Raw genomic sequence first — 72,089 nt, 5'->3', positions numbered from 1 at the left:
CTACACAACCCTGAGCTTTTGACAACTCAGGGCCTTTTCTTTTGGCTTCTTCGTTCTTCTTGAGATGCCAACACTCCCTTTTGTAGTGCCCTTTCTTGCCACAGTGATGACACTTGACATTCTTCTTACTTCTGGATTTTGATCTACTCTGATTTTGACTCCCACTGGGGCCACGTTCCGTTGATCTCCCTCTCGTCATTACCAAAGCTTCGGCTTGTTGTGAACCTCCTGGTCTATCTTCTTTGTTTTTGCGCCGACTTTCTTCTTCAAGAACCGTAGCTGCAATATCATCGAAGACTAGAACTTCAATGTTGTTGGTTAAGTTGATGATGAGTTGATCATATGAATCAGGTAGACTTTGAAGTAGAATTTCAGCACGTTCACCCGTCTCTATGTTATGCCCCATTGCTGTGAGCTGTGAAAATAAAGTGTTGAGGGTGTTGATGTGGTCTGTCACCATAGTTGACTCCATCATCCGAAGGGTGTAGAGTTTTCTTCTCAAGAAAATTTTGTTGTGTAGTGATTTGGCCTCGTAAAATTTTGTCAGAGTATCCCATATCTCTTTTGCTGTCTTTTTCTCCGCCACACTTGACAATACTCCATCAGCTAGTGCTAGGTGCATATTAGCAATAGCATTGCCATCCATCTCGTTCCACTTGCCGTCGTCAGTGATCTCATCGGGCCTATCTCCAATTGTCGTCAAGCAATTATCTTTCCTCAAAATTGCTTTTATTCTCATTTTCCACAATGAGAAATTACTCCCATTGAACTTCTCTATTTTGTACTTTGTCGCCATTATTGAAGATGCCTCCTTTCCACTAACTGGATCTAACTGTAGCATGAAAACCGGCTATAAACCTGATGCTCTGATACTACTGTTAGGACGTTGTGGTACGGGGCATACAATTACAACTGAAGTAGAAATGAGAAAGAATAAAAGAAATAATAAGGAACTCCAATTGTAGAAGAATTTCACTTATAGCAAAAGGATTACAAGAATTTCTCTCTTGAATAAGGAGAGCACAATTGACAATACCCTCTCTTATAAAAGGAGAAAACTTACTCTTTCTTATAAAAGGAGAGACAATATATAAGAAAAACCTCACTATTATTCTCTCTAAAACTCTCTCTCTTTCTCTCAATTTTTCTTTCAAAATGGGATAGGTTTCTAAAAGCAAAAATATGTATTTATAGGAGTTAAATGAGGTGGAAGATGGCGGAAGCAACTGGAAAATGGCGGAAGCAAATGTGAACGCAAGCTTGATGTAGGTTGTCAACTAGCCACCATTTTTGACCCATAAAGGTAGCGGTGGAAGATAGCGGAAGCAAGTGGAAGATGGCGGAAGCAAGTGTGAACGCAAGCTCAACTAGCCAATATTTTTGACCCATAAAAGTCCATAAAAGTGTATTTACCGCTAGAGAGAGAGAGAGAGAGAGCCAACGTGAGGAAGATCGTAGAGTTTGGCCGAGAGGTATTGAGAGAGAGTCACCGAAGGAGAGGAAGAGGACGTGCGGCGTAGCTTCCAGCTTGGTTGTGAGGGTTGGCCGTGGCTTACGGTGGGCTTGGGCGCAGTTGGGTGGCTCGTCGGTGGCTCAAGATTGGAGAGCCTAGTGCTCTGTTTTCGGGTGATAAAACAGGGGCTTTTTGTGGCTTAGAGTTCACGATGGCTTGTGGCGTGGAGAGGAAAGGGTGGTGCGACAGTTTTGTGGTTGGCTTGGCTTTGGGATGGTAGTGCATGATTAGTGGTGTTCGTGCAGTGGGTTTCACGGTGGCTGTGCGGAGGAGGCTACGAGTGTAATTTTAACGTTGGGATAAAGAGGGACTAACGTGAGGGAAAGGCAGGAATCTAAAATGGAGAGACTTAACGTGTAGTTTCGGCAAGGCGGCAGCTACCGAGTGGAGACCGTGAGTTGTAACGTGGCGAATGTGAGGTGCGGCAACTTCAAGTTTCATGGTGATTTTCACGAACGCGTGCCAGAGGGACTTTTTACTGGTAGGTTTAAGAGGTGAACGTGGAATTGTAATCCCATTGGAAGAGCTCTGTTGAGTGAATCTAGTGGGAGTTTGAGACGTGGATGGTTGGACTTTATAGGAATTGTATTACGAAGAGGAATATGGAATGGTAACTGTGTTTGGAGTTTAACACTTTCACGTCCAAAATAAACGTATCTCATCCAATAAATCTTAATTGGGTTTCTATCATTACTGGCCCGTTTATCTAATTTAAGCCCAATAAAATTATCCATAATTTATCCCTAATAATACCGGATCAGCTAGTGGTACGCACATAAAAGCATTCACATTAGTTTAGGTATATGCATATACAAAATCACATTTTTTGAAGATCTAATTTGTCATACAAGCAAAACTTTCACATTGGCTTATGCAAATTTGAGACAAAATAATAATAAAATATTATCATTTTTTTTATTATTTTTTTTAATAGGGTTTGATCTTCAAATATGTAAAATATTTAAGTAAAATATTTTTTAGAGAGTGAATGAGTAAAATATGTAGTAAAATATTTAAAGGTAAAATATGTAGAAAGAGAGTGGGAGGAGAGAAAAAGAATGAATAAAATATGTTTTGGAGAGTGAATAGTAGATCTTTAAACATGTAAAGGTACTGTTCATAGCTATGCAAATATTTGAAGATGCATAATCTAATGTAGATGAATTTAAGCTCATATTATGCAAATATGACTTTGCATATGCATATGCATAGACCAATGTGAATGCTCTTAGTAATTGGCACAAGGTTCTCTATCCATTGCATAAATCTTCATGTGTCCAACGTGAAATCAGATATTAAATATCAAGTGTTATTTTCACATTAACCAGTAAATATGTATAGAACGTGTCCGCTAACCAAAAATTAAAGAACCAAACAACAAGAACCACAGCTGAAGCAGTAAAAATATGCAACTTTGCAGGTACACGGCCTAGGGGCTAGCAGACAATATTATCTCAATTAAAAGGGCTATGTACATAAATCTCAACCTCCTATGTGTATATGTATTTTTATAACTATATATATCACCAAAAATATTTCTAAAACCGTATACAACAATAGAGATTCTCAACACTGCGAGAGCTATCATCTTTATGGAGATTTTTTTTTTTTTTTTGAGAAGAATCTTTATGGAGATTTAAGAGGGAGAAACGTAGGCGGCACTGCTGGAATGAGAAAGGGTGGTTGTAACGTGCAGTGAGGAAAACAAAGGAGGAGAAAGAAACGCTTCTGCTGCATGTGTTCGTTCAAAGAAAAGAACCTAGACCCTAAGTGTTTCACTTAGGTAGAACAGCCACTATTTTCTGTCACCACGACATAGCCGCCAATGTTAAGACAAGTAAAATGATTTTTTTGGTGATTTACGAGTGGTTGCAAAGAATTGTGTATTTCTGGCGATTAAGATCGTTGAAAAAATTCTAAAAATGATCAGAAATACGCCGTTTAAATCATAGTTAATTGTCGTCATTGGTATTTTCCGGTGAGGTATAGATGCCGAAAATAGTGTCTTTATTGTCAAAAATTATTTCCAGCAAATTGAACCAGCTGGCAAAGGTTTTTCACAATATATATATATATATATATATGCACTAAAAAGAATATAAAAAAAAATATCAGTTCTTATATAGACAACCGCCGGGGGAACCGTTACAGCATTGGTTTATGTCAACCAATATTATTTTAAAAAGAAAGAAATACAACCAGTTATATGCATGTTGTTTAACAAGAGGGTAGTAGACGTGAAGAATACAAATTCCTTGGGTGGTAGAGCTTATGCAAGAGAACAAAGACAAAACGGAGTAACCGTGGAGTGGAGGTGCGATGGAGCTGGCGTTGGGCATCGAGGAAGGTGGGGCAGGGTGGAAATCGATGGCAGCTTGGCAAAGTTAACGACAGAGGGACTTCAACAGAAGGAGTAGTACGCGGTTGAGCTGGGCACCGGGGAAAATAGCTGAACGTGTTAGTAGTTGGAATTAGTGGAAAATCGGTGGTATGATGGTGTCGATTTGGCCGTGTCTCCCAACTAGTTATGGTGTAGTTCGACAGACATAGTTGAGAGCGGTAGAATGGCAGGTGGTCTAGAGAGTAACATAACTAAGCTGTGTTGCAGATGGAGACAAAGAAGTAAACGGTGCATGGCTCACCGTTTACTATTTTGGCATATTAGGCACCGAAGGCACCGTTCGGTGCTTTTGTTAGGCACCTTCCCACCTCCCTAAAATCATGCAGCAAATTGCTGCATAGTACTGATCTGCTCTCCTATAAATAGGAGAGCTTAAGTATGTGGAGAGTGCAATCAATTTTTGACAACTCCACGGTGTTCCTCGCGTCGAGACGAATCCGTTTCCGCAAACGGAATCGAAAACGGAGGTCGGACGAGGCTACACGCGTCCCTAGAAGATCGGCGCGTGCATCTGCTGCAACCCCACGCGCCCCACGCGCTCCAGAGGTTGAAGACGCGTGCACCACACGCGCTCAAGCGCCCCCACGCGCGCCAGAGGTTGAAGACGCGTGAGGGACACGCGCCCATGCGCCCACACGCGCCCTAGAGAGGTTCGGCGCGTGTAACACACGCGCCTCACGCTCCCCCACGCGCACAATACTGTAGGCGCGTGTATCTCACGCGTCACGCGCTTGCCCACGCGCACTGTACAGAGCGTGTATCTCACGCACCAGACAGATCAGAACCGTCCATTTTTTCAGATCTGTTTTTGGCTAGATCTAAGCCATTCGGAGTCCAATTTCGACGATCAAATAGTGCTTTCCAACTATCAGACATGTACGAGCAGCCATCAGCCAATAACAAAGTGCATTTGATGTACAAGCTATTCTACTTGAGAATGGCAGAAGGAACTCCAGTTATTCAACATCTGAATGAGTTCAACACCATCATCAATCAATTAGCTTCAGTGGGGATTGAATTTGATGATGAAGTATGTGCACTGATTGCTCTGGCTCAATTGCCAAAAAGCTGGGAGGCCATGAGAACAGCTATTAGCAATTCTTATGGCAAAACAAAGATGAAGTATCAAGAAATCCGGGACCATATTCTTAGCGAGGAAGTTCGCGGAAGAGATACAGGAGAAGCATCAACTTCCAGTTCTGCCTTAAACCTCGAGACGAGAGGTAGAGGAGCTAGTAGAAGTTCAAATCGGGGCAGATCGAAGTCCCGAAGAGGCAGAAGTAAATCTAGGTCCGGAAAACAAGTACAGTGCTGGAATTGTGGCAAGACTGGCCACTACAAAAATAATTGCAAGGAAGCAAAGAAGAAGAATGAGCATGACTCTGTTAATGCCACAACAGAAGATCTCCAAGATGCCTTACTTCTTTCAGTCGACAATCAAATTGAATCTTGGGTGTTAGATTCAGGAGCCTCGTTCCACACTACAGCACACCTAGAAATCATGCAGAATTATGTCACTGGTGATTTCGGGAAGGTGTACTTAGCAGATGGTGAACCTTTGGAAATCGAAGGCATGGAAGATGTACCAATCAATCTGCCCAATGGAAGTGCATGGTTGCTACAGAAGGTGCGACATGTTCCTAAGCTCATGAGGAACCTGATTTCTGTAGGACAACTTGATGCTGATGGGCATTCAGTACTATTTACCGGTGGCACGTGGAAGATAACAAAAGGAGCTATGGTAGTAGCTCGAGGCACAAAAACAGGTACTCTATATATGACTTCAAGCATTAGAGATACTATTGCAATTGCTAATGCAAATGCCAACCTATGGCATCAAAGGCTTGGTCACATGAGTGAGAAATGAATGAAAATACTATTATCCAAGGGGAAGTTACCAAAGTTGGAATCAACTGATTTCGACATGTGTGAAGGTTGCATTTTTGGGAAACAGAAAAAAATTTAGTTTCCTGAAAAATGGTAGAACTCCAAAATCTACAAAGTTGGAGTTGGTGCACACAGATTTGTGGGGGCCATCCCCAGTCGCTTCTCTTGGAGGATCGCGGTACTATGTTTCATTTATTGATGACTCAAGCAGGAAAGTATGGGTTTATTTTTTAAAAAATAAATCTGACACATTTGATACTTTCAAGAAGTGGAAAGCCATGGTTGAAAATGAAACAGGCTTGAAGTTAAAATGTCTAAGGTCAGATAATGGAGGAGAGTACATCGACGGAGGGTTCAAAGAATTCTGTGCTGCAAATGGGATTAGATTTCAGAAGACTATTCCCGGGACACCGCAACAGAATGGCGTAGCTGAACGTATGAACAGAACTCTCAACGAATGTGCCAGAAGCATGAGGCTAAATTCAGGATTGCCTGAATGTTTTTGGGCTGATGCAGTTAACACTGCAGCCTATTTGATTAATAGGGGACCTTCAGTTCCCTTAAAGTTCGATCTACCAGAGGAAGTCTGGAGCGGAAAGAAGGTAAATCTTTCCCATTTGAAAGTTTTTGGCTGTTTATCATATGTTCACATAGATTCTACTGATCGTAACAAGTTAGAAGCCAAATCTAGAAAATGTTTTTTCATCGGTTATGGTGATGAAGAATTTGGCTATCGATTTTGGGATGATAAAAATCGCAAAATCATCAGAAGTAGAAATGTGATTTTCAATGAGCAGATTCTGTACAAAGCTAGGTCACAAGCTGAACCTGAGGAGCAGCCAAAGAAACCTGAGGTTGTTGACTTTGATGTTACTCGAGTCAACACTGATCAGAACGAGGATCAAGAGAATGATGATCCACAGATCGAACAACGTACACCACTCACTGTTATTCGAAGATCTTCAAGGACGATCAGGCCACCACAGCGGTCCTCACCATCTCTATACTACATCTTGCTAACAGATAGTGGTGAACCGGAAAGTTATGATGAAGCTCTACGAATTGAAGATTCGATCAAGTGGGAGAAAGCCATGCAAGATGAGATGGAGTCAGTGATGTCAAATCAGACATGGGAGCTAACTAAGCTTCCAAAAGGCAAGAAGGCTTTGCACAATAAATGGGTGTACAGAATTAAGGAAGAGCACAATGGTAGCAAGCGCTACAAAGCCAGAATGGTCGTGAAGGGGTTTCAACAAAAAGAAGGTGTCGACTACACAGACATTTTCTCCCCAGTTGTAAAATTAACAACGATCAGGCTAGTGTTGGCAATTGTGGCTGCAGAGAATCTACATCTTGAGCAGTTAGATGTGAAGACTGCATTCCTTCATGGTGATTTGGAGGAAGACATTTATATGCACCAGCCACAAGGATTCTCAGTGAAGGGAAAAGAGAATCTAGTTTGCAAACTGAAGAAGAGCTTGTATGGCCTAAAACAAGCTCCACGACAATGGTACCTGAAGTTTGACAACTTCATGTGCAGTAATGGATTTACAAGACTGCAGGCCGACCATTGTTGCTATATGAAGAACTTTGACAACTCTTATATTATCCTACTGTTATATGTGGATGATATGCTCGTTGCAGGGTCAAGCATCAATGAGATCAATAAACTGAAGAAGCAGTTGTCAAAGCGATTTGAGATGAAGGATTTGGGTACTGCAAAACAAATCCTTGGTATGAAAATTATTAGAGACAGGTCTAATGATACTCTCAAGCTCTCCCAGGAGGAGTATGTAAAGAAGGTGCTCAAAAGGTTTAACATGGACAAGGCGAAACCAGTGAGCACACCCTTAGCTAGTCACTTTCGACTAACTAAGGATCAGTCGCCAAAGACGGAGGAAGAGCAAGAATGCATGAACAGAATACCCTATGCATCTGCTATTGGTAGTCTTATGTACGCCATGGTCTGTACAAGGCCAGATATTGCACAAGCAGTGGGAGCTGTGAGCAAGTACATGAGTAATCCAGGAAAGCAGCATTGGGAAGCAGTTAAGTGGATTTTGAGATATCTACAAGGCTCTTCAGATACGTCACTATGCTTTACAAAAGCAGGTTTAAAACTACAGGGATATGTAGATGCTGATTTAGCAGGTGACGTTGACAGTAGAAAAAGTACTACTGGATTTGTGTATACGCTGGGTGGTACAGCTGTATCGTGGGCTTCTAAGTTACAGAAGATAGTTGCTCTCTCAACTACAGAAGCTGAATACGTTGCTATAACTGAAGCAGGGAAGGAAATGGTTTGGTTGCAGTCATTCTTGGAGGAATTGGGAAAGAAGAATGAAAAAGGCATTCTGCACAGTGATAGTCAGAGTGCTATTTTTCTTGCAAAGAATCCAGTCTTTCATTCCAGAACAAAACACATACAGTTGCGATACCATTTTATCCGATCTCTTCTTGATAGTGGACAGCTGATACTTGAGAAGATTCGAGGAGCAGAAAACCCAGCAGACATGTTTACAAAAGTAGTTACTGCTGACAAACTGAAGCTGTGTATAGCTTCAGTTGGCCTCCGTACTTAAAGGCATGATTTGAAGTTGCTGTGATAATTGCTATGAAGATATGTAGACTCATTTGTCTCCAAGTGGGAGATTGTTGCAGATGGAGACAAAGAAGTAAACGGTGCATGGCTCACCGTTTACTATTTTGGCATATTAGGCACCGAAGGCACCGTTCGGTGCTTTTGTTAGGCACCTCCCCACCTCCCTAAAATCATGCAGCAAATTGCTGCATAGTACTGATCTGCTCTCCTATAAATAGGAGAGCTTAAGTATGTGGAGAGTGCAGAAAAGAAGCGCAGAAGAGAGAAAGAAGAGAGGAAGAGAGTGGGTGAGCAGAGAGAAAATTTTTCTGTAAAATCATTTTTTATAGTGAAATTACAGCAGCTGTGGACGTAGGCAATTGCCGAACCATGTTAAATTTCATCCCTCCTTTATTTAGAATCGTCTCTGTGTCAGAACAGCTCCCAACAAGCTGTAGTTGATCTTGTGGAGCTCGACGGCGAAGTATATAGGCGATGGAAGACGCTGTTGACGGTCTGGGTATCACGACCGAGTTGGGCTGTGGGAGTCGCCACGGTGGTTCCATTGTCGAGTTGCAGCGTTTTCTGTTGTTGTTGACAGTGCAAAACAGGGGCTGCGTCCGTGCATGCCTATGTTAGGTGGTGCAAGGTGGCTCAGCAGGGTGGTGGAGGAAGGTTGCAGAGGATCACACTATGGTGGGTATGGTGTGAGGCAACGGCTGAGGTAAAACTGAGAAAGCCAAGCTCTGTTTCGGTTGCTAAAAATAGGGATCCTTTTTATTGTTTGCAGGCGATAGTATGAGGTGGCACCCATTATTTCTTTACCACCAAAGGATAAGATGAAAATGAGGAAGAGGCAGAGGAGGGCCATTACCACCTACATCTTTCATGGCCTACGAAAGCACAGCGGCTACCACCTCTCCCCTCGTCGTCGGTTCCTTCTCCCCTCTCGGTTCTTTCTCGATGTCGTTGTTTCTCCCCTCTGTGTTCATTCTTGCCGTCGGTTCCTACTTCAATCAACCCACAGTAATGTCCCCATGGAGATGGACAGGGATGGATTTAGGGTTACGACATGGAGAGGAAGAGGGAGGAGAAAACAAAATGGAGAGGGAGAAGGAGAGGTCTGACAGAGATGGAGATGGAAGAAGGGAGGGAAGGGGAACGAAATGGAGAGGGAGAGGAAGAGGGAAACAGGTGAAAAATGCACATTTTTGTTAAATGACACGGACAAGCCGGTTGCACCAGGCGATTGCATCCATCTTTTTTAAAAAAATATAATACTTGATATAACAGCACAAATGCAGCTAGAAAGGATTTGTTGTATTCTCCTTATAGGATATATAATCATTTAAATAATGATATCTAGTGCTAGTAAAATCTCTATACGTAAGGGCAATATGAGTAAAGCTAACAAGCTAGATATATAGATCCACAGTAATCTTCTCAGGTAGCAATGATAGATTGCACACCAATAATGTCTTAGCTAAGTAAAGAAAAACTCTTATATCAACCAACATCAATATTTAAATTATAAGTTATATATATATATAACTCTTCTTAAACCAACCGTTTCCTAATATGAAAGCATGAATCATCTATGCTCACCTTTAGATAAATGAGTAAATGCATACAAGTATTATTGAAACAAAGACCAAGTCATCCTCATCCACGACAAACTCAAATTCAAAATTAGATAAAGATTCTAAAGATAACTCTAATAGTACAAGTTTATCTCCTACATCTCCTTTATCAACAGATGATGATAAGATTAGATAATATGTATCTTTGTTTTTGAATTTGATTGTTGTAACTAATCACATGTATATCCATCTATAAATAATACACCATAGCTCCCAAAATGATTATGGGGAGCACACTCTAAAATCTCTTCATGGTATCAAGAGCCAATTGATCCCTACTTCTTGCTATGTCCTCCTCCATTTCCTCCTCTTCCATGTCTTGCCCTTTAGCCTCTCTCATTCATCCTACTCATCAGATCACCCTTAAACTAAATTGTGACAACTACCTCTTTTGGAAGGCCCAACTCCTTCCTTATCTATGTGGCCAAAAACTTTATTGCTTTTTTAATGGCAATCATTCTGCCCCTTCGCAATTCTTACCCGCCTCCTCTCCAAAATCCCAAGAATGACATATGGTTTGAACAAGACCAATTAATCTTGAGCACCCTAATCTCCGCTCTTTCAGAATCTATTCTTACACAAGTCGTCAGCCTTGAAACCTCCCATGGTGTCTAGATGACTCTTGAGAAGATATTTTCCACTTCATCTCGTGCTTGACAAATGAATACCTTATACCAACGTAGCACATTGAATAAACGTAATCTCTTAGTCCAAGATTATTTTAAAAAAGCTAAGAGCTTTGATGATATAATATTATCTGCTATTGGTCAACCACTTGGTGACTTTAAACTCATCTCTTATATTCTTATTGGATTATCTACCGAATATGATCCTCTTATTGCCTCAGTCAACACTCGTTTCAAGCCTATGCCACTTGACGAACTTTGTGGCTATTTGATCACACATGAACTTCGCCTAGAGCAAATTGATTCTACTTCCAATGTTAGCCTTCCATCTGCTAATATGGCTACCTGGAATTTTTTACAAAATGGTCGTGGTTGCAACAATTCAAATATGTCCCATCCTGTGGCTTTGGTGGCCAACCTAATCGTGGTTGCTCTAACTTCTCTTCTTCACCAACAAACTCATCTGGCTCTTCTAAAGTATTTTGCCAGATTTGCCTTAAAGTGGGGGCACACAGCACCTAAATGTTGGTACTGGTTTGATCAAGACTCTCAAACCCCTTCATCAACTCAAGCATATGCTGCCAACAACCATGCGCCCTCAAATCAATCATGGTATCTCAATACTGGTGCTTCTCACCATATTACTCTGACTTGGATAATTTGAATCTCCACACTAAAGAATACATTGGACAGGATTAAGTTATGGTTGGTAATGGAAAATGTTTGTGTACTCACTATGTTGGCTACTCTACTCTTTTCTCTTCCTCTAAATCCTTCTTTTTAAGACAAATTTTGCATGTTCCTAATATAAAAAAGAATCTTCTTTTTGTATATCAATTTACCAAAGACAATCATGTTTATTTTGAGTTTCACCCTTTCTTCTTTTGTGTTAAGGATCAAATCTCGGGAGCTACCCTACTCAAAGGCAAGGGTAGCAATGGTCTCTACCTATTATAGAATTTATCCAAGCTCTCTCGTTCACCCACAACTTTCTTCAGTGCTTGGGCTTCTCTAGTTCAGTGGCTCAATCATCTTGGTCACCCTTCCTTACATATTGTTCACAATATTTTATCTATACATCACTTAGATATGTCCTAAAAATCTGTCAATAACGTCTGTCATTCTTATCAACTAGGCAAGAGTCACAAACTTCCTTTTCGTTTGTCTACATCTATTTTTGAAGGTCCATTAAATTTGCTATTTATAGATGTATGGGGTCCATCTCCCAAATCTTCTATCAATAAAAATCTTTATTACCTTTGCTTTGTGGATAATTATTCTAAATATACTTGGCTTTTTCCAATCTCCTCTAAATCTATTGTCTTCACTGTTCTTATCAATTTCAAAAGTTAGGTTGAAAGATTTTCTGGCCGACCTATTAAAGCTATACAATCTGATTGGGGGGTGAGTTTTGCAAAGTTATATCCTCTTTTGACTTCACTTGATATATCATATCTTCTTTCTTGTCCTCACATTCATCAATAAAATGGTTCGGTTGAATGTAAACAAAGACACTTAGTGGAAACCGGTCTCACACTAATGGCTGCAGCATATGTTTTAAATCAATACTGGGATGACTCCTTTACCATGCTGCCTACCTCATAAACCAACTACCATCACCTATCACCAAACAAAAGTCTCCCATGGAACTCCTTTATAACAAAATTCCATACTACAAATTCTTAAAAACCTTTGGATGTGCTTGTTGGCCTCACCTTTGCCCATACAATAAATACAAAATGGACTTTCGTTCTCCCCGATGTGTCTTTCTTGGGTACAGCACCAACCACAAAGGTTACAAGTGTTTATACATTTCCATTGGTCGCATGTATATTTCTACAAATGATGAGTTGGTCATTCCATTTGTTGAGCCATATATGCATGCTCCCCTTCCTCTTCTAACCTATATGTAGGTACTCTTTTACCCCCTACAATTCGCATATCCCCACCAAATGACCCAACAACTCAGCTTGTGGTTACTGCCAACTCTTCTCCAGCACCAACTATGCCTTCTGCTCCTAGTCTAGTGCCTTCTCTAGTGTCTTAGCATCCCATGCATACTCTTGCGCTCAACAGGATCTTCAAGCTCATGCAATTTTTTGATGGCACCGTGGCCCGCCAACATTCTTACAGAGACTTCTTCTTCTAGGCCCAATCTCATAGAGCCCACCTCGTTCACTACTGCAGTTAAAAGCCCTAAATGGCTCAAGGTCGTGAATGAGGAATTCACCGCTCTAATGTAAAATGGCACATGAGCTCTCATTCCTCCAAAGCCCAAGATGAGCTAAGTGGGCTGCAAATGGGTCTTCAAGATCAAAAGAAAGGCCGATGGGTCCCTTGAGAGATACAAGGTCCATCTTGTGGCCAAAGGCTATCACCAATAGGAAGGTCTTGACTATGGAGAAACTTATAGCCCCGTTGTTAAGACTATCACTATTCGCCTTATTCTTTCTCTTGCCATCCCTTCAAATTGGGTTATTCGCCAATTAGATGTCAAGATGTGTTCATGACCCAACCACCAGGTTTCAAGCATCCGACATTTCTCGATCATGTTTGTCACCTGAAGAAATCTCTTTATGGCTTAAAACATGCTTCATAGGCATGGTATTCAAGACTTAGCACAAAACTCATTGAAATGGGTTTCGTGGGCTTAAAGGCTGATACGACACTTTTCAATTATAATCGTCGGCCTCATCCTGTTTACATCTTAGTCTATCTTGATAACATTGTCATCACGGGCCCAGATCAAAGACTCATAGCTCAACTCATCACCACCTTGTAGTCTATGGTTGCACTTAAAGACCTTGGGCCCTTACATTACTTCCTTGGTGTAAAAGCCCATTTCATGGCTGATGGTCTTTTCTTGTCACAACAATGCTACATTCAGGATCTTCTCCACAAGGCTAATATGCACAATGCCATGCCCATTTCTTCTCTAATGGTTTCCACATCTGCCTTGTCACAACATCATGGCGATCCCTTCTTGGATCCAACTCTCTATTGAAGTATGGTGGGATCATTACAATACTTAAGCTTCACTCGATGGGACATTGCCTTTGCTATCAGTAAAGTATGATAGTTTATGCACCGTCCGATGATTGATCGTCAAGAGAATTCTTCGCTACCTTCGGTTCACTACTCACCATGGTCTTCTTCTCAAACGTTCTACCTCTCACAAACTCCAAGCATTCTCGGATTCCGACTGGGCTAGATGCCTTGATGATCACCACTCCATCATGGGCTATTGCATCTATTTTGGATTAGATATTCTTTCATGGAGTTCATACAACTAAAAGATAGTCTCTCACTCAAGTACCAAAGCAGAATACATAGCTATTGCTAACACAACTACCAAGCTTTTTTGGGTTTAATCCATTCTCACCAAACTTGGTCTCAAGCTGCCTCAACCTCCAACTCTATTGTGTGATAACATCAAAGCAACATATCTAATGGCCAATCCTCTATTTCACTCTAGGACTAAGCACATCTCCATTGATTTTAATTTTGTCTGTGCTTCACGGTCCCTCTTTGTACACTCTCTTTCCTTTAAAGATCAATTGGCTGATGGAATGGCTAAACACCTGCCACCAGCTCATTTCTCCTCTATCCGGCACAACTTTAACATTCGTGAGTTACCGTTAAATTTGTAGGAGTGTATTGTAACAAAGACCAAGTCATTCACATCTACAACAAACTCAAATTCAAAACCAAATAAAGATTCCAAAGATAACTCCAACAGCACAAGTGTATCTCCTCCATCTCCTTTATCAATAGATAATGATAAGATTAGATAATATATACCTTTGTTTTTGAATTTGATTGCTGTAACAAATCACATATATATTCATATATAAATAATACATCACAACTCCCAAAATGATTATGGGAAGCACACTCTAAAATCTCTTCAGGTATATATAAAAAGTATATAAGCATAAAATGCACACATATTTACACACATATTATCTAGCTAGCTAGCTACAACATCCTATTGCACAAAACCTAAGCATTTATGTTTTAATATTTTGTTTGGTTATTTTATAATCTTCATCCCATCAACGAGCAGATCATCAATAATATATATGTTGAGCAATCAAAAATGAAAAATAAAGAACAACCATCGATAAGATAGAAACCATTCAATATACATAGAAACTATCCAAGTGTAAGATTTAAAACTATTCTACAAACAATATCAAGTGAATAAGCAACATCGAGGAAGCATCACAGATACTTCATCAAGACTAGAAGTACTATTCTTCCATTTGCCTCATAATTAATTACCTATTTCCCACAATCTCCTTAAGCTCCACATGAAGCATGTCACTTGTGAGAAATCTTCTCAAACTACAAAACCTGAAAATGACACTCAAATGTAATAGACTACAAAAAATCTTATAAAGAACCAGCCATGGATAAGTCAATGTCAAAATGAAAGAATACTAACCATCCGCAAGATGACCTTACCAAAACCATTATTTCCCATGATTGCCTACGCCAGCAGGACATAAATAAAAACAAAACAAAAAGTGAAAAAGTAGCAGAAATGACAGTTCAACATCAATTTTTTTTTAATATAAGAATTACTAAATTCTCAATATCCAAAGATATCACTACAAGAAAAATGGCTTTTTGTGTCCAAAATATTTCTGTCTTTTTGAAAATTGATGCAAAATAAAACATTTGCGTCATTTTTAAAGTGGTCGCTAATTTTTGACTTAATTGATACTACACGCATCTAAAATCAAGAGACGCAAAAAAGAAAACATATTTCAGTTTTTTTTTAATGGTTTTTGCAGCTAAATTAGAGCAACGCAAAAAAGTAAAACTTAATTCTGGCTTCCTGCATCCAAAATATTTACATCCTTTTGAAAATTGATACAAAAAGAAATATTATTTTATAATGGTCGCTAATTCTCAACGCAATTGGTGCTAAACGGATATTCGCATAGTTATTACAGCTTTTGTGGCACAATTATAAGTTTTTGCTCTAAATTTGAGTGACGCAAAAAAGAAAACTTATTATAGCGACCTTTAAATTTTTTGTGTCTAAATTCGAGCAAAGCAAAAAAGGCAGCTTTAGCCAAGTGTTATATATATATATATATATAATTTGCACCACTTTTTTAGTATTTTGCCATTAAATTGCCGCAATAGGTCATAAAATAAAAAAATTGTTTCTTACAAGTTTTTAGCTTTTGCGTCCAATTTTACAAAAATGACTATAAACAGAAAAAAAATTCCAATTCCCTACCCCTTCCTCTTTTTCTTTCTGCCCCTACATGCTGCCTCCCTCTCCCTCTCCCGATTCCTTTTCCCTTCATGACCCTTGTTGCCACAAGCAGCCACTAGCTATGCTGCTCTCACCAGTGAGCTTCTCTCTCTTTGATGACCTCTTTCCAATGAGCCCTCTCCCTTCCCCTCTCGGTATCTCTCTATTTCCCCTTTTCTCTCTCGGTAGCCTTAGCGACACCTTGCATCGCCATCGTGAGCAACCATCTTGACCACCATGAGCACATCATTGCTAGCCACCACCAATCACGACCTCCTCAGTCTTAGATCTTCTAGATCTTCTCCCTTTGTCTGTCACTGTCAGTTTCCCTCTCTGTTTCTCTCCTTCCTCAACTACCACTCCATTTGTGCAATACCAAGCTTTAGCTACTTTGAACAACATCCACTGCCAGTTCCCTCTCCCCTGACCAAGCATGCTTTGCGGTTTAGAGAAATACCCAAGAAGGAAAAGATTGAACTTGTTCTGATTCTATTTTGTGATGAGTCATAGTTGTATTCTAATGTGCTCACAAAGTATGCTTTATTATGATTCTTGCTTGTAGATGGGAAGGATTAGAGAGAAACTAGACATCAACTTTGTAGTTTCAGCAGGAGATAATTTCTATAATAATGGATTGACTAGTTAATAGGATAAAACATTTAAGGAATCTTTTCTAGCCCAAGATTGGCAATACCCAATGAAATTTAGTTTTCCTCTATGTCTATGATTTTAGGTTTAGCCGAGATTATTTTGGGAGCAATTTTAATGAATCAAACTTTCTATATTGCTCACAAACCTTTGTACAGAAGCTTTTTGCAAGATTCTACACATGTGGAGAACATCGAAGCAGCTTCACCAATCAAAAAGTTGTTCTAGAACATGTTCAATTATTAATTGATTGTCTCTTTTTGGGCTTCTTTTCTGAGCTTTATAGATGGCCGAGTGAACCTGATTTTGTTAGAGGTTATTGCCATATGTAAACCTACACTTTTTCAAGTGAAAGACAAGGGAAGGTTTGTTGCCAAGTTGTCTTCCTAATTTATTTGTTTCTTCCTGAGTTATTTACAAGACAAGGGCTATTTAGGTGAACGAAGGTTTGGAGAAAGGTGTTTTCGGTAGCATGGTGGTGGTCAATCCTGATAAGGTATGCTAATGAATGCTATTATATTAAGGATAAGACCATTATATGTTACGAGATGGGACAAATGTGATGAAAATAGCTTCTTTGTCTTCCATCCTGTTGTCTGATTAAGAGTTTGGTTTCAAAATATTAAAGCACCTCTAAAAGGCCAATGTAAGGTATTCCTAGAAAACTTGCATCAGTCGATTCAATCCATCACTGCCTTTCTTGCTCTTTCAAATTAGTGAATCAAGAGTACATGATCTGTAGGTGACCTAACTTCTTTCCCAAAAGAGATACCATTCTCAAACCAAATAATTGTAAAGGATCCCCGTATAGGTAAAAATTGTCCATGTGACTCATTTTTTTGAAGTTGATTGCCATTTAATTATGGGATTGGTGATTTGATTTAGTTTTTGTTTTTCTTCTTTTCAACAACCAAGAAGGGGTTGCTTTGAAATGGAGAGACATTCATCAATTTTCTAGTAAATGTTGTCCAGTACAAATAAAATTTAATAGTTTTTTTTTTATTTTATTCAAATATTGACTTGTATCATGAATTGTGTGTGGCATTCTTTAAAACATCAATTTCTATACGCCATTTAAGTTATACATTTTATATTGACAAAGAGATGTAGTAACCTCAAATTGGTCTGATGAATAAATTGATTTCTATTGGATGATACTCGAGAACAGAGTACATGAAGACATTTATAGGCAATCATCTTTTATGGAATGAAAGCTGGCCTCTTTAGTGTGCTTGTTTATTAATGTGGATGGAAGTCAGTTGGAAAGAAATCTTTCTAGGAAATAAAACCACATCATGGTCGAAGTTGGATCATCATCTTTGTAGAAGTATAACTTTGACGAGAAAACTGAGAAAATAAAATCATTTGTGCATGGATTATATGTAAATGAGATTTTTTGTTAGTTTTCAGTCTAACGTCATGTATACATATTTATGCTAACAGGTTTTGTACTTTGATGTGTCTTGAGAAGTCTCAAGTTGCACACTTAGAATCTAATGTAATTGCTTTATATATTGTAATCTAATCATGTATATAATTAGTTTTATAGATTGTAATTTGTGTCATTGCTTTATGGATTGTAATTTAATATAAGATGTGTACTGTTTTAATGCATTTCTTTCAATACAACTTTTTTTTTTTTTTAATTTTGAAACATACTATTTTTTACGATATATTTTCGTTCGAAATAATTTTTTGTCACAAATACTTATTTACGTCAATCTTAATAAACACAAATAAGTATTTGTGATCAAAACACATTTGTGCAATCTTCCTAGCAAAACATTTTTTTTGTGGCAATATAATCGCCACATAAAATTATTAGCGACCAAAAATCATATTATAAATGACTTTTTGTTTGCAAGAAAAAATTGTCAGGAAAAATTCTACCGGCAATAATTAACCATAATTGGTATTTTGTGATGAAATTTGAAACTATTTGCGGCGATATAGATCCCTGCAAATATGGCTTTTCTTGACATGTCTTTTGCGTCGCTCCTGTCCTTCATTAGTAGCAACCAATTTTGCTGCAAATGTATAGATGTTTTTCGTTGATATTTTATTTTGACATGAAAATTTTTTAGACTCAGCAATACCAACCATATTCTTGCGTCGGTTTTCAAATGTCGCAATTATTCAAGCCACGCAACAAAATAATCGCGACGTTTTCTGTGTTTTTTGTGATGATTTTAGATAATGTAAAAAGCCATTTTTTTGTAGTGATATAAAATAAAAAAGCAACAGCCAAAATTTTACTAAAGAATAGTAAAGTTAGAAATCGTTGAAATATTTTATAATTCCTAAGCAAATAAAATTAGCTTCACAATTGTTTTTTATCACAGCATTTTTCTAAAATGAATCCACAATACGTAAAGCTAAAACCAAATGCAAGATTTAAAGGAAAGAATGAAAAAGAGCAATAACTGGTTGCACAAGATCATCAAATGGATCAGTGGTTGTACAGGAACTGTGGAAGACATCCATTTTTCAACAGGGAAACTTGAAGAGAATGGTATATTTGAACTAGCCTCATTCCTAGCAGTTGGATAACTCATAAGTCGGCGATTTGCTATTGAATAGTTTGCAATATGAGCAAGTATCTCCTGAATTACTTGAAGATAACTTGATCCCAGTATTACTTGAGAGAACTCAGGTGATCTGTCAGAGCCAAAACTTATAGAAAGATTCTTACCGTTGCAAGTCTGTTCAGAACTTAATGTTGTTTCATTCAAGCAATGGCGGTCACACCAGACGTACCCATTTTAGAGCACTGATCTGGAATGTTAATCTCATTGAGAAGACTTCGAGAAGCAATCTGAAGGCCTAATTTGCAAACACACAAGACATAATACAATATCAATATTCAGAGAGGCAACATGTAAGTTAACTGAAGTTTTCAAATACTCGAGGCATAATTAAACCATAAAAAGAAGAAGATTTTGTTCGACAATAAAAAGTTGAAGTTTTCAAATATTGAAGCTTAGAATAGCTCTTTGAGCTCTCTACATCTTTGGACACACTGAAATTTAAACGATGGGTACAACAGGAGCTACCTAGAAGCCTAGAAGCAATACCAAGTCAAACCTAAACCATGTTACTCTAGCATAACAAAGTAGTACCTAAACATGCAGTGGAATGAACCGAAAAATTTGCATCAGTATACTAAATTTTATAAAACTTTCAAAGTCAGAATTATAGCAGTTAGCACCATTCTGAGTACATTGCATAGAAGGTGGAAGCATACGCCATTAAGCAAAAGGAAACATGTAAGAACAACCAGCCTCCCATTCATATGCAGAGGAACTATCACGCATAGCAGAACTCTTATGAAGACTGCAGATTTCTCCACCAAACTTTCTAGAAAGCAAAAGACTAGTGTCAAGAATTTTTATACAGGTTCATAGGATCTCCCCAAATTAGACCCTCGAAATCAAACAGTTTGGAACTACATAGGTTTGCTTTCGGAACCAAAAACAAGCGACAAATACCTCCACTTTCTCTAAAAGATTATGTATTGTGGAATTCACTAGCCGTTGAAACTCATCGGCCTGCAGTTCAGCACATAATTGTTTTCACATTAATCATTAGCAGACTCATTATCTCAATAGCACGTGTGGGAGTATGAGACAAATCTACACTCTAATTAAGCTATTCTCTTCTTGTTATAGAACCCATAACCCTAATTTTTAACCACCCGAGACTTCACCACGAAATCTCATCCATCTCTAAATCAAACTCCATATCTCAACCGGCACAAGAAACTTAGATTTAAAGCGTTAAAGATGAAATTGAGAGGGGGAGAGTGAAAGAAAAGAGAGAGGGAGATAACATTTTGTTAAATGGAAACCCAGTGGAGGAGGTGGCAGAATACCTTAGGCAACGGCGACGTGACTGTGGGGCAGAGGCTCATCAACTAGACAGAGTGAGCGGGATGAGTGCGAGGCAGCGATGGATGGAGAGAGTGAGCAGGACGAGTGCGAGAGAGAGACGGAGAGACGGTGAAGAGAAAGAAAGAGAGAGACGGATGATTGAGAGACTCATCGGCAAGAAGAGACGAAATGGCAGTAGGCACGAGTTGAGGAGAGGCAGTAGAAAACTCAGAGAGAACAGATAATCGGGCTGGGGTGAAGGTCAAAAGAAGGGAAGCAAAAAGTTAAATATAGCAAGCAAAATTATTGGCGTACCAATATCGCCGCAAAAATCAATAAATTTGATTATCTGTAGCGATTTTATTTGCAACTACAAAAATAATCACAAAATAATTGACTCTTGCAACGAGTTAAGGATCCCCCTTGAAAATTGTCATGAAAACTCTTAAGCGGTGAATTCATGTCATTGTAAACATTTGAAACTGATCAGCCATACATTTGCAGGTAAATTATTTGGGACAATGTCTTTTCGCCGTAACATATGGGATTTTGTGACGACTTCCCACAATGCCAAAAGCAACATGCAAAAACAGTAAAATGATGCTTCTGCGTCCAAATATCATTTGCCGCAAAAGTTTTTAGCCACAAAAACACCTATTTCTTGTAGGGAATTAAGGCCGTGAATTGAAGAAGAGGTATACACGAGAGGTACAACTCTTGTTTCAAAATAGTTTAGATAACTTATAAATTAATCGAGTAATACTACATATAGTCATGGAATGTGTAAGTATCGTACAATCATTTAAAAAAAAAAGTAAAATTCACTATTAAAAATTAAATTTTTTTTTCATTTAGATCTCATATTTATTTACTTTTTTCAAAATAATTACGCGACACTTACACAGTTAAGATTGTAATTATAATTTTTCAAATTAACCATCTCATACAATATTTGTATAATTAAATATTTTATTTTTATACGATATATGTACATTTCATTATTCTTTAATTAATTAGCTGTCTAGCTAGGCATGCATTGACTTTGTAATTGTCGTACATCAGAATTAGACAGCTTAAAATTAATTTTCCGTGTGGTTTTAGTCTCTCGGTCTGAAGTTTCAACCAAAGTCTAGCCATCTTTTATACACACTAAAATCCTAGCACCTATCGCAATTGAAGTACTTGATCGGGAGGACTAACTTAATCAATTAATTAATTACTCGGCTTGTTCATAGCTATAATCATCCGTACGTCATCATGAATTGGGGTGCTACCTACACCCTATTCATGGGCATGGAAGGGGGGTGAGAGTAACCACCGTGGGTGGGTGCCCCATTCAGATGTCAGGCGAGCCAAGAGAGAGAGAGCTCTTCCTAAGAGAGATACTTAGGGTGACGATGAGAGGTAGAGATCAGAGAATGAGATAAATGACGATTGGATAGAATGTGACACTCCTAACTCTCACGTATAGAAACACGAAAATCAAGATATCAGGATGATGACAACACGGGTCACACATCCCATTGTCAAGTATCAAGTACATGTACATGCAAAAAGTGTATCACAAAATAACATAGCGGAATAAGTTAAGTCAATCACTAAGTACTAGAATTTGTTTAAATACAAATTCGCTTTAAAACGAGCATACCAAAATATTACAAGACTCTAGAAAAACATACTAAAACCAAATACATAATGAAAAGGCGAGAAAACAATTTCCAACATAAGCGAGCAAGAGACACAACTCTACTCCTCCAACGAAGCTACCTCCTCAGGCTCAGCCTCCTCTTAATCTGCATCAAAGTCTATGATACCAAAAAACAGTACCACAGATAAATAATAATCCAAAACAACTCATGAGATAAAATATATAGAAGCAACTAACAATCATGCATGCATATGATGAGTTATGCATGAGACCCAAAATCATAATTTCCCAGAAAACGAATAATTTTTTAACATACGCCAAAATCCCATTTTAGCCCATAAATATATATCCAGTCCAAAAACATCACCAATTTCCCCAAAAGTGGCCCAACATAAAAACCATCATTTTTCCAGAAAATAGTTCGCATAAATCCACTTTATCAAATCTTGTCATTTTCCTAGAAAATGGCCCAAAATCTAATTTTAATGTATGCACCATGATCTCTCCTATGGATCATCTGCACACTCTGACTCTTAAACCACACAGTAGGTAACGACCACGCATGTGACATCATAACGAACAATACCCAGCTCTATGCCCAGTACGAACCATGACTAGGCATCATTTAGTCCCCACCAGCTAAGTAGCCATGGAGTCAGCATAATAGCATTACAGTATTGTCTGAGCCTGTTGTCGTCCAGCGACAACCCAGGGGATCTCACTCAGTATTTTTTACTCCCGAGTGACCAAAGGAGCTCTATCGAAATAATGCTCCATCTTAACTTGGGGTTGTGATACACATGCACCCAGAAATCCACTTTAATATGAAAATCTAGTTTCCATTTTCCGACACATGAACATTCATGTAATATGCGAAAATTCAATTTTCATTTCACAAACATGAACATGTGTGCATCATGCAATACATGCGACAAGTCACAAATATAACCAACCAATCTCAACATCAACCAAACAATAAATAACTCCATTCGCCAATTCCAACCGACCCCCAAACTCTTCAGACTCAATCCGGCACAACCAACCAAAATCACAATAAATATGAGTTAGCACAAAAATATAATTAAATCTCAAAATTTCTTTAAAAAAATACTTACAGTGCTATAAAATATTTTTTGAATGATCACGGAGGTGTAAGAAGCGGGGGCAAGGCAACGTAACAGTGCAAATCGCACTAAGGCCGTGGGTCTCAAAATACCCACGTTTGAATAGGGACAAACTAAAATTTGGAATTGCTAGGGAATGGCTTAGAGGTATTGGTGAAGCTAATGGAAGTAGTGGTTGGCTATGAGTGGCAATGCAAATGGCGGTCAAAATCCAAAAAAGGCCAAATTGAAAATGGAGATGGTTGAACTTCACCGATGACGGACCGGAGCTAGGGATGGGTGATTTAGGATGTTAGAGGACCGGTGATAATGTGATGAAAAGATGGTGGCCGATGGCGGCGCGGGGAAGATTTTGGGCCATTGGGCTTTACGGTGGCTCAGTTGGAGCTAAAAACAGAGGAGGGTGGACGCCGGTAGGTGGGGAAGAGGATAAAAGAGGCGGTGAGCAACACGACAGGCACATGGCGGCACAATGGTGGGTCAAAGAAAACAACGGGGGAGGAAGGGGGAAGCTATCACGTTGGAAGAGAGAGGGGCAGAGAAAAAAAAAAAGGGAAAAAGGGAAAAGAGAAAAAAAAAAAGATGGGGAAAAGAAATGAGATCCAATCATCACATCTTGGGTCATGAAACTGATCCAACGAAAAATAATTTTAAAAGTAGTAAATTGAATAAAATAATTTAAACACAGTATCTGACAAAAATAAAATAAATAATTAGTAAAAACTAGCAACATAATTTAAAATCTAAAAATAAACTAATTCAAATTAAAGAGCAATTTAAACACAAAATAATAATTAATACTAAGAAAGTACCTCAAAATAAATTTCACAACTTAAAAAAAAATCATAAAATAAATCTAACTAAAATCCGATAAATTTAAAACAAAAGAACCAATATTTTAATTAAATTAAAATACTCATTCAATAAAAATATACTAAAATACAGGATATCACATGGAGTTGGGGCGATGGTAATGATAACCATGGGATATAACAGAGGATGAGGAAGGGAAACTGAGAGAAGATAGATCAAAGAGGATATAGGAAAGAGGGAGATATACATGCAAGGGCTGGGGAATGTTGTTATGAAAATAAAATATGTAGTAAAATAACGTCATTTTGGAGAGTTCTATTTGAGCCAGGTTTGAACTTAGTCTAGCCCCATCCCTTGGCTCCCAAAACTGTACGGAGCTAGCTTTGGTTGCACATTGGCCTTGTGCGGGCATGTGCGCTCGATCGGCCAGGGTGAGGGGACGAACAAATCGAGTGCAGTGGCCTGCCACCCACCCTTAACCATGAAGTCCAATAAAACACTATTAAACACATACGTACAACACTCTTGTTACCTCCCGTGTTCTATGTTTTCTTCGAATCAAATTAAAGTTTGTGGGCCTCTCGACCATTAATAAAAGATTAGTACCAGTCTTAGTTACATATGCAATATCGACCGTAGTGTAGAAATCTGACTTGGATGTGGCGCCAGGTCCTCAGTCACACAATCAGGAATCAATACATTTGTTTTTTTATTAAGAGCAAGTAGCCTCCCACATGGTAGTCCTGTTCCAAATTTATTTATAAGCTCTTACTTATGACAGATAAATACCGTGGTAACATCATTACACTTGGGGGTTTACAAGATATATCTATAAAACTGACCCAAAACCCAGTGTCAAAACAAGCCAAAATACCAAAATAGAAACAACTTCTAACATGCCAAAAACAAAGAAAAAAAACAATCAAAATCTTATATATGGAAGACCCAGTTTATCAGTTCTAATCAAACCTCTTAGTAAAGGAGGGATCATATTCAAAGACTCCCAAATAGCAGCACAATCCTCATACGCTAGCTTTGCCAAGAAGTCTGCAGGGCTATTTCCTTACCTATAAACATGCCAAATGGTGAAGTTTATATTCAGAATTAATTCCATGAGCTCAATCCAATAATTCCGAAGTAATTCCATGCCTATAAGGAATCAATACATGATTACTCGAACATTTGGCTTAGTCAGAGCTATATATATTATATAATGTTGTGTAAGTCTTTAATTGCATGCAGTTGATGAAAGCGATCGAGCGTTCAACTTACATTGAATCCAAGCATCACGTTCGTGCAACGAGACTTCCAATCTATATAGTGATCAGCGATCTGCACTGCGCTTTCGTATATTCATAAACTTGGACATCAAAATATCAGCGGTAAATATATGAAATTGCATCTATAGGCCTAGGTTGGTATCACATATAGTCTCAATCCATCTCATCCAATCTTATCTCATCTCAATATCTAAATACCATTCAAACACAAATACCTTAATTTTAATTTCAAATTTTGAAATTTTCAACTATTTCATCTAATCATTACATGAACTTTCCCAAACTTGTAAATAAAATACCAAAAACAATTTAACTTTCTCAAATCTAAAGTATATATATATACACTACAAAAAAAATGAGTAGATTGGGTTATTTTTATTTCCTACAAGACAAATATAGCCGGAAATAGATAACATCTTCATTTCAGTCGAAATCTTGTGGCTAACTGGGAAAGGAGCTGGAATTAAACACTTTTTCCCGCGAGTTTTGGTCTCCGGAAATAAGCTTGTTTCTTGTAGTGATATAATATTAAAAAATTACATTATATTAATATTTTAACTTTATAATATTTTTATTCAACTTTTTTTTCTTACATTTTCCAAAACCCATAAAACATCTTAACTTAAACCATTTCATAATTACAAATTATCTTGCTGCACTATTTAAAAACTATTTTATTATTATTCACAACTAGGAAATGTGACGTTTTACATGCATGCACCATGCATGCTTAATTTATACATTATTAGTGTACACATTCAGATCACTTAGGAACTATGCTAGCTTGGTTTGGTGATGATACTGTACGTTAAAGGAAAAAAAATTGTTCGATCGATCTTATTACTTAAACCGGCCATTCGATCCCTAGCTAGAGGACAGTGAATCTGAGGCAAAGATGCAGAAATACTGCGGGCAGTGTGAATGAAACTAAGGAAGGGGATCGAACTCATGATGCAATATATAAATATAAATATAAATATATATATATATATATATATATATATTTATATACATAGTTTCATGCAAGAACCATAGTTCCTAGAAAGTTGCAATTTGATTGAGAGAAAATGCTGTAAAAAAATATAGTTGGCAGGTAATTGCCTTATTTTTATTGATCACACCACAAAAATTCGAAGACAAAACAGAAAATTAAATTACATCATTTGGAATGACTGGGTCAAATGGTGGATTATTATGTGCCCCCACCTCAACCTTACAATAATTTTCCACAACTTCCAACAAAAGAATTAATCAAATATATATTCATGACACAAACATTTTCTTTGATCGTTTAAAGTGTAACATCATTTGGAATTTGCTGCGTGTCCATTAGGGTACTTAGCATGGCGAAGCCGCCTCTGTTTGGATAGTTCTAGCGCGAACCTGAAAGAAATAATCGAGATTGATAAATATTTCATTTGACTAACGCGAGTTTCTAAACGTGATAATTAACTAATTAATTAATAGAATTCAGCAAATTAAGCAATTGTCAAAGTTTAATTAATTATATAGAGTTATATATAGCTAGATACCTTCTGAGAGCTTCTTCATTAGTCTCATGGCTAGAAGGCTCGAAAAGTCCAGTTTCCAAATTCACCCTAGAAACTGGCTCTTTTAGCAATTCTTCACCAACTTTCACAAGATCATCCAAATTCTTCTTTGTGGCTATATCCACAGAAGAGACATCCCCAGTCAACTTGTCGTCCTGTAAATACAGGACAGGTAGTCATGAAGAAAGGTTGAATTGATAAAAGGCTTTTGAATTTCATATATTCATTATATATGGAGAAATATTGGCGGCCATGAATAATAATAATAAAAATATATACCTGAATCCGGAGATAGCTTTGCTCTGACTGAAGGGCTTGGAAAACAACGGAAAGGTGCAAGTCCACCATATCCGCACTTGCTTGTGTAAATATATCGACAATAGGTGTGGAACCACCATTGGTTAGCCAGCTCAAAATGCCCCACTTAGCTGCCTCATGCGCATTATAATTCTTATCAGCTTTTGAAGATCCAGTTCCCAATGAAATTACCAGAAACTTTCCATAGTCCATCGGTTTCATGGGAAGGAAGTCTGGATTTCCTTTAGTGACCTCCTTTGTTACTTCACCGATGGCAAGCAAAGCCTAGAATATTATTTAATGCACTAATTTAGTAAATGAATCTTCTAAAGAAAAAGGAAATGGAAATTTAGATTTGTTTGTGTAGGATATATGATATCATATGATATGTACGTACGTACCGGATTATTTGCAGCAACGCCACCGTCCACTAGGTTAAATTCTCGAACTTTTCCTGCGGGATCTTTGGTTTGAAAGTAATGAGCGGGAAGATAAGTTGGTGCTGCTGAGGTTGCGATGCATACGTCCGAGAGTAAGGCATCTAAGCTTGGGTTTCTCTTCAACTGGTGCATGGAAAAATTAAGTTAAAATTGGAAGTCATCCTTAGAACTCAGCCCCAACTGAAGGTTATAATTTTCTAGCTAACTCAATGGTCGTCATGAACAATATCGTAATCCCTCATTTCGCTTGGGAATGGAAAAGATGGAAACGTGATTTTAAATAGTAGTTCTACGTACCTCAAAGCTGGAGAAGACAGTTGGCTGGAGCCGCTTGATGTCAAATGTTGGGATGACAATATTGGTCAATGTCTGGTGCAACCTTGTGCTTCCAAGTTTTTCCTTGACAAGGCTGTGTAGATACTTGCCATCGTATTTTGGTCCGGATAAAGCTTTCATTATCTTTGTAATATGAGGGAACCATGGACAACTGGAATTCAAATATATCATGATCGAGTTCATGTTAATGACTGTAACACGAGTTGTGGAATTGAATACAATAAAAATAAATAAATGGAATTCACCTGTTTTGTGGGAATATTTTAGGGCATTGGTTTAGGTAGAAGTCCTTGATATCCTTGGCCGCAAACAAGGGTCGGTTCTTTTCATTTGGGCTTGTAAGCATGGCAGTCACAAGACCGCCTGTGCTTGTCCCTGCAATCACATCAAAGTAATCTGCGATTCTTGCATCTTCACCGTCCAGTTTCTGCACCATAACCAAACAAATTAAGATATAATCTAAATAATGTATATGTGTTTTTGTGTTTCTATACTAATTAATGTGTGGGTGTTTATGCATGCGTGTGCATGCATATATATGGTGTATGATTACTATGATCAGCATGAGTCGAATAAAAATAAAAATGGAATGCGTGATATTCTGAACGTGGAATATGGTCTTCGTATTAACATGCATGCATGTCGCTAGAGTAATATAGTCGACCTGCAGCTCAGATTCTAAAAAGGTTAGGATAGTTCCTGGGATAACTCCTCTAATTCCACCACCATCAATGCTGAGAACGGTGATTAGCTTTCCATCATAAGTTGAAGGCTGCAGGGCAGCATTTGTTGTTTCCATGGAGAATAAGGTACAGGTATCACACACACACACACACACACACACACACACACACACACACAGAGAGAGAGAGAGAGAGAGAGAGAGAGAGAGAGATCTTAAGAGCCTTCGAAATTAGGATTTTGCAATCTTTATATCATTTTAACAAGAGTTGTGAGGCATTTATAGGCTCATGCATGATTCCAAATTCCAACTATGCGCGTAACGGATACGACCTTGAAAAAGTCACCCGATAAACATTCTTTCAAGTTGATCTCGTTTTTACTTTCTCGGATATGACTACTGCTCATATTAGACCATGCACCAACATGCCATTTATGAGTCATAGACCAAGTAGTTAATTGTCAAGAATTGAAAAATTCAAACAATTCTAACTTGTATGACTTGGCTGAAAAATGGTCCCTTACAGGTTATGGACAATGACACATCATGAATTATACAGTACTTAACTTATGTGAGAATTGTAGGTGTGACTTTCGAGAATTTGGTAAGAATGATAGGTGAATACAATAAAGCCAACGTGGGGCTAGTTAGGTCTGCTAGCATGGGGCACTGGGGATCAGCTATATATATATATATATATATAGCTGATTCCCAACTGAAGTCATTAATTATAAGTTCCCTAGCTATATATCATGTGTATAAATGATATAGATATTACAATTCAAGAACTAAAGGGAACTCCAATTACGTTTAAACGTGTAAAATCTTGGTTTCTCAAAAAGCGGCGATTGAAGAAATCAATGACGAATAGCAAGGTCAATTTCGAGTACTAACGATATATATAGGCCTTCCCATCACAGCCCTAGTTTCCCTTCTTCCTAGGTAGTAACCCAGTCTGCCTTAGCACAAGATTGCCTGCTTTGAAGGAGCGTGGCCTGACCCGCTTTTTGAAGTATTGCTCTTATTTCTATTTGTTATTTGATGTCCGCACTGTTGCTTCCTCCCTCCTTTCCTCTGGAAGATCCAAACTCTCGGCTATTCTCTCATCGTTGGCACTTGTGGTTGAATTGTTGGACCCAGAATGTGGGCATCCCTACCTCCACAAGAATCACTGCCTCATTTCCATAAGTGAGGGTGAAGGGTGTCTTCACGGTGGGGGTCCTGACAGTTGTTCAGTATGCCCACAACACCCCCGAGAGTTCTTTAGCCCATCCCCCTTTGTGAGCTCCCAGGTTTTTCTTAAGAAAAGATTGCAGAGTTTTATTGGTTGCCTCAACCTGGCCATTGGCTTGTGGGTATCTTGGCGATGAATATTTTACCTTGATCTTGAGTTCCGCGCACCATTTTTGATAATGTGAGCAATCAAACTGTCTTCCATTGTCTGATATGAAGTTTTGTGGGATGCCAAATAGGCAGACTATTGACTTCCACATGAACTTTGTGATGGCCCGAGCGGTGATGGTTGCCAAGGCCTCTGCCTTGACCCACTTAGTAAAGTAGTCAATTACCACGACCATGAATTTTGCCCCTCCTGTGGCTATTGGGAATGGGCCGACCAAATCTAGCCCCACTATGCGAAAGGCCATGGGGAGGTGATCGAAGTTAGCTCTTGTGGTGGGCAGCGCGCGATGGGCCTGTGGTCTTAACATTTTAGGTACTTCCTCATGAAGCTCTACATCCCTGAGGGAGTGGGGCTAGCAATACCCAGCCCGAGTTACCCTCGCAGCCAATGCCCTTCTGCCTGAGTGGCTCCCACATGTACATATTCCTTTGTAGATCTCTGGTAGCACATACTGGGCTTCGTCCGATGAGAGGCATCTGAGGAGCTGCTCAAAGAAGCCCCACTTGTAGCCATTTAGTCACAATTGACCACCGGAGCCAATCTTTTTCCTATTTCCTTTATTACTTGCTAAACTATGGCCAGAAGTGAAAATCCAAATATTGGAGTCCTCCTAAAGGTTGTCGTCAATATTGATCGCCAATTCCCAGACCCTGATAATGTTCAATTACCTCTTTTAAGTTTTCAATCAAAAATAGATATGAAATTGAGTGGCGTTAATATTTAAGGTATATCTTGAAACATTTAGTATGGATATAATAATTGAGCCAAAAGAAGCTTAGTCCGCACGTGAAATAAGGCTCCATCTACTTAATCTGCATGAACTTCCACATTTTCAAATACTGAGAATATTTCATCGATTGATCAATTAATTCCATAATGATCTATTATATCTTGGGGGTTATGTATCTTTCTATTCTCCAGTTTTTATTGATGTTGTATGCAAAATGAAACTAGATTCATCTCGATCGGAATGGTCATACATACTAACCAGAGATCGATGATGCTTGGCAGCTGAAAATCGTACATGAGAGATCAAACTAGAGTTGTAGCTAGCGTACATGAGAGATCAATATTTAGAAGCATTTGTTTATTTAGAATATTCTTAATCATAATCATGATCCATTTAATTGGTTATCTGTAGGTATATATAGTTACAGCTACTAATTTATTTAATATATAAAAGCCAAGTTTGGACTTGTTGACTTGGCATTCATCCCTTGTTAATAGGCTTAACATAGCTTATGCCAGTCGATGTTAAACTTTTAGCAACAAACTTTTCAAGCATCAAACTGCTTTGATCCAATACAATATTTACATGCAAAGTTTATCAACATGCTTCAAAACAAAACAAATTGCCAAGTGGTGCAAAGGTGAAAATTAGAGAGACAATAGCAAAGAATACACAAAGCAGTCAAATTCATAAACATAAGAACCGAAATAAGTAAATATATAAAAATATAAGAAACCTGATACGATACAAGAATAGCAATAATGGCATCCAGTAGAGAAAGAAACACATTCAAACACATAAGACCCGTGGTGACTTCTCCGAATGGGAATGAAGGGAGTGTCTGCTAGCAATTTTTTCAATCCAAATAGTAAAGTGTATAATTGGAAATCCAAGTTCTTTCCAGAGTAACTTTCATGGCAGGCAAATTTGGCTAATTTTATATGCTTCCAATTTTGGGATTTCCCAAAGTTTCAAACACACCAAAACTAGATAAGAAAATCTTGAAATTTGGATAAGTTTTGGGGTGTTTGTGGGAAGCAACAGAAATTTCAGAGGTCAAAGGAGTAATTTAAGATGCATTAATCTCGCATTAAAAGGCTTAAGATGCATTGTGCCAATCGGTTTTAGACTTTTAGCAAAAAACCTTTTGAACTAGCAAAACAAATGGCCTAAGCGGTGCAATGGTGCAAATCGGAGAGGCAAACACAAAGTAGCACTTCAATAACCTTTCAAACCAGCAAGCTGTTTTGATCCAATATAAATATTTATATGCAATCTTTGTCCACTATACAACATATAAACACCATTTCCATCCGTTTCTCATACCGACAGTTTTTATTATCTTTTTGGTGCACTCTTTACTTTCTCGCTTTCAGTCGATTATCTCTGTCATATTTTTTTCCCACGAAGGCAAACCAAACCGTAAAAGTACAAGTGCCATTTTTCATTCATTTCAGTGATTTTTGGGCTCTACAAAAATAATTTTGGCATTTTCACTCACCTTTTTTTTTTTTTTTTTTTTTGCTTTCTTTCTACACACTAAAGAGCAAGTTTTAGTTCGATTGCTAATAATATATATATATATATATATATGATCAATTTTCCTTATTTTTGTTTTACTTGAGTTTATTTTATTTTTATTAGGTAAATAGTTTGGATGATAGGTGATTTGACGGTGTGATGCGATTTTCTAACATTGTTCCAGTGTTTTTTTTTTTTCCATGCTTTCTTCACAAATTGGCAACCATTTCTAATAATGATTCATGTTTGCCGCATGAGTTTGAAACAATACTACTAGGTAGAATCTCATTCTGAAGTGGTATTCATCTTTTAAATGGTGCGCACCTTGAGTTAATTGACTTCAAATGAGCAGAGCCTATAAAGCCATCAAAATACATCCTTTTTTCGTATTTCACCAATTTTTTACGTTGTTTCAGCATCAAAAGGCAGCATTAATTGTTTTACGTTCGGTTTTGCCATATCAAATTATTGTGAAGAAATATCTGATTGAGTGCCACATTAGATAAGTACTGTAACTTGGTTTTGTATAATTTACCGATTACTGATCATTGAACAGATTGTGCACACCATTACATTAATGGATCATGTTTAGTATGGGTTTGGAATCTTTTTGTATTTTACTACATTCAATATGTTTGTATATTACTATATGTTAAAAATGGGTTTCAATGAGTTTAGATACATATATGCATGTAGGTTTTAAACAAATCAATAGTGAATCTTTGTTTTGATAGATCAAGTGATCTTCATGCCAACAACAATGAGTCTGTTATTGTTTGAGTTGTAAGTAATTAAAATTTAAATTATATAGGAGGCTTTATGTAATTTTTATGGACATTAAAGATAAAACCATATAAGTATGAATATTTAAAGATCTCGAACCATCATCTTTCATTTGATCACAAATAATATATTAAAATTGAAAACATAAAAGCCCACACATTGTGCGGGTTATAGGCTAGTATAAATAATATTAATGATACATATATATTGATGTAGGCTTTGATTAATTATCCATATAATTCTCCAATCATTTCTAACTTTTTGAGTGACAATGTTTTCTTTATGACTATTTTGGATTCAGAAATGAGATTAGATGATTTTATATGAAAGTTGAATACAATACTGTTAGAATATTATTATTGTTTTGAGCTTTAAAAAAGTTGACTTGGGATTTTAAAAAGTTCAATTATTTCTTATGTTTTGAATGAGAATTTGGAAAAAGTTGTAATGGCAATATGATATGAGATGAGATGAAATGCTTTCTGAACCCAAATGAGGCCTTAATCTTTTTCTTGGAAATATCATGTATTGGGATTCTAAACTAGATCGAGGAGCCCAACAACATCTGCTAGATTTTCCAAATTTCTCATATTATAATATGGGGCTATACAAGAATCGGTCAAATCGATCGGGATGGACTCAGACCGGCCGCTCGAGCTCAGACCAGCCAAAACTAGCGTAGAACCAGTCGGCCAACAATGGTTTTTTGTCAAAACTAACATCCAGCTGTTCTGTCCCGATTTAAGGTTGGACCGGACCTCTGAACCAATCGATAGAATAAAATATATTTTTTAAAAAAATTATACATATATGCAACGATGTCATTTCACTTAAGTGAGTGAAGCGGCATCATTTTGGGACTATATGTTTGAAAAACAATAAATGGAACAGCGCCGTCATTTCACTTTAGCGTTTATTCTTCTTCTTCATTCCTATTCTCATTTCTCCTCAACAGTTAGAAATGCTCTCTCTCTCTCTCTCTCTCTCTCTCTCTCTCTCTCTCTCTCTCTCTCTCTCTCTCTCTCTCTCTCTCTCTCTCTCTCTCTCTCTCTCTCTCTCATATCACAGTGTTCTCTGTCTCTCACCATGGCATTCTCTGTCTTGCACCGCAGCATCATCGCACGCAGGGCCACCTCTGTTCCCCTGAAGATGCCAACGAACCGACTAGAGTTGCACTAAGACTAATGTTGATGGTTTTCTCCCCCTTCACCAGTCGGTTTCGATCGAGATTTATAACTTTCCAATGTTTCAGTTGTGTTTCAGTTTTGTCCAGAAACCGTACCGAATGATTCAGTTTTCACCCATATTATAATATACCATAATAAAAGGCATCAAAGTTAGCAAGGGATTATTCAATTATCTTGGGCCAATTGTAGCTCATCTTTCGAGGCCTATAAGAACATCTAGCCCAAAACCATGCTCATAGCAAATGAGTTCATCGGCCAACAAGTGTTACTTAAAATTTAAGTAAAAAATTACCTCGATTTCACTCAAAGTCGTTGTAGTATAGTGGTAAGTATTCCCGCCTGTCATGCGGGTGACCCGTATTCAATCCCTAACAATGGCAAAGTTTTATATTTTTAAATTGTTCGTTCTTAAGTCCTTTATAGTAACTGTTTTTTCGTTAGCTGGCACAGGTGATTTCCTTCTATTCTTGCTAAATTTTATAGAACTTCGGGGTTCCATAGCTCTCGTTTTAACTTAAATTGATTATCTTTTTCTGCATTATGTTATGTATTACTATTCCAATTTACAAGTGTGATTTTCGGCTATAAGCTTACACTCATAATCTTTTATTCGAGGGATGGAGATTGTGGATCAAGATATTTTTGCTTTTGATCATCTTTGTTTACATTAATGTACTTTTAAAGTCTGATAATTCTCTCCCTTAATTAGCAACCCCTTAATCAAGGTGATGATATGATTTGCTTGTGAAGAATACGTACAGATCAGTGGAACGCGTGTGGGTTTACGGTCTCAATTAGTTGTCATTGTTACAAGGTGGTTCAGGAACTTAGTGGATATACATCACGAGATCAGGCACATAATTAATCCACACACACACACACACATATCATATGGAGTGTTTGGCATGTATGTGCCACCCACTCATATATGCCACATACTCCATATATTTTATTAAAGTTGAGTTTAGCCTAAATTAAATTATTAAAACTATGAGTTTAATGTAAGTCAATGGTCGAGTACTCGCACCCAGCCTGCTCGACCCCCGCCTAGGGTGGGCAGAGGTTATCCACCTGCACATGACTGGCAAACGGGTGGATGCCCACCTTAAGGAAATGTCAAGCTAGGCCTTGACTCACTCGAGTTTTCATCCATTTGTCCTTGACTCACTCGAATTTTCATCCATTCATCCAACCTAATATATATATATATATATATATTTAAAAAATAAGTTTTGTAATGAAACGACAACGGTTTGGGTATTCCCAAAACAATGATGTTTCATTACAAGGGTTTAATGGAGCTTAATCCCTCCCCCCTCCCCCCTCCCCCCCCCCTCTCTCTCTCTCTCTCTCTCTCTCTCTCTCTCTCTCTCTCTCTCTCTCTCTCTCTCTCTCACCTGTTGTCGTCACAACCAGTTATGGGTGTCTTCATCACAGCAACCAACATTATTGTCGGCACCATTGCCAAAACCCTTTTTCTCTCCATCTCACCTTATAGTTGATTGAGCATTTTATATATTTAAAACCAATAAATTTTAATTATTTCATAACATTATTATTGGTTTTAGATGGAAAAATTGTTAATAGACATAAATCTGAGTTGTGATTTAAATTAATTAATAACATGATGTATGCTTAACTTTATAAATTGGAATTTAACTGGCCAATATTTCCTCAGTGCACAACATATTTTTGTGCGATAATCATTTTTGAGAAAAATTCATGCACGCAGGGCGGCAGGAAAAAGGTTTTCGAGATGAAAAAGCTGAGGGTGCAGGGATCCTTTCGGTTGGATCTGTGAGGAGAAAAGAGTCTTTCTCTTGGAATCTTTTGGTCTTGGATGCTGAGGTTGAATGAGAATACTTCTGGAGAGTTTTGCAGGGGCTTTCCACATGCAGGAAATGAAGGGACTTATACTAGAGAGGATGCCGCACTATTGCAAAAAGAAAAGAAGACATAATGGGAGCTCTTCGGGTCTTGACAAGATGTAGCAACCTGAAATGAAAATGGACTGAGACGTTTTGGAGCCCTTTTCTATTTTGGGGCATGCGGCACTTTAGAAGAAAAAGAGCTTCAGCTGAAAAGGAAAAGAAGAAGGACGTCACAAGGGTTTTTGGGAGAGTCTGACGGACTAAGAAGGGAAAAAAGTGCAAGTGGGGTAGCCTTCTGAATAGATTTCGAAAGACTAGAAAGAAAATGTTGGGGAGTTTTACACAAGAAGAAAAAGAAAAAATGGTTGGTTTTCTCTTGCTAGAGTTTTTGGCCTGACAGGAAAAAAAAAAAAAAAAAAGAAAGAAGACAAAAACAAAACAAAACAAAATTTGGAGGCACTTTTTACTAGGGCGGAAAAAAACACACAGAGTAGCATTTTTGGAGCTTGGGGATAGAAAATGTTAAGACAGAATGCAAGGACGGGGGAGTTTTCATTTTTCGTGAGGGACATCCTAGCTTTCATGAGAGGAGCTAGAACGAGAGCGGCTTCATGGGCAGCTGGGAACGTGAAGATGAAAGGGCTAAACGGAGTGAGATGCTGGGAGCTCTTTTCTAAGTTTTTAGTTAGTTCGTTATTGGTTTTTTGGGGTTTTCAAAACAGAGGAACACGCTGTGAGTTCTTTTTGGCTCTATTTTTCTCTCCTCCTTTTATTCTATGGTGGAGGTTCTTGTCTAGTGTTGATTTGTGTGCTTTGTTTTAGTTTTCTAATGGAGATTTTTTTTTTTTTAATTTACATGGCTCTTGTGATGAAAATGGTTAGCTAAATTTTCATACTAAGGTTAGAGGTGAAGTCTAATGATTTAAACATTGTTTACGGATCAATATTAAAGTTTATATTGTGAGTTTAATCGATTGAATGGTTTTATTATTGGATATTTTGATTATCTATATATTTATCTTGATTCATTATGATTTTCGAATACATTAGATGTTTGAAAAATTTTTGTGATATTTAAATATATTTGTGAATGTTTTAACCATCAATCATTCATGCTTAATCATTTGTGATTAGTTTTCTTGGCCTTAACTGCTAAATCTTTCAATTAAACAAAATTATTATTCTAGTTTAATTGAAGTAAATTGATCAGGGATAATATTCTAAATTATTAAACGAATCCTTAAAACCTTAGTCATTCTCCATATCGCTTTATTTTATCATTTTAGTTGTATTCTGTTACTCTAAAAATCTTTATCGAAGTAATTTTCTCCTCTATTGATTGCATGTTCCTTTATTAATTTGCTTTCATTGTTTAAGTTTATTTTCCTTATCATAGTCAATCTCTGTGGATTTGACCCTGTTAGGTACTACAACACCTATATACTTGCAGGTAAAATTGTTTTGAATTTTTGGTTAATTAATTTGAGTCAGAGTTTAGGTGTAATAATAGTTGTAAGGATCTTGAACTAAAACCCTAAGTTTTTTGAAATTTTGAGATCCATTTGTTTTATTGTTTGCAATGGTGGATGAGAGTGTCATGCCCTAGTTTTTTTAAATATTGGAGGTGATTCTAATGACGTCACAATGGTAACTTAAATAGTAATAATAATAATAATAATAATAATAATAATAATAATAATAATAATAATAATAATAAGAGAAAATGACATAAAAACCTTTATATATACATATTGTTCTAAATATTAAATCAACTCAAACTGCTCATTCATAAAAAATCGCTTTCTTCCATAGATGAGACTTATTACGCTGCTCTAATAATTTTAATCCACCCACATGTCATCTAAGCCTTCTATTTGGCATGCTACTCTTTAATATTTGTAAAATAAGAAATTTTACAAGTGAAAGGTAAATTCACGACTTGGTAAGTAGGATTGATTAAGTTGTGTGTAACATAGGAGCCTCATTTATAAAATAAATAAATAAATAAACTGATAAGCAAAAATAAATGACAACTGAAATCATGATACTAACATAAAATAAAAGTCTTGTATCATGTAAAGAAAATAATTCCAAAAATTCTTCCATAGGGAACCATCCCTATTGTGACAATATGTCTATATTGAGTGGTGAATTTCTGCATATTTGATATTGTGCACATATTATGACTAATAGTTTGAAAGATGTTCATGAGTCGTTTGCAAAATGAAATGTGGTAAGGTTTGTGAGATATTTACCAGCTAGGCTTGAAAAACTCAAGATCTTTGTTTGTGCTGTGAGTATATTATGTAAGAAAATGTTGTGTCTTGATATTCCTACAAGATGGAACTCAACATTCTTGATGTTAAAAAGGACTGAGTAGTATAGAAAAGACTTTGAAGCCATGGGTGATGAGGATATACAATATGTCCACCACTTTGACGAGGATGCAGAGAGATCGAGGCAACCCAACGATTTTGATTGGGAAAATATTTGGCTTTTGGTATAACTTTTTAGGCTTTTATCTGATGTGGCATGCACTATTTATGGGTCTTTATATGTAACATCCAATGAATATTGTCAACAACTTTTTCGGATTAAAAAGAAGTTGGATGAAATGTGCGAAAATGTTGATCATACTTTAAGGATTATCGTATTGAGCTTGAGGCTCAAGTATGAGAAATATTTGAAAATTTTGAGTATGATCAATATTTTACTATTCATCACTATTGTTTGTGACCCATGGTACAAAACTGATGGAACTGTGTATGGGCAGAAAAGGACTAGCAGAAAAGGATGGGTAGATCAACTTGGGCTAAGGGTTAAGGACACCCTCAATAGGTTGTATGATGAATTCGTTGCATTCACAAAGGTTAATTTAGAGGTTCCACCATCCACCACACCGCCTCCTCTTGAAGTCGATAGGTTGAAAAAGTGTAAGTGGGGTATGAAATTTGGCGATACCCACAAGCTTAGGAAGAATTTAGACGAGCAATCAAACTTGGAAAGATACTTGTCAACAAAATTACATCCATATGTAAAGGAATTTGATATCTTAGCTAGGTGGAAGCTGGAAGGTAAATACCTTCAAGTATCACATCCTGGGAGAGATGGCCCACACTATTTTGGTCATCTTTATTTCTACCATAGCCTCAGAGTTCACATTTAGTACCGGGGGCACATATTGGATCCATTCAGAGTTCATTGTTTTCTAGCAATACGAATGTCTTGATTTGCACTAAAAAATAGATCAAATGAAAGCTAATTCAGGTTCGAGAGGTGGTAGACTTTGTAAAGAGCTACAAGGAGGCGAGTATTAATCACCCTAGAAGCGGCAATCGCTCTTAATTCATTATTTTGTTTTTATTTATAATAAACTGTGTTTAACTTATTTGATAAACTTAATTTTAACTTTAATTGTTGTAGGAATAGCTTCAAGAAGAGGGAGTCCATCTCAATCTATATTGGCCATGATTTGACTTTGATACACCATTGGTTTGTTAACTACTTTGTTAATTAATTTTTTGTAATTTATACATGTGATGTCATTTTTTCTTAATTGTCATTCTTTTTCTTTTTGAGAGATCATATTATTCATATCCTCATTTTTCTTTGCTTTTTTTTCTTTCCAGGTCTTATGATGTCACTTAGAGTTGGCAAATGCTTACTAGATATTATTAGGTCAGGGGTAATCATTTTCTCACGGTCAAATCAGTGCACTAAAAATTTGCTATGAATAGGTACTGTATCATCTCATATTATATCTTTTGATTAGATTTAAAATTGTAGAAACTTGATTTTCAAATATCCTTATAAAATTATAATTTCGTGTTAAAATATTTAATATTGTCTAATTTGTCTGCTAATTTAAACAGATCCGAGTGGATTTGTTATATACTTCAAGGTCTATTCCAGAAGCCAGTTTTGATCAAGAAGTTGGATTTGCCAGTCTGAAGCCTAGTGTGGTTTCCAGAAAGAGTAATGATAGAGCTATTAATCATACACAACTATAACACAGTTCTCATTAAAAAAATATTTGTTTTCATTTTAATTCAATCACACCATTTTACAGTCAAAAGTTTAAAAGCAGACCCTATAATTTTCTTCCAGAAATGGGTGGAAACCGCAAGCCATCTATGTTCGTGATGGTCGGTAATGGAGTTTTAGCTTTTATTGGATACGTATGGTGGCTGAATTATATTGTAATCCACTATCACTAATGGCTGCATCCAAAGAGATCGACTAGATGATGCCCAGATCACCAGTAGATTTTGAGGGATTTGGTGCAATATCTTTTAGGACTGAAGTGGGCAATGGAAGGAACACTGTTTTTTTGGGTCCAGTTGCAGTCTAAAACCTGTATTGTGGGAAAGGGTTTCTGCAATCTGAGATACTGGAATGGAAACTCAAACATTAATGATAAAGATTATAAATGCCTTCTGGGATTACTTGTGATTGTTATAGCCTTGCTGGGGTTGAAAGGGTTGATAGGGGCAAGCGCATGTGGGAAATCTAGTCCAGACAATGAGGCATTCAAGCTTGCTCCTTGTGCAACAGCGAGCGGCACAATACGAGACAGCAGCTGTCACTGACAGTTGCTGCCTCAAGGTGAAGAGAAAAGGCCAAAACTCAAGTTGTCTGTGCTGTGATGCATTCCGACACTGCCAAAAGCTGGGGAATCAAGCCTGAGGTTGCCATCACCATCCCCAGCATTACTTTTCTCTCTGTTTTTTTTGTTGCTTCCAAAAATCATTGTTGCTAACATTAATGCAGCTTACACACTGCATTGATCGATAGAACATAAGACGCCGAAAACCATGGATTGGGGCACAAGGGTACTGAAAAAACTGGTAACTGTTTCTCTGGCTTTATATATTTGGGCAATAAAAGAAAGCCAGCACCTTGTACATGCCTCGAAATCCAATAATATTGTACGTATGTTCAGTTTGAGAGTTGGAGTTTCAAATGATTATCTAATGTTTATTGCTTTTAGAATGCTCTCTCTCAGTTCTAGGTTTGAAATTACCAACTGAAAAAGTAGCTAGAAATCAACTTTGGTGGACCTATACCCTGTGTACAAAGATCAAGTGGCAGAAATTGAAATAACATTACAGTAAGGCCCATTGGAGACAGATTGATCGTAACATCAATATCACTTCCAACTTTACCTAAGTGTGGTTGCAAACTAAAGTCTCTTAAACCAACAGGACTTAACGACCACCGAAAAGCACAGTCCCCCGTCAGATAGATGATAAGGACTGCTTTAATTAATATGGGTGGGTCAGATGCTGGATAGGGAATAACCTCGAATCCAAAAAGCCTTAAGGCTTAGATAAGGAAGAAAAAAGGACAGTCCAGAGACAAAACTATTGAACAGATTGAGAGATAATTGTGCTCACGGGCCACACCATTGAAGGGTGATTTAACGTTTAGCAGTGCGTGGTAACGAAATCACAAACTGAGGGGGAGGAAAAAGTAGTTGCATAGAGCGTCATAAACTAAATGGTTTTTGACTGCTTAAGGCATTTCGAATCGGTTGTTTGACCTGTTCGAATATTGTTACTCCTCATCATAGATTTTATCATTATCTCTGTAAGTGGTTTATAACTCAACGACTTAAATGAAAAACCATTTGAAAGGTGAAAACTCAAGATGAGAAGTAGCATCTCTCTTGGGTTTAAAGAAGGCTAGTGTTGAAATATCTCACCATCCTATCAGTCCAAGAAGTAGGGCACTGGAGAGGTGAAAATGGTATATGTTCTGGAAAAGAAAACATAGAGATTTATGAAAACATCCCATCTAAATTTTCAAGATGCTTTGGGAATTAAATGTCAACAGATGGAGATGACCCTATCATCTGAACTTGTGAAAATCTCGACCACAGAGACAATCCTTCCACTTAAAAGTTCCAAAATAAGGCCAGAAAGAACCAAGAAAGAAGTTCAGCCATATATTAAGGATAACTGACACTACATCTTCGAAGTTTCAACCATATTGAAGTACCCGATAGAAAATGAAGTCTTCCAAAAGCAAATATCCTTTATATTAGAAAGATCAATACCATTTATTTTTCTTTTGTCCTATAAATAAAATATAAGTTGCATACACCTGTAGGTTCATAAAAAGATTCCGTTGTTTAGCTGGAAGAAGCAATAATCAGCGGTGGCAACGATCTGAATAATATCGTCTATCTTCCACATAAGAAAAGGTAGGTTTAAGCTGCTACCTCATGTACCTAATACCTACAAAGTATATGGTCACAGAAACAATTCGAACAAATCAGTTTTAGATTAGTGGAAAATGTAGGACGCACAAAAATTATTGGCAACCTAGTCTTGAAATAGGAAAATTAGAAATTTCTCGAGAAGAAATATTAGGCCATAGATACATGTAGTATGCTTCCACATCTTCAAAATGTTTCATTAATTGTATTTGTTTGGTTGGGCGTGGGTTGGTGGATCAGAAAACAAATTCAATATCCCAAGTGAATGAGAAATCAAAAGACACGAGCACAAAATATATAGAACAATCCAAAGAGCATGTATAATGAGTTTTTAACTTTTTACAACTTCTTTGGGATATGTTCGACCAGCCGGTCATTATAGGTTTGTAACTTTGAACAAACCAGCAGAAGTCCAAACGACATTTCTAGTTTTAGCAACTAATTTCTGCCAAATTCTTCTTAAAATTAAAAAACACAACCAGCGTTTCTTTTTTTCTTTTTTTTTCTCGGCCGACAACAAGCAATTCAAAGTGTTGGAATAAACCCTTGAGAACATCCATGAGGGCAACTAAAAAAATTTTATTATACAAACAATCTCTTATATTCAGAGTCTATAAAGTCCAAAGGTGAAAGCTATAAAAATGCCTGTAAAGATAGAGCAGACTCACATTTCAGACACGTTTTAAATATTAAATACAAAGATGTACCAAATAAAAAATACCTTGGTGAATATATGCATAGGCAAGTGGGCTCTTAATAATAGAGAGACCCTGCAGATAGAGTATTTAAAGGCAAAAAGGGAATGTTAGTCCAGTTTAAACCATTAATGCCTAGCAAATGCTGCTGTATGGAATATATAATGTCATACCTTGCCACCAGTTTCCTCTTGAAGCACTCCCTGAATCATCCTCTCCCCCATCTTTCTTATACTAAAAATTCACAAATATTAAGATATTTCAGAAAAATAAATGATCAAGCTGAAAAAATATCAATGAAGCATTAAAGCTTCGCCTGTGGCCTACAAAGCTGAGGGACAGAGCATGCTGAGTAAAGAGGAAATCATATGAAGTTGACAATTTCCAAACTCCAAAGTGGGGCATAGCCTATCAACTCAATGGACCAAACACTTCCACGGCAAAATGAAACTAAGATTGTTATAAAGATCCTTCATATTCATGGGCTACCTTCGTGTAAGTCCAATATACAATTTTCACAAAATTACTCATGCTTTTATGATTGCTTTAAGTCTGTGGATAGCTCTTCAAGAAACGTGCTCAAGTGTAAAATGTACACTTTTCTTTTCCAAGCACATAAGATGTACACTCACCAAAGAGCTCTGGGTACTCTGGGGATGAGAATAGATGTCTTGGCCACCATAATAGATTGATGAGCTGAGATGACATGGCTGTACTCTTTGCTCCTGATAAATGGAACTCATGTCTCTATTTGGCATGCACTGGCTTTCGCTGTCACTGCTTTTCGAGATCTCATCTGCAGTGACAGAAAAATATAAAATCAGGGAGTATCTGGAAACAATTTTATTTTCCTGTCTAAACCAATTAATATAATCAAAGCTACCGCAAAATAAATGAGAAATCAGCAGCTTGGGAGAAAACATTTTTTTTCATATAAATAATGTTCCTTTGTTTATGTTTCTTTGTGTATAAAGCAGAGAAAAGTAGTAAGTTTTATGTATACATATATTTGTGAAAAGAATAATATAAACAGATATCTTTTAAATGAAAGGAACTGGAATCGAAGGTCGTGTCAAGCATCTGCATATTTATCTCAAGCATACACAGATTTTCATTTATATTCTTTACATATAAAAGGAACCAAAAAAAAGCCCATTACTTTTAAGTATCAATCTGATAGTAAACAAAAACAAAATCCAGGAAACTTAGATAGGCACAATTTTATATTGACCTGCTCCAGGCTTTGCCTGCCATGACTCATTCTTTGAATCGTGCTTTCTCTCAGTCAGCTCAGAGTGCAGTGATTCCCTGCCTAGGACCTGATCAAGGCCAAAAAGATGAATGTTTAAAAAAAAAAAAAAAAAAAAAAAAAATTCCTTTTCATCAAGGATTCATTAACCAAAAATTCATCTCTACAACTTGTAAAAACTTAAAAGAAAAAAAGTGAAATAACACACAGAAAATACAGAATTTAACCATTCAGCGAAAGTTCATGCGGCAACCCTGTTTTCCCTCGAATAAACCACACCTTTTGAATTCCTTTGAATTCACATCAACACAAGTAAAATGCAGAATACTAGTATGCCGAACAAGAATAGAGAAGTCCAAAATGAATTGAACAACCGAATGAAATACATCACAGATTTTGTACGACATTCTCGGAAAAATAAAACAGCACAAACAAACGACCGAGAACAGAGGCGGGCAATACCTTGGACGGTGGCTCAAGTAGTGATCCAAAAATCCCCGTGGATGACAACGACGACTCTTTGGACCCGAAAAGCTTAGAGGTCAACGAAGAAGAAGAATAAGACGACGACGACGACGACACTTGCTTCCTCCCTTCCATTCTCTCCCTCTCTAAAACCTCTGTGAAAATTCTCAACAAGTAGTCGGTGTTTAAATGCAATATATATGTAGTGTATGTTAAACAAATATAAATTCAACAAAGCATCAACCGAGAGAAAAAACTGGAAAATAAGAGAAACGGCAAAAACTATTTCCCGGTAGCCAAACAGCAAAAAGAAAAGGGAAAGAAATGAGACGAAGCGAACAGAACAAAAAGAACGTGAAAGATAGATGGCAGTAAAAAATACGAAACCGTCGCTCACCTATTTATAGGCCCCAAAAAAGTCGGCTCTCCTGGTCAGTTATTATTATTATTATTATTATAAAAGAAACATAATATAAACAAAAGTAATGTTATACGTATTTATAATTTTATTTATATTTTTAATTATAAAATTCATTTTATCGATTTTTTTTAAATTTTATAATCTTTAATATATCAATAATTTAAGTTTTTTCAAATACACTCCGTATTTTTATATAAGCAAAACCGTCTTTTCATTTTATTTTATTTTTTTCTTCTTTCTTTCTTATTTCTCAGCCTTTGATTTTCTTCTGTTGTTATTCAAATTAGTGTGGTGGAGTGATAGGTTTGCGCCACTTGGACAATCGGTCCTCCATTTGAAACATGTCCCACTCTATTGACTATTTGACTGTTAGTTAGTGGCTGAAGCCTGAGTATCCCAGTCGATAAAAGCGACCCTTGAACCTTTGCCTCGTGGTTAGGACAGTGCTTTCCTTTGAAATCTCATTTCTGACGTTTTTTATTTTAATTGTTAATAGTCTTTTCGTCTCTATAAATTAATCGTAAAATATCATTTTTTTTAATAGTGAATGCAATCTTAGATTAAGCATTTATACCAATAGTAATCAATATCATTTTATATTTATCTCTTATACGAATTAATATTTTTTAAAGTCCTTAAGGAAACTAAGAAGTATCAAGTAGATGAGATAGAAATAAATTAAATCGCACAATATTTATTCTTCATTTACTTTTGCTTGAAATATTAAATATTGTATGACCCTATAACAATAAATAGGGCTACTACCCACCCTATACGAGGGGGTAGCTAACCCTCCCAAACCCCGCACCCGCCTAGGTAGAGACCAAATTTTGGCCCCTCCACTTGACCCTGCTATACGTGGGTAGGCGGCCCCTCCAACCAAACAGGAGGGCAAATTGGCCCATACACGTCTCACCTCTAGTGGACAAGAGATTGAGAGAGTGTGAGACAGAGAGGAGACCAAGGAGCAAGAGATCAAGAGGTGAGAGAGAGTCGTTAGCAATGATGATGAGAGGGTAAGAGGTGAGAGAGTGAGATAGATAGGAGATTGAGAGGAAGACAAAGAGGCGAGAATAGTGGATTCGGCAGAGAGAGGGGTAGAGAATGTTTTACCTTAAATAAAATGAAATCATTTAATTTAATTTTTTCTATATATATATATATACGAAATCTGGGTGGACGAGTGAAATCCAGGCAAGGGCAGTGCTCAATCCTATAGTAGCCCCAACTCTTTCTAGGAGGTTAGGCTGGCACCCGCTTATTCGTCGGCTTGATGCAACTAGAATGCCCACCCTTAGTAGATGGCACTTGCCTAGGTAGGCCAAGTGTGGGTGCCCAACCCCCACCTTGGCCTTAGTAATAAATGCTATAAACCAATTTTATAGGTTTATCTCTCTCACTTGATATATCAGTCAAAGTGAAATAGTTTCTCTTAATCATTTGCTATAATTTTCAAAAATAGGAAAAAACAAGTTAAAACAATCGTAAGAGATTTTCACTCCCTTAAATAAGATAGATTTAGCAAAAGTCCACATTCGACAAAAGTTAAGACTAAACTCACTTTTGTGAAGAGAAGCGTGGGATTGAGATTGAGCCCTCAAATAGGGGATGAATGGAGGTAGATCATCTAAAAGAATATGTATTAGTCTCACGTGCGCCTAAGGTACTGATACATACATATATAGATCTCACACACTAATGGGATTAAGGCGTGGTGGGTTGTGTTATATATATAGAGCGATTATTAGTGGGAATCCTTTGGTACGTTATGTAGAAAGTAATGGTGGACGGAAGGCAATAGATCATTTGGTTTCTAACAAGAGAACGTGGAGAAATATGCAGAGTGAGGGAAAAACTTCTTCTAAAATGAAATATTATTTTTCCTCTTAAAATTAATTATCCAAATTTATTATCTAAAAATAAATATTAATTTTTTGACTAGCTAATAAAATTACCTAAAATGTATAATGTGATCAATCGAGATAGCGATGATAAATTCTAAACTAAAGGAGAACATTATTTCAGAAAATGTTTAATTTCCTGGAGAGTTTGGGAGGAGCTGTAGAGGACTACACTGGCCATTTCTCATCTTTCTTTCACTTTTCCTTACTCAGCTTCTTTCGGCTCTGTTTGAGACGGTGAAGGCTGTCTGAAAAACAAATTAAAACAGTAGGGGCCTGACCTTATGACATTATCATTTTATCTTGTCGGACCAATTTCCCTTCAAGACTTATATATATATATATATAGCATACATACAAGTCATCAAAAGGCTTGCGATTATAATGATGATGGAACTTTTAGTACTGTTTTTTTTTTGCACTTTGCGATTATAAAACTTGTACATCATTGAGGAATTCTTGGATTTAGAAGATGGTCATCCTTTCTCGTGTAAAGTACTAAACTTTCAATAAGTGTATATAGTGATCTATTTACTGAGTTTGGATATGGTTTTCCATGCAATTGGAGATCATGGATCACAACACAGCATTAATTTCCATGTGGCTTATCATCTTTACAAGTACTTCGGTACTCTTTCTCGTTACTTGATCATCCGTCCAATGCATTCTTTTCGATCTTGTCATAAGATACGCCAAACACTAACTCAATCTTAGTACAACATCCGTTATAATTACTTATTAGATGAGTAATACTTCTCATCATTTAAATTCTCATTATTTTATAATGTGATATTAAATAATTAAAGACTATTTATTATATTTTACTTATAAACCTATCATCTAATACTACATCATAAGATGATAAAAAAATTAATAATAAATAGATTTTTTCTAATTAGATATAGAGGTGTTTTTGCTCAAAGTTTTGCCTTCTTTTTTTTTCATCAAGATTGGTTAGTGTTCTGTCGAACGCTAAAACAAGACATTGCACACTAACACAATCTTAGTACAGTTGAACACTAACTCAGTCTTGACAAAAATAATAAATAAATAAATAAATGGCCGCCTTTTCCAGATTTCTGTTAATCCATGATCAACTTGATAAGATGTATTTACAAACATAGTCCTAGTTTTGACCCTATCTAGTTATCTGACTGTTTATTTTATTAGGTTTTCAAGGATAAGAGAAGATTTATATGCCTAACATCAAATGATTACTTCATCGTATTAATTCTCCATTACTAGACAAACCGGAGGTGTATCGACTTAAAGGGTCGAAACAGCAGACTAGGTTAAAGAAAACAATACATCTATTTCCAACCCTCTTAATTGACACCCTATATGCAGTACTGCTAGCTATCTACGTAACAAAATACAAGTAATATTATACATCACATTCTCATTCTATTTTGATCATCACATTATATAAAATGTGATATATTTATTATCATTAAATGATAAAGAATTATTTAATAAAAAATCATCTAATGATAATAAATATATTACATCTTACATAATAATATGAAAGTAATATAGTAGTATGGTGTAAGAGTTTTTTTTTAAAACAGCACAAACTCAACTTGCCAAATCCGGGGTCCTCTCCTCTCGGCAGGGTGAGGTGCTTTGTCTCATGCTTGTCCTCAGGACAGAGCTGAGTTTTCTCTAAGACGTTGTCTGTAGAGTGTGGTTTTTTAGTTCGTTTCTCTCCTCGCAATGGCAGAAGACATCACAGCTAGGTGGAAATCTCTGAAGTTAACTGAGGAAGAACAACAAGAAATAGTTCTTCCGGAAGAAGCAGTTCTGTCATCCAACGCAAAAGGTGAGCTCTGTCTCTTAGCAAAGATTTTCAACGATCGAGCAGCAAATAGGGAAGCCTTCAGATCGACCATGTCCAAGATATGGAACACAGAGGGGTGGCTCACGTTTAAAGACTTGGCAACGAACGTATATCTGATAGAATTCCAGCTCCTTTTAGATAAGGAAAAAGTTTTACAGGGCCGTCCATGGTCTTTTGACCGTCACTTGGTTTGCATGAAAGAATTCGAAGGGCTTTTATCCCTATCAGAAGTCCACTTTGATTCGGAACCTTTCTGGATCCAGGTTCATAACCTCCCATTCGCAGGAATGAGTAAAGAAATGGGAATATTGGTGGGCTCTGTCATTGGGAGAGTCCTCGAGGTGGAAACTAACACAGAGGGATACGGTTGGGGGGGCTACTTGAGACTTAAGGCTAAAGTCAATGTAACCAAGGCACTGGTTAGGGGTCGTTTTCTCAAGTCTGGTAGCAAACAGTCCTGGCTCTCATTCAAATATGAACGTCTCCCTATGCTGTGTTTTAAGTGTGGCCGTTTCGTACATGAGCAAGGCAGCTGCCAAGAAAGAGGAGCAGATAGCCACACCTCTGATCAGTATGGCCAATGGCTTCGTGCAACCCACCTTCCCTCGAAGTTTCAGCACAACAAAAGGTATGGTGGTCTCAAGGAGCAGGAACCCAGTGGTTCAACACGGAGTGGGAGCCAAGAGGAAGGAGATGACTACAGTGGCTACTGTGGTGTGTCCACGTCAAAGCCAGGGAGTGAGTCACCTAACCTGGCAGAATCAACAGTAGCACTGGAAGTCAAACTTGGCCATACCGAAGGAAACTTAACCAAGGAGGACCAAAGGACCTCAGTCACGGACAACCCCGCACGTGATAAAGGACACGAGGTTTCCCCTGTGCATGAAGGGCCAGTATCGTGGCAGGAAAGGCTCTCACAGAACCCTACTATGCTTCACTCTCAGGTTTTGTTCCCACACCTTTTGGCTTCTAGTTATGATGCTGTAATGCTGGCTACAAAGGCCTCTGGCCCAACTTCCATACGTAAGGAAAATGATGGAGTCCCTTTCACTGAGTCCTGCTATGAAAATTTAGAAAACTCCTCTAACAGACCAGTAAAAGGAAAAACTTGGAAGAGGAAGGCAAGGGCTTTGCCAACCCCACTCACGGATGTCACAAACATAATACAGCAGCCTCCCCCCCATAACAATACAAAGAGATCCCTAAGACAAAGAATTAGTACCAGAGCAGATGGATTGTGTAAAAAACAAAAAACTCAAGCCCCTTTTGATTCAGGCAATACCCAAGCATGCAAGGTGGAGGCTGCCCAGCAGCCCCACCAAACACAATGACTTGCCTGAGCTGGAACTGTAGAGGGCTTGGGAACCCTCGTACAGTTCAGGAGCTTCACCTCTTGGTGAAAACAAAGCAACCCCATTTAGTCTTCCTCACAGAGACTAAGTGTAACAGTGCCAGGTTGGACAGAATCAAGCTTGCGTTGGGATTTGAAAATTGTTTCTCTGTTAATAGTAAGGGGAAAAGTGGAGGGTTAGCACTCTTATGGAAAGACTCAGCCAAGGTGGAGGTGATTAATTATACCACTTGGCACATTTCAGCTCTCATAACATCCCCCATTGACAACACACAGTGGCAACTCACAGGATTTTATGGCCACCCAAACTCAGCTAAAAGGTCGGAGAGCTGGCACCTTTTGAGAGGCCTTAAACCAACTGGAAACTTGCCTTGGCTATGCTTAGGGGATTTTAGCGAAATCACTCACCAAAGTGAAAAGGTGGGTGCTGCAAACAAACCATACAGACAGATGGTCCAGTTTAGGAATTCTTTGTCTTTTTGCAAGTTGTATGACCTTGGCTTCCATGGAGACAAGTTCACATGGTCGAACAATAGGGAGGGAGATCAATTCACAAAGGAGCGGCTGGACAAGGCCTGTGGTAACAACTTCTGGATCAAACTGTTTACAAACCATACAGTGTCACATTTAGACTGTACTCAATCAGACCACAAGACACTTCTAGTGCAAACAACAGACTCAAATAGCTTGGGAAAAAAGAGAAGGGTGTTCAGATTTGAATCAGCCTGGACCAAGGAAGTGGAGTGTGAGGATATAATTAAACAGGTATGGCGACTCTCCAATGGCACTAGCATACTCCATAGAACTCTGCAAGATCTCAACCAATGCCAAGGAAAACTCAAGATGTGGAGCAGAAATAAGCAAAGGGATCAAAGGAAAGCATTGAAAAACAAAACTAAATTACTCAAGCTTTTACAGGAGAGGAACCAGGGAGAGTTGTCTGAGGAGATCAAGGAGGTTAAACAAAGCATCAATTGCATAATGGATGCTGAGAACCTCAAGTGGCAGCAAAGAGCAAAGCAAGCATGGCTTAAAGATGGCGACAGAAACACAAAATTCTTCCACCAGTGTTCGAGTCAAAGGAGAAGGACTAATTCCATACTCAGGATTCAAACTAAATCAGGCCTCTCAACTCAGGATCCTCAAGCCATTTGCCAAACCTTGCTCGAGTTTTTCACAGACTTGTTCACATCATCTCATCCTTCAGGCATTGATGACTGCCTAAATCCCCTACAAAAGATCATTACAGATGACATGTTTACCTCCCTCTCTGCAATCTTTACAGAAGTTGAAGTTAAAGAGGCAGTTTTTAGCATGAATCCACTCGGATCCCCTGGGCCTGATGGTTTCCCTGCCTTGTTTTTCCAGAAATACTGGGACATAGTGGGTTGCAGTGTCACTAAGGCATCTCTTGAGGTCCTAAATGGAGGCAAGTGGAACAACACCCTTAATGAGACTCTGATAGCTCTCATTCCAAAGAAGCACAACCCCAGCCTGGTAACAGATTTCAGACCAATTAGTTTATGCAATGTTCTTTACAAGATCATTGCAAAAACCTTGGCTAATAGGCTTAAGAAAATCCTCCCCGCCATCATATCCCCTACTCAGATAGCTTTTGTACCTGGAAGGCTCATAACAGACAATATCATTGTAGCTTTCGAGGCTTTACACACCATGAAGGCTAGATTAAAGGGAAGGGAGGGGTATATGGCTTTAAAACTCGACATGAGCAAAGCATATGACAGAATAGAGTGGGCTTTTCTGAGATCTGTCATGCTAAAGATGGGGTTTCCAGTTAAATGGATCGAGTTGGTGATGAAATGTGTCTCATCAGTGTCTTACTCTCTCATTGTGAATGGGGAGCCTCAACCTTCTTTCCGGCCTACCAGAGGCTTAAGGCAAGGTGACCCCATCTCACCCTACTTGTTTATCTTATGCTCGGAAGCTCTAAGCTGCCTGCTGAACCATGCTGAAAAAACACACCTGATCACTGGCCTACCAATCAGGAAAAACCACCTGCACATTAACCATTTGTTTTTTGCAGATGACTCCCTACTGTTTTGTAAGGCTAACTCAATTGAGTGGAGTCAATTGCACTCTCTTTTGGCATCCTATGAGAGAGCCTCTGGCCAGAGGCTTAACAAAGACAAGACATCCATCTTCTTCAGCTCAAACACCAGAGAACAGACCAAGGAAATTGTTACAAGTGTTGCTGGAATTCGGGGAACCAGCTCCTATGAGAAGTACCTGGGACTACCAACACTAGTAGGCAGGGGCAGATACCAGTCCTTCAAAGGAATTTTGGACAGAGTCCAAACAAAACTCAACAGCTGGAAGACCAAGCTACTTTCTCAGGCAGGCAAGGAAACCTTAATTAAGGCTATCATCCAGGCTATCCCAACCTACAACATGGGCATTTTCAAGCTCCCAAGGCAGCTTCTCAGCGAGTTAAGCAAGCAAGTTAGAGGATTCTGGTGGGGCCAACAGGAAAAAGAACATAAAATCCACTGGGTCTCATGGAAACAGATGATTAAGTCTAAAAGGTCAGGAGGCCTGGGTATGAGGGATTTTGAGTTCTTCAATAGAGCCCTCCTTGCTAAGCAAGGGTGGCGGATCATCTTATCTCCTAGCTCTCTTGCTGCCAGGGTTCTCAAGGAAAAGTATTTCAAGTGTAGTACCTTCCTGGATGTGAAAAAGGGAAGCAACTCCTCCTTCCTTTGGCAGAGTTTCATCTCTGCTAGATCTCTCCTGAAGGAAGGGCTTGTGTGGCGTGTCGGGGATGGACAATCTATAGAATTATGGAATGACAAGTGGCTTCCTCAACCGACATCTTATAAGCCACAAAGCTCAATCAGGTTCCTGCCCTCAGACACCAAGGTGGCCATGCTTATTGACAAGACCACTAACCAATGGAACTATCCACTGGTTGAGGCTGTCTTAGATAGTACAGAAGCTGAATGTGTCAAAGGGATTCCCCTAAGCCCATGCCCGACTCCTGATAAATTGCTGTGGAGAGGCACTAGTACCGGGGCTTTCACTGTCAAGTCAGCATTTTTCTTGTTGTTGGAATTGGAGAAGCAGAAGCAAGACCAGTCCTCTAGGGCTGTGGAAGAAGACACGGTTTGGTCATCTATTTGGCAACTCGGTGTCCCAATGGCAACCAAGAACTTCCTTTGGAGGGCCTGCCTGGAAGCCATCCCCACCAGGGCCAGACTTCTACAAAAAAGAGTTGTTGATGAGGATTCCTGTTCCATTTGCAGGATCCACCCCGAGACAGCATTGCATGCCCTATGGGAATGTCCCTCTGCCCAGGATGTGTGGTGCCAGTGCAATAGAAGGATCCAAAAGGCTAGTTTCCCCTGCCACTCATTCAAGTCTCTACTAGAAGAGTGCCTTAAAACCTTTGATGAGGAAGAGTTGGTGGAGTTTGGGCTCACGGCCTGGAAGATTTGGAAGAGAAGGAACGAAGCTGTCTTTAGCAATACTCTCTCCCACCCAAGTTCAATCAACCAAAGTGTCAAAATTCTCATGGTAGACCTTGATCAAGCACATCAACCTGCCAGACAGTGCTCCTCCACATCTAGTGTTCTCCTAACGTGGGAGGCTCCACCACAAGGGAAGCTGAAACTTAACTGGGACGCAGGCTTAGATAAAGCAAGTTGTAAGGTTGGTGTGGGGGCAGTAGTCAGGAACTGGGAAGGAAGGGTTCTAGCCACAATGAGAATGAACCATTCTCTCTACCCCGACCCCTTTCTAGCCGAGGCTTATGCTGCTCACCAAGCAGCTCTCTTCCTCAAGTCTATGGGCTGGCGGGATGTGATCATGGAGGGTGACTCCCTGCAGGTAGTCAACTGTCTAAATTCCAAGGGAGTAGCGGACTCTTATGCAGATGTGCTGATCAAAGCTACAAAAGTAACCTTGGATTCCTTTACCGTGTGGACAGCGAGCCATGTAAAGAGGACTTGTAATTCAGTGGCTCACGCTTTGTGTCAAGATGCTTTAAGCATCAGTGATAGCATTACTACGGTAGATGTTATCCCCTTTTGTATTCGACACTTATTGTTATGAATGAAAACGTGACGTTTTCCCTCAAAAAAAAAAAAAGTTTTTTTAAAAAGTATTAATTCTTTTAATCTTTTTATGAATACAAAAGATCCCACCATAAATAATGTGTTATACATCATGCTATACTCTAATAATATATATATATATACAGATATCAAGCCAAAAACAAGAAGAGGTTCCACTTGGCAGGTATGTTGTACAAAATCTAGACATGTAATACTCATGTTTTAAGTAAATCTTATATTAAATGAGATGGACGCAATTGGTATTGTATGAGTGCGGTCTTAACATGATTGTCAGCATATTTGGTAATGTTGAATTATATAAAGTAATTTCATTAAAATAAAATTGCTGTCCACTTGACATTATTAAAGAAAATTATGGAAACCAAATTAACCTAATAAAGTAAATTAGGTAAGCCAACGTACTCTCTTTAAAACAGTCAAATCAATAATTGGTACCGCTACTCGTACGTTAAGGATTCCATGATGGCATCATACCTAACATCAGCATTCATTGAACTTGAATCTCGCATGCACGCACGCATGCACGAACACATGCAAGAGAAACCCAGATGATTGTGACTTGTAGATCTACTTTAGATGTGTTCTCAAGTAATCTTAACTTGTGACGAAAAAAAAACAAAAAAGGGAAAAGCTTGGCTCTCTCTGATCTTGTGGCTTAAATCAACTGTTTGACGGTTTCAACTTTCAAGATCATTAAAAGTTACAAGTTTCATCCGAGCACGTCAAGTCACCTGTAGAAGAAGATCAGCACGACTCGTTAACTACCACTGTTCTGCTTTTGTTTCAGTTCTTTGTTTTTAAAACAGCAATAGATGCTATTCACTTAGGTCGTTTTCAGATTTGGGAAACACTATGTTCACATATTATCGAAATCATCTACCGAAATATTTTTTTTTATTTAGTGATTAAGTTAATATTTTTAAATAAATATGTATTTTTTATTTTTTAAAAATATCTAAATAATTTTTAAAAATAATAAAATAAAACAAAGACTATAACTGATTGGTAAAGATTTCCCGTAAGAATCTCCTCTATGCATTATTTTAAATACTGTATTGGTGGTACGGCTGCCGTCCGACTATTAATTCGGTACATATATTATATTTATTTATAATGCTCTAAATACTGGTCATACCTTGACGACCTATTAAGGCCCTTGGGGGGTTATGAAGTTTCAAAAAAAATTTAATATATATTAATATTTTATAATTTAATAAGATAATATTAATTTTATCTTGTGTTGGCCCCCTCTCTAAAAAATTAATTTGACCCTCATTTATAAAATTATTTAGATCTTATAGATTATTTATTTATATTTTTTTATTATTTTAATAATATATTGTTCTTAACACATGATATACTTTTTAATACATAAGTTGTATTAAAGGTATTTGAATTTTATTTTAGATGTTACTGTCTGATAGTTTTATACCATAAAAAAAATATAGAGAAATAGAATAAAAAATATCTTTTTATACTTTTAGTTTCACTTAACCCCCCAAAACAAATTTCTGGTTTCGCCACGGTACATACCTGCTCGTATTAGTCAGTATTTCAACTTTTATTTTATTTTTTTTTCACTTCTTCTAACTCTAAATTTATTTTTTAACTCACAATTCATATTAGGTTATTTATAATTTATATATATATATATATATATATATATATTTATATATAATTTATTTATATATAGATTATTATTTTAAAATATAATTTATATATATTTATATATCAATTATTTCAAAACAATATATAAAATAATTTTAATATCAAAATATTTTATTTTAATATTTTCACCGGTACGACATGGTATTCAAAACTTTATCTTTATAAAAATTTTATGTGCAGTCCTTTTTGTGCACTCTTTTGTACACTCCAGTGATATGATTGGTTGGATATTAAAAAAAAATTAATCCAGCCAATCATATTAGTAGAGTGCACAAAAAATACGCAAAAATGATTATATATAATATTGCTCTTATCTTTATGCGCGCAGCAACTTCCTTACATATTTATGTGACTTGCGACGTGGTTTGCCAGGTCAGATCCTCAACTTTGAAGTAAAGCGGCACCCGCTACCGAAAGAATGTCCTCAAAAAATATTCGTACAAAAATATTTTTTTTTATTTTTCTTTTCTGTTTTATGTATTTTTTTAATCATCTTAAATACTTAAAAAAAATCACATCATCATTTTCTTTAATTATTAAGTGAAAAAAATATATCGAGATCTATGTTGGACCCAACTCTCAATAGATATAACATTTTTCTTGAAAGTATGATTTGAATGCCAGAGTTGGTCAATATTTGATGTGAAATATGGTCGGCTATATCAATTTAGAAAAAAGAAAATAAAAAATAATAATTATAATTGTGAAGTATATAAATATTATATAATTATTTTTAAAAAATAAATAAATATAATATAACATAAAAAATTAATTTTTAATAATAAATGACCTTATTTTTTTTAAATAATTATGCAATATTTATATATTTACGATTTTATATAAATAGCATTAGTTAAAGAAAATAATATCAATGTACTGACTCTCCTCCCAATATGTTGATGTGGTATTACTTGGTACTTTTTTATTTTATTTAAATAAAAATTGATGTAAGAGTTACGAGTAATCTTACATCAACAAAATTTAATAATAATAACCCGTGAGTTTTAGCAAATAGCATGCCAATAATGTAGTTATGGTTATCATCTTTTTCTCTCTGATCCTGTATACATAGTATCTTCACTGTCCTTGATATAATATTGAATAAATTTATTTAATGTTACGTCTAGTTCATTTTTATAAAATATTCCATCTCATCTCATTTAATTATTATAATTTTTTTAAATTTTTAAATAAAATAAAATAAACAATTCTATTTTTTTAAATTTTAATAAAAAATAATATTAAATTAATATATTCTAATAATATTTTATTTAATTTTTAATTTTAATTTTAACTCATCTTATCTTTTCTCATCTTATTTTTTAAAATAAACTCTTTCTTTTCATTAAAAAGATTTACATTAAAACGGGCAATATATGAAACCATATAACGACATAAAAGAGCAAAAATAAAGAGAATACAATGTCATGTTTTCAAATTTTTGCCTAAATATAAAGACTCTAAATAAAAATATAATATATATATATATATATATATAACGTACAAAAAATAAATCCTACAGCATTTATCAAAAAATTTATTATCCCAATATTGAGTTTGTTTTTATCTGAAAAGTATAAATCAAACTTTATGCCGTCGTACGTTCTGATCAGTTGCTTGCAATTATTGAATCTTTCACAGAGACGTGTTTAATCACAACCGCAGACTAGAGAGGTATTGAATGCCTGCAAGCTTAAAAGGAATGAAATTTCAAAAAGGAAATTTCATGGCTGTCACGCCCTAAATTTCCAAGTTCATCCACTTTAAGAAATGTATTTAAAAATAATGATTTTTTAAATTAAAACTTATTGAGTTTTAAACTTGTTTATGCTTAATTTAAAATTAAAATCAAATCCATTTAAAAATAAATAAAGAATTCAAATAGAGGTACTAAACTAGTTGTTTCCGTGATCATTAGGAAGATTTAACTCTAGGCTAGTCTAATAATGTACCTGTAGAATTTTAAATAATTGATAGATATATCTTTATATGTATTTGATCATAAATGTAAACACTTTTAATGAATGAATGAATGATGATATTTCTTTTTAAAAAAAATTCAATACTTTAATAGATTAGTGGTTGGTCAAAACATGATATATATGTTCTAATTGTTGTATCAATATCTTTTAGAATTCTTAAAAATAATAATTTTTTAAATTAAAAGTGCATACCTACTCTATTATATCAAACAAGAGGCCGGATTAAAGCATTGGTTTATTTCCCTGATAGAACTTCCTCGTTTTAGATTGGATTGGGCTTAATTTTGGGACGTAGTAAAAGAGGGACAAGCAATTTAGGCATGTGCAGATGACTCAAAAATCCAATTTACCCATTTAAAACAACCCAACCCAACCCAACCCAGCTTTGATCGGTTCCTTATCTGTTCGGTTTCCAACCCGACTAAATCACAGTTTGTTTATGTTAGTGTCAACCTGTCCGATTATAAATAACATACTTATGAAACCCTAGCTACCCAGAATGCTTGCCTCAATATTTTCACTATTTTCACCATTCTCCTAAAGCATTGGTTGAGATAAAACATGGAATGTGATTGGAGAGTGTGATCGAAGATGGTTGAAATGGGCTGTCGACAACGTCGTACGGGATGGGGAACAACAAAGATGGTGAGATATAGCTCTGGGAAGTTTTTGGGTTCCTGTATTTATCCTCTCTCTCTCTCTCTCTCTCTCTCTCTATATATATATATATATGTTTGTTTCCTGAGAAATTTTATTTTTTTCTCTTTTATTTTTCTCTTGTCGATAAAGTAAGAAGAGATGCTATCTGAGATTCCGAATGACTCACGATAGCGAAGCCATTGACGATTTGATGACTACATCAAGTTTCTAGAGACAACTTTTGTAGACAACTGCATCGAGTTTCTAGGGACAACTTTTGTAGACGACTGCATCGAGTTTCTGCAAACGGATTTTGTAGAGTTGTAGACAACTACATCTCTGAATGAATTCTGCCAAATTTTGCTCTTTTCATGTTTTGTTTTTTGGGATTTTTTTTTCTTGAGATTGAGATATTGATATTGTCATTTGTCCTCATATTTGAGATGAATCGATGTGTTGAAAGTTGTTTGTTTGTTTGTTCTTTATTTTTCTTTTACATAAAGGTCGGGTCATACGGGTTCTACCCGAGTCTATTTTATTCGAATTAGGTCGGTTTGGTTTGGCGCCTTCAACGAGTGCGTTTGAGTCGGGTCAGGTTCAAACCCAATTGTACAAGGTTAGGTTGTAGCCCTAACAAGCATCAATAAAAAAATAAGTATTGTATCTACAAAAGAATCACACAAAAACAATTCTACAAGTTGACGTGGCTTAATCTAATCCGTTAGAATTCCTTTACAATAAAAATAACTTTAAAATATGATGAATCACATTAAATCTCGTCAGTTTGTGGGATTACTTTTGTTTAATCCTTTTGTGGTTAAAGTATTTCCCATAAAAAAGACATAGAATCTCTCTCTCTCTCTCTCTCTCTCTCTCTCTCTCTCTCTCTCTCTCTCTCTCTCTCTCTCTCTCTCTCTCCACAATCAAGAATTAATCAAAACTGTAAAGCAATAAAGAAAGAATGTAAAGAAAGAAAGAAAATGAGAATTCAAGAAGAAGACACTTCAAACTCATGCGTGTGTGTCCTCAAGCTCCTCTGTGAGCTATCCCAACTCCTTTGAGAAGAATCTCCAATTACTCACCCTCCTGTCCATTGTGACCTTCAGTAAATCTACTTTCAACCACCTTTCCCCCATGGAACCTAGGGCTGAGCAGAAATCCAAAAATCTGAGTCCAATCCTGACTCTGCTTCGGTTCCTCTTAGAGTCGGAGTCGGAGGTGGAGGTGAACCAACTCCGATCCGCTTTGATGCCCTGGCTCCGACTCCGACTCCGACTCTGCTCCGACTTCACTCCGATATTGTACATATTTAATAAAAATATATGTATTTTTCTATATATTAATCATATAAATATAATAACATGTAATAATAATGTATAAATATTAAAATGCATAATAACATGTAACACCAATGGATAAACACTAATATATAAATAATAAATTTATAATAACATGTAATACTAATGTTTAATAACTAAAGTATTGATTAAGTAGATTTTATATAACTATATCTTATATAGTTAGTTAAACTCAATAATATATATACTAGCATGAGTTAATTATTATTATAAAAATATCTATATTCTTTATATATTAATCATATATATTTTATATAACTATAACTTATATAGTGAGTTAAATACTAGTATGAACAAATGTACCTAAAATAATACAATTTTACTATAATAACATGTAACACTAGTGTACCTAATATACCATGTAGTAGTAATGTATAGACTATAGTAATCAATCTATGATTTTATAATAACTTATAACATGTAATACTAATTTTGTTCTTTTTTCTTCAGGCACAAGTTGAATGAAATTCGTTGCAATTTATATTAGTTCTTTTGTTGTAAGTTGTAACTTGTTGATGGAATTAGAACTTGATGGATGATGAGTCATAAGTTGGTTGGATAATTTGGGAGGATAGATTATGATAGATAATTAGTTTGTAATTTTGGTTATGTATTTTTAATTTGTAATTTTGTATAAATGATTTTAATTTGTAATTTTGATTATGTATTTTTAATGTGTGTATCATAGTTTGAAAATTTCTTATTGCAAGTTTGAATTTTGTTTTATTTTACAGTGTCCAAGATTTTAATGTGTGTATCAAGTTCTAAGTATCTAAGGATGAAGGAATCTTGTGAATGATTTCTTTTTATAAATTTGATTAAATAAATTATAAATTATATTTTAAAACAAAAATTGATATGGAGGCCTAAATCCGATTAGAGTTCAAAATTGTAAAATTAAAATATTAAATAGATTAAGGAAAAAAATCCAATAAAAAAGCCTAACTCCGACTCCACTTCAACAAGTCGGAGTCTGAGCAGAGCCTATAGAAGTCGGAGTTGGAGGTTAGAGTCGGAGGACAACAATACCGACTCCGAAAAGTCAGTGCTCAGTCCTAATGGAACCCCCCTTCCGATATGGATAAACTTATATCTCTCACATAGGCTCTCTTCTGGAATGATTTGCAACTTGATCCTACAACAGAAGCTCATGCAGCCTGCCCCTCAAACCACACATTGGTAGGTCAACTCATCTTCTCAATAGATAGATTTGTCATTCCACCATCAAAGCAATCTGGAGCTTTGCAGTAGGCTTAACCATAGAAGACTTAGAAAGTAATACTTTTTTCTTTTTACCTTCCCGTTAGCCACAAATAAAAATATACATATTTTTCCACTGTCCTTGGAATTTCCATGGCTTCCATATGATCTTACAACACTGGCACCTATGACAAAGCCTCTCTGAAATAGAATTAGACCACACTACCTTCTGGCTACAAATTCTTGGTCTCTCTCTACAATTGATGGAGTCTAAAAATGCCTAAAAAATAGGAAGGGTCCTAGGCACCACCCTTGAGATCAATTACACAACCTATGTAGACTACTCATCCTACTTGGGGGTTTTCCAAAAAAAAAAAAATCCTTAGACTCAAAATCAGGCTTAAAGCATGAGCCCCTACAAGAAGGTTTTTACCTCCCTCGGCCTAGTCTATCACATGCTAAAATCTCCTTCAAATACAAATGCATCTCAGACTTCTGCTACTCATGTGGAAGCCTCGGCCATACCCACCACCAGTGTACGTTTCTAGTAGAGTCATCTGAGGTATTTACCTTTGGTCCATGGATGATAGCCGAGTCCTTATCTTAGTGACTATATGAACATTATAGCTCCCTTCATCAATCCAGCATGTGTGCAAGAGACTAACTCAAAAAAATATTGGGATCCATGTGGCCCAATGATGTGACGCCCCCAAATCCCCATGCACGGACACGGGGAAATCGAGACGTCCGGATGGTGACAACCCGGGTCACCACCCTAACGACGGGTGCCAAGTGTGTGCAAAGGCAACATATGTGCACAAAGAAACACGCAGCGGATAACGAAAGTCATATAACTAAGTACCAGAATTTTTCTGAACGTAATATAAGCTGTTTAAAACATACATAAATAAAATATTACAAAACACTAATATAGTTTTAAACCAAATATAAAGCATAACATTAGCAACCCGGCGGAGCTGCATCCTCGGGCTCAGCCTCCTCCTCCTCATCCTCAAAACCTGTACCAAAAGCTACGGAACCAAAAAGGGTACCGCAGGTAAGTAAAACCCAAACACCACCAGATAAAAACACATAGAACTCAAACAAAATGCATGAAGCATGCCCAATGCACAAAACCCATAAAACATATTTTTCCACACACGCCAAAAATCTCATTTGGCCCAAAAACACATCTTTTCCAAAAACCACGCCAAAAGTCACATTTGGCCTCTATAACCATCTCAAACCAAAATCCATTTTATCTGTATGCGCCATGACCTCCCCTAGGGGTCATCCGCACACCCTGGCTCCAGTGCCACACCGCAGAGTACCACCACGCATGTGACACCTAACGAGCGATGCCCAGTTCCACGCCCCGCGTGTTCATAGCCAAGCATCCTCTAGCCCTCACCAGCGAAGGGTCACGGAGTCGGTGCGTAGGGCGATGCCCGGTTCCGCGCCCGGCGCGTTCGTAGCCAAGCAACCCCTAGCCCCCGCTCCCGTTATCGCCTAGCGACAACCCAGGGGACATCACTCAGTTTATTCCGCTCCCGAGTGACCAGAGGAGCTCCACCGGGATAATACCTCATCCCGACTTGGGGTCGTGATACACACGCACCCGTAATTCCACTTACGCCAATACACATGCTTTTCACACATGAACAAAAACACACGTGCATATACCATGTAAATGCAATATCAATGCACAAAAATAACCAACCAACATAAATCAATAAAACAAGCAACTCCGTCCTCCATCCATCCGACCCCCGAACTCCTCTAACTCAGTCCGGAATCAACCAACTAGCAGATAAAATAATTGAACGAGCAATATATATTTAAATCTGAAAATAGGGTTTGGAAATTACTTACAGCGCTATGTGGTAATTTTAGAAAACACTCGGCGTTGCAAACGGCGGAGGAAAAGCAACGTTACAGTGAAAATTCACTGTGGCCGTGGGTTGTAAAATACCCACTTTTGAACGGGAACAAACCAGGGCTTGGGATTGATAGGGAATGGTCTAGGGATGATTATGAAGCTATTGGAAGTGGTGGTTGGCCGTGGGTGGCTGCAGAAACGGCGGAGAGAGGTCGGATTTCCCAAAAAGGAAAGCTAGCTCGTGGGAGTTGTTCCGATGACTATTGGAGGCCGAAAATAGGTGGGTTAGGACGGCAAGGGACCGGTGATGAAGTGGTGAAGAAATGGTGGCTGGAGGTGGAGCGACGGCGGCGGATTGGAGCAAAACCCGTGGAGGCTTTAAGGGGGTTTTTCGGCCAAACGGCCGGCCGGATAGGGCTGAGAATTGGTGGGGAGGTGCGCCGGAGGGAGGGGCTTCGAATGGTATGGGCGGTGTGCCGCACGGCAGCCGGCGGCGGTGGTTCTGGGTGGAGAGAGAAAACGGACGGAAAATGGGTAGAGAGAGTCGCGTTCGACGCGGGAGGAAGGAGAAGAAGAAGAAAAAGAAAAAGAAAAAAGAAAGAAGAAGAAAAAAGAAAAAAGAAAAAAGAGAAAGAGGAAAAAGGCAAAAGGAAAAAAAAGAGATGTAGGAAAAAGATGAGGTCTAATCCTCATTCCGGGAAAACAAAACTAAACCGCCGAAACGAGATTAAAAACCGTAAACGACTAAAAGAAATAAAACACAACATCAATTAAATAAAAACCAATTTTAAAACGCAATAAATTAAAATAAATAAACTAATATTAATTAAAATAAAAACAACCATTTCAGCGAAAATACAAGCGAAAGCGGGTCATCACAAATGACGCGACAGGAACACTCTTATTTATTGCCCACCAGTTTGTTCCCTCTTATCCCATATCTATACCTCCATCAAGCCCACAATGGAATATACACATTTTTCCCCCCACCAAACTAGCCCTCCCAAATCCAACCACCCATCTAGATCACCCAAATCCCTACAAGATCCCCCACCCCAACTCGACCCCAAATCTCCTTTCTAACTCAATCTCCTGCAACCCAATTAATGTCAATCACCTCCTTCAATCTTCCCAACCCCATTACTTCATACCCGAACCAATCAACTTATGGACCCTCCTGCTTCAAAACCATAAGATCTCCTTATTGGTTAGCCCATCAAGAAAAGCTATCCTCTCACTTAGCCCAGTCGACCCACACCCAACTCAATTCACTCAACCCAACCCAACATCTCAATCCATCATCACCCCCTGACCTCCATCGAAACCAACCCTGCAATCCCCCCCTAAACCTTCGATCACTGCCCCTACTCACTTCTCATTCTCCCTTTCATCAAACCCCACTAATCTTCACATCTCTCCGGCAAATCCCACCCTAACTCTCACCCCCCGTAAAAGATATTTTGTACCACTACTAGAGATAGCCTCATTTACTATAACTCGCTATCAGAGCTCATCAACCTAAACGCCGAAGGAAAGCTGCAACAAGGATCCATACTTCCTCACAACCCTGGCACAACTGATCAACCTAGAGAAAATCTCACTATCGGACTGTAATCCCTAGGTAACAAATACCCTCCTCTAAGAAGTTAAGATAGAATTCCTACCCTAAGCATGGCAATCCTTTATCTGACTGTAATCCCTCAGTCCCAACTATCCAATTTTCCCCCCACCGCTCCTAAGGTCAAAGTGGCAAGCCCAAAACTACCAACCCTAAGCAATGAAGATACTATCTTGAAACTGCAAGGGTATTGCCCGACCCTGTGCTATGCGAAATTTGAGGGCCAACATTAGGGCTCATAACCATGATGGAGTCTTACTAGAGGAGACACTTATGACTAATGTAAATACTCAAGATGTTGTAAATAGACTAGGATTTCCTTTGTTCAAGTTCCCCCTCTCGTAAATGAGGCGGTTTGCTATTTATATGGAGATTGGGTTTGGAAATGGAGATTTTAAATATTTCTAGTAATATTATTGCTCTATTGGTGTACTTGAATCCAGTGCGTTATCCTTGGCTACTTACATTAGTGTACTACCCTACTCAAAATAATAACAAGCAAGAATTCTAGAATATGCTTTTACAATCATCGACTCATTCTCAGGATCTTGGCTAGGATTAGGACATTTTAATAGCCTTATTAGTCAATCTAATAAGAGAGGAGGCTTCCCAGAGAGGAGGCTGCCCATTTGCTTTTTGCTCAAACCCCTCTAGAGTCCTCTCTCTAATGGATCAAAATAGCTTGGTAGACTTGGGGGGTTTCTGGCACTCAATTCACATGGTCTAACAGGAACAATGGCCTTGTTGACATCCGGGAAAGGCCAGATAGAGGCATTGCCAACAATCTATGGATAACTCTTTTTCTTGATGCCAACTTATCAAACCTCCCCATGGTCTCCTCAAATCACTCCTCCATCCCCCTCTCAATAGTGGGTTTTAATAATTAGAAAAAAAAAAAAAACCCTTCAAACTTGAAGAGTTTTGGACTAGAGATCCATCCAAAACTGAAGTGATCAAAATGGCATGGTTTGAAGAAAACACTGGCACCCCTACCTCTATTATGTACAAGAAACCAAGCATGCCTTTAAAATCAGGAATAAACAATCCTTTGGCGACATCCAATCTAGCATCCTCCTCCTCCTCAATGAGGCCCTCATAAAAGTTCAATCCTCTTCATCAGGAATTCTTGATAGAAACTTAGAAGAACACCTCTAAGAAAATCTAAATAACTCCTTAAAAGAGAGGAGCAACTTTGGAGGTAGAAATCTCATCTCACTTGGCTCATTACTACCGACCTCAACACCAAATTCTTCCACTTGTCAACTACCATCAAAAGGAAGAGTAATGCTATTGATTGTTTAAAGATTGCGCAAGGCATATGGTCGTCCGATCCCACTACCATCCATAATTCCTTTACTGAACATTTCAGGAGCATTTCAACAACTTCAAACCCAATCACACCACAGAAAAATTCTTTTTAACCTCAATTCTTGAAGCATCTAAGATCAAAGTAACTATCCAAAACACCCCATCTTCCAAAGCCCTTGAACCAGATGGTTTCGTTGGTCTCTTTTACAAATTCTATTGGGAGATAGTGCAATATGACATGATAGAAGAAACCAAAAACTTCTTTCAAAAAGGTTATCTCCTTAAAGAAATGAACCACACTCACATAGCCTTGATCCCTAGGACTCAATCCCTAGTTCTGTACACCAATTCAAATCTATAAGTCTTGCAAATGTCTATTATAAAATCATTTAAAATTTTTGGCTAACAGAGTTAAGGCTATTCTCTAATCAATTATATCCTCCTTCCAAACTACCTTTGTACGTATTATTCAAACAAACACCTTCATAGCCCAAAAAATGTTTTCTCACATGAAAAGAAAAAAAAAAGGCAATAAAGAGCTCATGGCTACCAAAATTGCCATTGAAAAGGCATTGGATTCAATGGAATGACCATTCCTCCTTTTTGTTCTACAAAGTCTTGGTTTTAATCGAACTTGGATCCAATAGATAACTGAGTGCAATTCCACTGTTGCATACTCCATTCTCATGAGTGGATCACCTCACAGATTTTTCATACCATGAAGAGGTTTAAGACAAAGAGATCACCTATCCCATTTCCTTTTCATTCTAGGCAGTGAAGTCTTATCTAGAGTACCATTAGGGATGTCAATACTAAGCTTTTTGAAGGGATTAGGATTTGCATAAATGGCCCCACAATTTTCCATTTGTTGGTTCCTATGACCTAATTATTTTTAGTAAAGCTATCCCTTAATCAGCATAGTCTATTATTGACTGCCTCAAGACCTACTCCAAATGGTTTGATAAAAAAATCCACAGTAATAAATTCAACATCCGATTCAATGGCAATACCTGTCCCAATGCAATCTCCTCCATTGCATCCATCCTCCCCTTTAAAGAAACCAATTCACCACTCAAACACCTTGGACTCCCCCTCACAATTGGAAGTTCAAAAAACACCATGTTCACTGAAATCATTGAGAAAATTCAAACTAGACTGAGTGGTTGGAGTTCAAAACTTCTACCTAAGCAAGTCGTATCACACTGATCAAATCAATGGAAAGCTCAATCCCTTCCTACACCATGTCCTCTCTTAGTCTTTCTAAATCTGTCTAGAGGAAAATAGACTCCCAAATCAAGAATTTTTTGTGGAGTTTTAATCTGAACAAAAAATCTAAATTCACTCCAAAAGCTTGGCATTCCATATGCCAACAAAACATAATTGTGGTCTAGGAATTAGGTAGACTTCCCACTTTAACCACACTCTTATCTCCAGAATGGCTGGAATCTCATTGCAAAAAAACCAAGCTTGTGTCACCAATTATTTTCCTCAAAGTATTTGAAACCATCATCCTTCCTGGAAGTTACGCCAAAAACATGAGTCATGATTACTCTTGGTTTTGGAAATGTGTGCTATAAACCAAACCTCTTATTGAAGCCAACTTTTGTCACCAAATTGTAAATGGCTCCACAACAAAAGTTTGGGAGGACCCGTGTATACCCTTATTGCAATTCTTCAAACCACCCCCAAGAGACAACTCTATTCCTCTTGACCCTGACCTAACTGTCTCAACTTTAATGCTAGAGCAACCTTGTAGATGGAATGAAATCCTCCTTACTGCATTATTAAATCCTAAAAGTGTTCGAGAAATTATTAAAATCCATTTACCTCAAGCTGTCCATCCCTATATGTCAAAAAACCTATCTGGACCAACCATCACTCGGGTATTTTTTCTGTAAAGTCTGCTTATTACTACATCAATGCACAACAAAATGTTCATTCTGTTCATACCCCTCCTTTCTCAAAATCAAATTAGAAAAACTCTAGAAAATCAAAATTCAAGATAGACTGAAACTGTTTCCCTGGAAGGTTATTTCTAACATACTTCCAACAAAATCTAGGCTTAAACTTCCCTTTCTCTCTCATTGTCCCTTATGTCATATTGAGGAGGAAAACACTAATCATCTTTTCCTAAGGAGTACACACTCACAAATCCTCTAGAGAATTTCACCTTGGCCCTTAAACATTTCCGCATTTGCAACTTTACCCCTTCAAGAATGGCTAAAAATGATCTTAGATCCTTCCAAACTTTTGAACTCTAACAAAGAGTTTTCTCACAATTTTCAATTATTTGCAATCATTGCCATGGATTCTCTTTGATTTCTTAGAAATAAGGTTACACACAAACATGATCCTTGTCAACCACCTATTCCCTTCTCAAATTCTGTGATCCAAAATTTGGAGAAGCCATGGCTGCTAAATTGGCAATTGAGGAAGCTGCACACCGACACTTTTATGAAATTATCATTAAAGGTGATAGCCAAATGGTCACCAATGCTATAAGTTGCCCTTCAATATCTCTGGACTGGTCTATTTCAATATCCTCATAGATATCACAGCTTTACTGAAATCTTTCCAAAGCTTGACTACTCAGAAAATTCATCAACATCAGAACCGATGGGCACATCATTTCACATAATGGGCCGCAATAAACAATTTGTTTGGTTGCATATCCCTTATTAAATTACCTTAATATGTATTACATTTCCATAGTGGAAAAGACCCCCCCTTCTAGGGCTAGCTTGTCTATACAAACTTTTGTCTATAATAACACTTTTTATATTTCCTCTCATTAAAAATTTGATGCTTGCTTAGAAAAAAAAAAATGACACTTCTAGTTTTCAAGGAACTAGAGCCTCTAAGATTGCGAATCGCATTGTGTATTTTATTCAATGTTTTCTACATTCATTTTTGTACACTTGAGAATTATAGTTTATTTCATTACAATGAAAGGGTACTTAAGTAATTTTACCAATTAATGAACATGTGCTTTCCACATGCTCCTTTATATGTCTCTGCCTCCTAATTCAACTGTTACCTTCAATCTCCGCCATTGCCACTGCCACTACACTTCACCCCCCCATTGCCTCACACGCTCCCATCTCTCTCTCTCTCTCTCTCTCTCTCTCTCTCTCTCTCTCTCTCTATGTGTGTGTGTGTGTGTGTGTATTGCCCCATACTCGAAGGGTCAAGGAGTTACTTCCTATCGCCTTAAAGTCATCTTTCATAACGCACATACATACTCTAAAGGCTCCATAACACATAAATTTATTTGTTCAAACTAAATATATATGTTGCTCTCAAGCACATCAAAAAAATATCTCAACATAATAAATTACAATCTCCATAAAGACTCAATAAAAGTATCCATATCTCAAAATATCTAAACCAACAGAAAGTAATAAATCTACTAATTAAAACTCTCCAATAACTAAAGTACCATCTTCTACTTAATCCACTATGCACACATAGTCTTGCATATACTTCTTATTCTTGATCTTCAGCTAAAACGTCCAAAACATTTGAAAATATTGTGGAGATAGGGGGTGAGTTATCAACAACTCAGTAAGCAGTGAACATATATTATCATGTAAACATGAGCCAGTTATAGAATGTAAAACATATTAGTTACACTATGTAGAAAAAAAACATATTATCAAAATATCAGAGCAATCGTTTCAGAAGAATTCAGATACAAAAGTCCCTTGGCATAGCAATACTGAGCATCATGTTATCATAACAGAGGCATCATATTGAAACAATGATCATGTTTAACCCCCATGGTAGGGTTGTGGTATCCCCAGTGGCCAAATCGAACAAAGATAGAATATGAAATCTTCCCCTTATTATTCTCAAAACCCAGAGTGTGCATATAAGAAAAATCACGCAGAAAACCATTTTATTTCCAAAGTTGGTGCACCAGAAATAGAGATGTTGGTACCAATATTATAATAGAGACCACAATTTTACATCTGTGAAAAGGTGTAGACGGAAGCATAAATAGAAAGTCATGCCAAAGGTTTTTAGATGCAACATCATGTCATAACAGAGTATTAAATAGAAACAAATAATTTTCATATAATCATGTACAAAATCTTAGATTTTCATAATCACTCGTTTTATACAATTGAGAACATAATGCAAAAGAGCTACTCATGTCTACACGAGTCATGACAAAAATATCTTTCTTTTCTCTTGTTCAGATACAATGATTAATGCATAACAAATGACCAAGGTTCTTTCCAATGTTCCATAACAAAAACATGTACATTTTTCATACAATCCATTTTTTTTTTTATGCAAAGTTTAGTACAGGAGCATTGCTTACCTGACTCTGCAGAGAATTATCTAAGCCTTGAACCAGAAAATATTCACTACCATGTTAATAATCTAAATGAGCACAAAACCAATCTAACTAATAGAAATTCCATATTATTAACTATAATTCAGCACGCTTAATCCATAAAAATGCCTCAGTTTCTAACCATGGAACAATCACAACCTCCAAACTCCCTACACCGACCCTTTAGTCTAAGCACCTCGATTCCGCTTTACAAATCACAACAACATGTCAACCAAACAGCCCACAAGACAACATATCGAATAATCAAACAACATATTACCAAGTCCACTCCATTGATCTACCACATCCCAATCAAGAGGACCTCCACATGCCAACCTACCAAGAGTTTACTTAACTTATTGATTCTATCATACAAATAGAGGCAGAGTTGTACAACACTCTGTTAGGCAGCATCTAACAACAAGAATTTTCCCAACCACCAATTAAAATCGTCCACAAAATCAAAAACCTCAATATAAGAATTTTCCTAACCACCGATTACAATAGTCCACACAAGCAACAATTTAAACACAAAATATCATAGTTAGCACAACATATGAATTTCTAGAAATAAAGTGCCAGTTATACCTCTGTGATTTTGACCAACGAGAGTAACCGTCAGACGTGATGGAGATGATGTTGGGTTGTTGTGAAAACAGGGGGTGTTGTGTGCGATGGAGGTTAGCAACGAATTGGGTCTTTTGTAAGTGATGGCATGGGTATTTGCTGTGGTCTAAGGTGGAGTTGGGTGGTTTGGCTATGAAGGTTAGGGGTGAGGAGCCGAAGGACAACGACACAAAGAGGGAGAAGAGACCTCGATCTAAACAAAGAGAGAGAGAGAGAGAGAGAGAGAGAGAGAGAGAGAGAGAGAGAGAGAGAGAGAGAGAGATGCAGTGAGGCTTACAGGTAGATGAGAGAGGGCTGACAACTTGGCACAGAGGAGATTGAGACGGAGGGAGAAATCGAGAAAGGGAGCTTTCGATGGCCTTGCTACCATAGGATGCTTGACTCTAAATGGGCGGTGCATGCCTTGCACTAGAGTAGAGCTCGGCATGCCATGGCTTGAGCAATGGTGGTAGCGGAAGGGAATAAATTGAAAGACAGTGTTTGAACCTAGAGAACAATATTTTTGATACCGTACCGTACCGGCCGGTACATGCCGTACCGGTATCTGATTCGGTATAGAAAATATATATATTTCGTATTGGACAAAATACCGGGTATACTGGCCGGTACCGGCCTGTTTCGGCCAGTATTCTAGATTTCGGCTGGAATATAAATTTCGTCTAGTACACTTCCATCTGAGCTGAATCAGCCTATTTATATACTTATGGCAGTTTTGTAATTTAAGGAACCTGTTAGGGCCATTTATGTCATTTAGCCCATTAGTCTTTAGGGTTTTCACTTTTATTTCATTTCGTTCTTTCTTGCCGCCATGCACTTGGAGTGGACTTGGAGAGTTTGGTTTGGTTACTAACTTGCTGCGGCACTGCCTACTGGAGTCTGGTATGAGATTTTGGCTCATTTTCAATTTCTTTTCTTGGTCTTTGCTATTAATCTACTCTCTTCTTTGATCTCGTGATTCTCGTTGCCTGCACTTTGTTTTTTTTTTTCTCTTCTTGGTCTTTTCTTTTCTCTTCTTTGATCTAGTTTCCAGCACTTTTTTTTTTTCTCTTCTTGGCCTACGCAGTACGCACGAAATTGCTTGTCATATTTTACTTGCTGTTTGCAGTTGTTTTGGTTGGCCATTCATTTCAGATTCAT

At 37.3% G+C, this 72,089-nt stretch overlaps 2 protein-coding genes and 1 long non-coding RNA gene across 3 annotated transcripts; all 3 read right to left on the bottom strand.

Annotated features, from left to right (window-relative positions):
- Positions 1-18,834: 18,834 nt before the first annotated feature.
- LOC122275486 lies at positions 18,835-20,985 on the bottom strand. The gene is made up of 2 exons (XR_006228559.1): positions 20,440-20,985; positions 18,835-19,391 (listed from the first exon to the last, which is right to left on the bottom strand). It is a non-coding gene; the product is annotated as an uncharacterized LOC122275486 (long non-coding RNA).
- Positions 20,986-26,375: 5,390 nt separating this feature from the next.
- Positions 26,376-28,810, bottom strand: LOC122277277 (patatin-like protein 2). Its single transcript, XM_043087223.1, has 7 exons — positions 28,590-28,810; positions 28,171-28,352; positions 27,887-28,076; positions 27,551-27,712; positions 27,132-27,434; positions 26,835-27,007; positions 26,376-26,685 (listed from the first exon to the last, which is right to left on the bottom strand). Exons 1-7 carry the CDS (start codon positions 28,722-28,724, stop codon positions 26,607-26,609), a joined length of 1,224 nt encoding a protein of 407 aa, XP_042943157.1. The 5' UTR covers positions 28,725-28,810; the 3' UTR covers positions 26,376-26,606.
- Positions 28,811-42,024: 13,214 nt separating this feature from the next.
- Positions 42,025-45,117, bottom strand: LOC122277597. Its single transcript, XM_043087656.1, has 6 exons — positions 44,728-45,117; positions 44,248-44,335; positions 43,649-43,812; positions 43,190-43,250; positions 43,043-43,091; positions 42,025-42,340 (listed from the first exon to the last, which is right to left on the bottom strand). The coding sequence occupies exons 1-5, from the start codon at positions 44,863-44,865 to the stop codon at positions 43,075-43,077; spliced, it is 468 nt and encodes a 155-aa protein (XP_042943590.1). The 5' UTR covers positions 44,866-45,117; the 3' UTR covers positions 42,025-42,340; positions 43,043-43,074.
- Between the last annotated feature and the right edge of the window lie 26,972 nt (positions 45,118-72,089).

This window comes from Carya illinoinensis, chromosome 9, assembly GCF_018687715.1.
Source record: "Carya illinoinensis cultivar Pawnee chromosome 9, C.illinoinensisPawnee_v1, whole genome shotgun sequence".
Classification (NCBI taxonomy): Eukaryota; Viridiplantae; Streptophyta; class Magnoliopsida; order Fagales; family Juglandaceae; genus Carya; species Carya illinoinensis.
Note: the sequence above shows the minus strand (reverse complement) of the source record. Positions and strands in the feature narration are given on the sequence as shown.

What these genes read in the sequence shown, in the direction of transcription:
- LOC122277277 (XM_043087223.1), bottom strand. Translation starts at nt 28,724, where the DNA reads ATGGAAACAACAAATGCTGCCCTGCAGCCTTCAACTTATGATGGAAAG. An exon ending in TTTTAGAATCTGAGCTGCAG is followed by an intron (nt 28,353 to 28,589) that starts GTCGACTATATT and finishes GTTATGGTGCAG; the next exon opens with AAACTGGACGGTGAAGATGC. An exon ending in AAAGCTATCTCCGGATTCAG is followed by an intron (nt 27,008 to 27,131) that starts GTATATATTTTT and finishes CTGTATTTACAG; the next exon opens with GACGACAAGTTGACTGGGGA.
- LOC122277597 (XM_043087656.1), bottom strand. Translation starts at nt 44,865, where the DNA reads ATGGAAGGGAGGAAGCAAGTGTCGTCGTCGTCGTCGTCTTATTCTTCT. An exon ending in TACTTGAGCCACCGTCCAAG is followed by an intron (nt 44,336 to 44,727) that starts GTATTGCCCGCC and finishes GGCCTTGATCAG; the next exon opens with GTCCTAGGCAGGGAATCACT. An exon ending in AGAGTACCCAGAGCTCTTTG is followed by an intron (nt 43,251 to 43,648) that starts GTGAGTGTACAT and finishes GTGAATTTTTAG; the next exon opens with TATAAGAAAGATGGGGGAGA.